At 41.2% G+C, this 72,089-nt stretch overlaps 2 protein-coding genes across 7 annotated transcripts in view; one reads left to right on the top strand and one right to left on the bottom strand.

The window, feature by feature from the left end:
* The window catches only part of CFAP418 (cilia and flagella associated protein 418), an 11,880-nt gene extending 4,151 nt beyond the window's left edge, over positions 1 to 7,729 (top strand). The window contains exons 2-6 of the mRNA XM_020785413.3: positions 533 to 632; positions 2,096 to 2,166; positions 3,488 to 3,553; positions 4,385 to 4,480; positions 6,068 to 7,729. Coding sequence (XP_020641072.2) covers positions 533 to 632; positions 2,096 to 2,166; positions 3,488 to 3,553; positions 4,385 to 4,480; positions 6,068 to 6,227 — 493 coding nt within the window. The 3' untranslated portion in view covers positions 6,228 to 7,729. The remainder of the gene's footprint in view (positions 1 to 532; positions 633 to 2,095; positions 2,167 to 3,487; positions 3,554 to 4,384; positions 4,481 to 6,067) is intronic.
* A 19,141-nt stretch (positions 7,730 to 26,870) lies between these two features.
* Positions 26,871 to 55,360, bottom strand: PLEKHF2 (pleckstrin homology and FYVE domain containing 2). Of its 6 annotated transcripts, none has more exons than XM_072999147.2 (3): positions 54,110 to 54,393; positions 49,407 to 49,608; positions 26,871 to 30,883 (listed from the first exon to the last, which is right to left on the bottom strand). In XM_072999147.2, exon 3 carries the CDS (start codon positions 30,867 to 30,869, stop codon positions 30,120 to 30,122), a length of 750 nt encoding a protein of 249 aa, XP_072855248.1. In that variant the 5' UTR covers positions 30,870 to 30,883; positions 49,407 to 49,608; positions 54,110 to 54,393; the 3' UTR covers positions 26,871 to 30,119. The 6 variants fall into 6 exon arrangements, with proteins under 6 accessions (XP_072855248.1, XP_072855247.1, XP_072855249.1 ...); XM_072999146.2 differs by having other exon boundaries at positions 49,481 to 49,608; XM_072999148.2 differs by lacking the exons at positions 49,407 to 49,608; positions 54,110 to 54,393 and adding an exon at positions 55,223 to 55,360.
* Between the last annotated feature and the right edge of the window lie 16,729 nt (positions 55,361 to 72,089).

Here is a 72,089-nt window from a genome sequence, read left to right as displayed (position 1 = left end):
CTGCTTACACCAAACCTTTTTATAGACCAATGTTCTTATCCCTGGATGGAATATATTTGTTAGTTACTGGGTGTATGTTCCATCTCTCTCCCAAAATGGGATGCAGGATGACTCATTACAATATTGCAGTAATATTACTTGAATACAGAATTTAAACATGTCAAATATTAAAACAAAATTAAATTTAAACCAAAGTGTGCAACAGTTTAACATAGTTTTAAAATGTACCAAGGAAAATACAGCATGCAACTTTTAAGAGTTCCCTTCCTTAGCAGCCAGTCAGATGAGGCTGATGGAGCGTTTTGTTGCCTTTCTAATGCAATTCAGTGATGTTAGCTCCATATTGTGTGGGAGAATCAGTAAGAGCAGCTTAAATCACAAATGATTTTGGAAACTGGATTACAATGGTATTTTTAATCCTTTTGCAGCACATTGCTAATGTTAGAACTCCAGCCTGCCAACTGTAGTCCTTCTCTTTATGATTTCAGGGCTTTAAGAAACCTTACAAAACGATGTTTTCATTTTCTTTTAGATTTTCCAAAGTACTGACAAAACATGCTAGTGAAGAAGAAGACCTAGATGGAATAATTAAAGATATAATTGATGAAAAGAGCTGTGCCAAAAATGTTGAGGTAAATAGACTCCAAGCCTGTGACAGATTTGAAAGTTTGGGAATCTAATTAGAAAGAGGAAGCTGTCATTTTGAAACGAGAAGTAAGGAATGGCTTTTAATATCACTACGTGGAGTTTGTGAGAAGTTAAGATCAAGGATGTGATACAGTCACTGTGGATTCTTCAGTTTTCTTTCTTTCCCCAAGGAAATAACAATGCTTCAATTAAATTGTCTCTGAGATCACTTTTTTAAAAAAATCACCAGTCAAAGCAGCTGTACAGAAGTAATTGCTAAAGCTTTTAAAGATATTGATGAACTGGGAGCATCAGATTAATGACAATAAATAAGTACCTTGAGCTTTCCCAATCTTGATATGTGCTGCCAATGTCAGAGTAAAATAAGCTTCTTTCCACTTTAATGATAACTTTTGAGTTGAAGCATCCTTCTCCCAGTAGGAATATGTGAACTTCCCTTCTTCTGACTGTTGGTATGTGTAGCCTAGTACTAGTTACTGTTAAAATACTTTTTAATTTAAAAGGCCATTTGTGTCCTAGAGGGGTGTAGAGACCCCATTGCTACATGTTTGGGCCCATGGGGGCCTCTTTTTCCCCCCAAAGTGACAGGAGACTTCCAGTTTTGAAAAAGATCCCAACCACCTCCAGGCCTGAAAGAGGTCTGGGAGGCACAAAATAATTTCTCTGCATATGATGGAATATGATTTACTGATTTTTAAATATTGGTTTTATGTCATTTGATTATACCTGTAATTTGATCTTATGGAGAGATGTTGGATTACATTATGTATTGTTTTGTTGTTTTTGACTTTTGTTTATTTCATCCATAAGATGACTTAAATCTTTATTATCAATAAGATGTCCAAGCAATAGAAGGGAAAATAAAAATGTCAATAATAATACTAGTTAGTATAAAATTGAAAGCGGGCTGGATAGCTCAGTGGTTTAGGTAGCTGACTGCAGAGCAAGAGGTTGAGTCCCTAGTTTGATTCCCTACTGTGCCTCCTGAAGAGAAGAGCCAGCCTATGTTGCCATGGTCAAGCTATACAGTCCAAGGATGCTTCCCGAAGAAGAGAATGATAAACCACTTTCGAGTACTCACTTCCTGAAAAACACTTGAAAGGATTGCCATAAATCAGAATTGTGTTGTTGTGTGTGTTGTTGTTTCTTGCTGTTGTTACATAAAATATAATAAAAACAAAATTGTTATGTTACCTTTAAGACTAATAAATTGATTTCACTGTGGTCTGTTAACCTTAAAAGCATCACATTATTTTTGTTTTGTTTGTACTGAAACAGACTAATGCTACTACCTCTTTGAAAATAATAATTGCACTTATTTTTCTATCTCCCATCTGGCTCGCCTCAAAGTATGTTCCTGCTCATTATCTGAAAACAAACACATAATATCTTTTTATAGTACCAATCCATGTTAAAATCTCACCATTCCCCTGTTTCTGTTTGTTAGAAACAAACATCAAAATTGCCCAGCTGTGCATCTGAAAATAATATTACAGTCATTCAAGCCCATGGTAAAAGGTAGGTTAAAATTATATCAGTGAATAAACGTTTAGTGATCAGTAAATGACTCACTGAAACCTAACTGCATGGGTTCAAGTAAAGAATGAGATGGTGGGTGGGATCAAGAGTCAGTTGCACATACGGTGCTATCCTGCACGTTTTTGCCTGGTCCCACTGAACTCAATGGGGATGGCTGCCAGTTGTTTAACACTGGCAACAAACAGAATAACTCACTCTTCCCATCCAACCTAGTTATGCTGTTGGTAGGACAATAACAAGGAGTGCTCTATTCTCATATTCAAAACATACACCTTGACTTTAACTCTTGCATTTTGCCTTTTGTAACTTACCTTCTTTGTAGATCTCAGGATTCTAGTAAATCTTGTTATTCTGCTGCCAAAGTCCATAAAAACTAGAACATTACCCTGTGCTAACTATTTACTTTATTTATTGTCAGGAGATTGTAGTACATGCAAAGTCCGTATGAATTCAGTACAGTACCTGCATAATACCATATTTTTCTGTGTATAAGACACTCCCATGTATAAAATGCCCCTCACTTTTCTAACCCAAAATTAAGAAATCTAAGTTTAGCAAGTGTATGGGGAAAGGGATCAAAGCACTGCAGGCTCACTTTGATCCCTGCTTTCCCCTCCACTTGTTTTTTCTCACCTCACCTTACTTCCGTGTATAAGACGACCCCAAATTTTTAGTCTAAAGATTTTAGACAAAAATATAGTCTTATACATGGAAAAATACAGTGCCTGCCTATTTCTCTCTTTCTCCAAGGGGGCATACCTGTGGGTGCTGTCATTATGGATGTTTGTGCTTTAGAATTTACCTGCACTGATCTGTCCTCTCTCTCGTAAAGCAAGGAAACAGGGAGGTTTTAGATTTCAAGGAGATATATGAAGAAAATGCAGATGTTCTGGGAGACAGTTTCAAATAGGGGCTAAAAGCAAGAAATAATAAATTATTAATAGTCATGGCATATAGTTCATATCAATTTGAAACTAGGTCTGAATTCAATTAACTTATATACAACCCTATATTTTAAATAGCTCTGTAAAGAAAAGGTAGTGCCAGTTCTTACTTATATTGTACATAATATTCCAATGCCTTATAAAAATATTAATCATATTACCATCTTCAGCAGCATTCTAATTTTTGACATCTGCAGTATTTGGTAAGAACTAGGCAGGGACTGGAATGCATTGCATTTTTATAAAGATAATTCTACAGAGGTTTATTCTGAACTGTATAATTGAAAAGGTACACATGTTCATTTCCAAGAAATGAAATGGTTACTATATGGATCTTCCCATTTTAATTCTTGCAGATGTTGCCCAGTATACCTTGGTGGAAGCACTGCACCATATGGTATTGGAACAAATATTTCACAGAGGTAAGTTTTTTTTTAAAAAAAAAATGTTGATCACATGATTATATCTGCATGTTTCTTAAACTGGAAAGGAACACAGGAAGTTGTTTATACTAAATGAGATCACTGGTCCCTCTGTATAACACATATCAGCCTCCTCTATGTAATGCCCTTTCAATGTGCTGGAACTAGAACCCCATGACAAAATATCACACTCTTTTGAATTTTGTGATGCTGTTTTTGTCTTAAGAATTGTGTTAAAATACATTTACACACAGAGAGAGAGAGAGAGTATATACATAATATGAAATACATATTTAAAACACACATTTTTGCATGGGATTGCTTTTGAAAAGGCACATGTTGGATCTTATAAATCTTATGAATGAACACTTGAGAAACTGACATACACTTTATCATTTGTCCCAAATTTTGGTTCCTTGTGATGCAGGATAAGTAAACCACAACCAAGGTTCCTGACTAATTTGAGGTGTAATGCAGAAGCTTTTTATAAGGAGGCAACCACCTGGAGGGAAACTTTTTGGGGGAATTATTAATTGCATTTAGTCAAATAGGAAAGTTGGCAGTTGCTAATACAGTAATATATTTAATCTCTTTTTTTCAGCTAGATAACCTAGCAACCAAATTGCCACAGCCTGTTCCATTTTAATCAGTTGTTTAGCGAGGACTATACTAAGGATCAGGATTGTTACCTGACCATTAAAATAAACCTTAAAATTTTATACTATGCGTTTTGATTAGTTAGTGTATTAAATGCAAGTACTATATATTATTTTGTCTTGTTCAGTTTGTTTAAACAAATCAGTGATATTGGTCTATTTTTATTTTGAACAGAACCTGTGATCAGTTACGTTGTATTGCGTGTGACTTCCGTGTTTCTCATTACAATGACTATCACTGGGACAAATCATGTGATTACCTCTTTTTCAGGTATGTTTGTGGTATCTGATGTCATGAGTCTGGTGTGTTCCCACTGGCATTTGATTGGTAGATTACACCAAACTACTTCTGGCACAATAGCCACTTGACATTTCCAGCGTTCTCTATAATATATGCTCCAGTTTCAGCCTTCACAGCATTAACAGCATCCCCCAATTTACTGCCTTTCAGATGTATTAAAATACAACTCCTAGTAATTCTGGAGCAGTGGCCATGCTGGAAGAAAGTGATAGAAATTAATAGTTCAATAGACTATATCTGAACTGTTCCCAGTTAGGATAAGGTGGCATGTAGAATGGTGGGGATCTTTTAGTATTTTAAGTCTGAAAAATGCTGTACCAAAGGGCTTAGATGTCAATGGCAAAGATGTGCATTTTTATTTGTGTTCATTTCCCTCTGTAGCTACTACTAGCCCCTCTTTCTTAATAGTTGTTAATTCTATTTAAAAAGTGATTTGGAGAGGAGAATCAAGCCTCACACTCACTGCTTGTAGGCAGAGACATTGAACAATCTAATCACAGCATGTCTGACCAAGGTAAAATCCTAAACTCAGTTTATTTATTTGGACATATAGCCAAAAAAACGGAACTCAAGGAGACTTAGATATTGAATAAATTAAGAATTCAGTATAAAACAGAAAACTTGATCAACTCTGGAAACTGAATTAATTGTTGCCCAGCTGACAACAATCAGATAGATTGTTTCAAAACACATCCCTAAGAGAACTACAGTACTCTCTGGTAACAAAAATGGACCAATATCCAGTTAAACTATCTTAGGTAGGGAATCGTATGCTCCTTGTAACCAGTCCAACAGCCTAGCTGCAGCATTTTGGACCAGTTGAAGTTTCCAAGCCATATAAAAGGCAACCCCACATAGAACAATTCAAACATGGTATTACAAAGGAATAGGATACTGTGACAAGGCTAGGGGCAGATGCAGTTGGTACACAATGTCTAACTGTCATAGGGATGTCCAGATCCTGAATTCAGAAGCACGCGCGCACACACTGCTAAAGTTCTAATTTTAATAGAAAGTACAATTCATCAAGCTGAGAAAGATTTGCTTCTGACTGGAAATATAAGTTGGCCATCTGCAGCATCAAGGAGAAGATGCTGTTATGGTAATGGCTGTAGATTGGCATAAGACTCTTTTAAAATGTCAAAACTGATCTGTGTCAGGACAGTGTCTGTAAGGTTCCCATGCATTTATCTTACCCTTATGTGCACATGCATTGCTTGCTAAATTCACGCAAATGACTGAAGTATTGATTCATGGGCTTGTGTCCAGAGAGTCACAAGCAGGCTTGTTCTTGCAGAAGAAGGGTGTCTTGTGTTTGGTGTAGCTGCTTATATTTGCACAGATGCAGAAACATTCAAAATGCTACTCTGGAGGACTGGAGATCTTTCCAGAATGGCATGTATTTGTGGGTGGTGTTTCACCTTGGCAAACAACAGAGGTACACGCCCTTTGCATGAGTGAAATTTCCTGGCACTTAAAGATGGGTGGGTGTATACTTAGATTCAATATTTTAAAACTTCCAAAAAGATGTTTTAAAAGACTGTTCTTGATTGATAGGAACAATATGCCTGAATTCAGTAAGTTAAAGATGAAGATGGTACCAAAGAAGGGATCACGGGCTTATGCTTGTCAATGTTCTTGGAGGTCTATAAATGAATTGACAGATCTCTCAACAGACCGTCAGCTCCGCTGGGTATGTAGCAAACACACTGAATGAAGTCACCTTGCACAATCAAATGCCCACTTGTGTCTGAAGACCAGCATTGCTTGCCGTTGTGTGTGATGAATCAAGTGTGTTCTATATTCAATTAGGTCTTGTTGCTGTTTCAAATATATACCGAGCACTTTGCCTAGTCTGCAGCTCCATTGTGAACTAACCTAACTGGGTAGAATGATAAGGCACAAACCTGAACTTCTGATGCATGGAGAACCAGGCTGGCAAGAATGCCTTAGTCTGAGCACTAGGGATGTTGCAGTGTTGCTAAATAGTTTGGGCTCTGACACCTCCCTCCACCAGTACAGTGATATGAGGAGGAAGTCGAAAAGACCTAATGTCTGTCATAGAAGCCATCTGACAAATGTAGAAGAGAAAGATACACAAAGCTAATGTGTAGCTATAGCACTTTTTAAATATAGTGCACTACTTGTGGAGCATTTGAAACATAAAATATTGAGGTGTTTGTATATTCTGAAAAAGATTCTGACAATGGGGAGTAAGATAATAGAGCTGTGGTGTTTTTCTGCAGTTATGTATTGAGTCTCAATTAATACCACTTTGGAGTAATAGTTTAATATTATATTGGAGTAATGACATTCACAGTCAAGGCCAGAGCAAGTAACAGTGTCAGATGTGGTGATGATGCTAATGACACCACAGTGTCAGAATTCTAAAAGGTATCATTTCTAGATCTTTAGGCTACAATCTTAATAGAATTTTACCCGGGTTAAGCCCAGGTAAGGATAGAGTGCTCCTTGTTTCCAGGTCAACTTGTATAGGATTGGACTGTATAGTGTTTATGCCATTCCACATTATCTCCTTAAGGCTGCAGTCCTGTAAGTAACTGACCTGAAAGTCCCATTCAGTTCAGTAGGACTTGCCTCTGAGTAAAATGCCTAGGATTGAACGGCAGAAAGCTTTTCTTGTAAAGGATATTATGAAAGAGCCAATGCATTTTATGAAATAATATCTTAAACCAACAATTTTTCTTTGTGGAAGGGGCAAAAAATCACTCTACAATGTTTAAGCTAATCTGAAAATGTCAGATATTCGTGTTGATCATCTTGTAAGATTCAGCATATTCAGATTTGCTATGTTTTTCTGTCAAAATGCCATATGCAGTGACACTTGTTGAATTGTATTAACCTAGTTCTTTAACCAATTCCTCTTTATATATTGTTTTCTCTGCCTGTGATACACAGTATTACCCCAGCAGTTTTTCTGTAACACTGGAAGTTGAAGAGTGCTTGAACTTAAGCAATAACGGGTCAATAGCAAACACTTTGTGAAGCACAGTTTTTCCTTATTACTGTAATCTCCAAATGTCTACACATAAAAACAAGTCCGACTGATTTCAGTGGCTTCTCACACTGTGTAAACAGCTTAGAATCAGAGTATAAACGATTTTGATATGCTTTCTTTAAAGAAAATATATGACATGGAAATAATTCCTTCTAAATTTCATGTTAATGCTACAGTCATTAAAAGCTTTATTCTTAGTATTTTTGAATGGCCTGGCTATGTTTCATATTTTGCTTATTATCTTTTGTCCTTATTGACACTGACATTGTTTTGATAGATAACTTCTACTGGAAATTTTAAAGTATACCACTAGCATGATGATATTGAAACAGTGAAGGAGGAACTCATTCACTGTACAATGGGGAGAGAATGTGTGGCCCTGCTGTTATAATTGGACAGCATCTCTCATAAGCCTCTACGAGCCTAGATAGTGGTCAGAGGTAATGGGAGTCCAACAACATCTGGAATGCCACATGTTCATGAGCCCTGTCTTAAGGGCTAATGGGTTATAGGAATATAAAAACTGGATATTGATGTTCTTTGGAAGCAGCAGATGCTGGCTAAATATGGGTGGCTGGAACCCACAGACAGGTAGATACAGACACTCGATGGTGCTTCCAGACAAGAGTTTCCTACTGTTCACAATTAACACAATCCTATTGGTTAGTTACACCAGTGTAAGCACAGTGGCATAAATCATAGTGGTGCTTCATGCCACTACTAAACAAGTTGCCTCTTATCATGCGCCAACTTATATTACTAGCATGCAACAGGGGATATAAGGAGCAACTTGTTAAACAGAGGCAATTCACCTTTGCAGTGTATGCCACTGCACAGGATTATTCTACCAAATCATGTTCTGCAGCTGTTCCACATTTTTTTCTGATAAGACAAAAAAATAGGAAAAAACAAAGGAGAAGCACAGGAGGACTGCAGTGTGAAGAATATTATCTAGGTCCCCTGCCAGCTTCAGTGAGAGAGCATTCCACAGGTAAGACAAAAATGCTATCTGAAAGCATCTTAGATGTGGGTGCTGATGATGATGATGGCTTACCTTGAAGATTCCTGGAGTAAGATACAGAAAGAATGTTGAACACTTGAATGATGTTACACAAATGCAAAGTGTTTATATATTGTATTCTCGAAGGTTTTCACGGTTGGGATCCGATGGTTGTTGTTTTTTCAGGCTGTTTGGCCGTGTTCCAAAAGTTTTTCTTCCTAACATTTCGCCAGTCTCTGTGGCTGGCATCCTCAGAAGACAGGAGTTAGAACTCTGTCTGTGTTCTGAGTTCTAACTCCTGTCCTCTGAAGATGCCGGCCACAGAGACTGGTGAAATGCTAGGAAGAAAAACCTTCAGAACATGGCCAAACAGCTTGAAAAACCTACAACAACCATGTTTATATACTATTGTCCAAATTGTTTATATATATATTAGTATTTCATTTCCATGGTTCTGTTTTGCACAGCCAGTGTTCTCAGCCTTAATTGCCCCCTCCCCTTTGTTCCTAGCAAATTAAATCTTGTACAGTAACCATTTACTTTGAGGAAAAACTTTTCAGTGGGCTTACAGAACCTTCAAGCTTCAATTCACTGGGGAAAGCATCAACTGCAAGCAGAATATTTCTATGAGCTGGTTTTTGGCTGGTTTACACATCTCCCCCAGTGCATGTTAGCTCTTGCTTGGTTGTTGTTTTGACCACCCCATAAAGCTAAAGCACTCTCTAGTTGGTTTACAAGATAACTGTGCAAACAGCACTTTGTCCTGCCCTGCCCCCAATGAGCTGGGTACCCATTTTACCAACCTTGGAAGGATGGAAGGCTGAGTCAACCCTGATGCAGCTATGTGAATTCATCAGGTTGTCATCGTCTTGGTCATCCTGTGCATATTTGCTGAATTGTTCTGATGGATAGGTTGATAGACGTTTAGTCAGATCACACTTAGAAATTATTGGAATATGCTCTTGACAAGATTTGCCAGTGCCTGTTCCATTGGCTGGGGAGGCGGTGGAAGGGAATGCACAGCACCTCTGGGGCTGCACCTATGAACTGGCACAAGCCTCCAAACAGAGGTCGATGCCCATCTCTAATGCAGAATATGCTAATCTCAGTGTGGTCAGTGGTTAACTAATGGCTTCTGCAATCCCTCGTATGGAAATGTTGGGACACAAAACAGCATCTCTCATATTTTGAAAATGATTTTTTTAAGCACACATCCAAACAGGTTTATGGAGAACAGACTATCTGGATGCTTTGAATTTTGTATCTCAAACAATATTCACTGCTAAGACTTTTAAAAATTAAATAAGATACCAATAAATGTCTTAAAATACCCAGCATTGTTCTTCTATGTAACATCTTGTCATTCCAAAGTTTTCAATTGCTATTCTAGTTGCAAGAACTCATGAGGGAGCCAGAGCCCAGAATTCCAGAAGAGTCTTCGAGTGGCTGAACTTACGAGGCTTAACAGCTCTGATACATTGAAGTGCCATCACCATTTCTTGTCTAGCACCCTGGGCTGTTTCCCCAGGCCTACTAAGAAAACAAGAACTTGAGCCCTCTGCAGCCTCAGTCACAGGCAAACACCAAAGTATTGTAGCAAATAACAAAGCAGAAGGTGCTGGATTTAGTACCAGGAAATCTCCATACTTAGACACAGAACAAGGAGGATACTTAAGATAGTTGTAGTAAGAACAAAGAAACTCCAGAATAAATCAAAGGACCTCATCCAAAATGCAAAGATAGATCAAAACAAACAGCTAACTTTGCTGAACTGAACTTAAATACTAGCATGAATCTCACTGAAACTGGTATTTATTTTATTTTATATTTATTTATTTATTTTATTTCTATCCCACTTATTTGGTCAGTTAAGACCACTCTAGGAGGCTAACAGCATAAAAATAGAACAATAAATATATATAAAACAATTTTACATACAGATAGATATTTCAAAAACTGGGAGCAAACAAAGGGAGAAAGAAGGTAGTGTGAAATAGAAACAGACTACAATAAATACAGGATGCAGGCAGGGAAGAGACAAAAGGTGCTTGACCTGCTTTCATTGTTGTGGCCCATAGTAACTCTGGGGGAACCAAACAATCAGTCACAGGTCAGAAAGGCTAAAGCTTCCAAAGATCCTAGCATACATACTAGTTCTCACATCAACGCCAGCTGCATAACTTTCCCAATTTGCAGGCTTCACAGCTTGGCAACACAAAATAATAGATGAAACAATTTTGTCGGGTTCAGAATAGTCTTTTAAGCTGTCATGATGGAGATTCTGCTAAGATTCAGACCAAAGGTAAAAGGGCAAAAAGCTTCATTTCTGTCCAGAGGGGCAGGTGGAGGACAGATGTCAAGTGATTGGTTCAAAGAACGCACAATGAACAGCTGTAGAACTTGTATTCTAGAATGGCATCTATCAGCTGGATGGCATGCAGGAGATGCATGATCAGGATTTCTCACTTCCCCTTCCTAACGTCAAAAGAACCAAGAACATAGGAAAAGTGTGCTTTATCATCCCTTCCGCCCTTTCCCCAATAGAAATTATTGCCATTAGAGATGGGCACAAAGCATTTATGGTGTTTTATACAAAGTGTGCCATGTGGCACCACAAGTGCCAAGTGGGCCCATCTCCCTCCCACCCTGGCTCGGTCGCCCACTCACCATTTTTTGTGCACTGCCAGGATCTTCCTCCGTTGGTGACACGCCAATCTGGGCAGGAGCTTGGGCTGCCCTTCCCCACCTCTTCAGGCAGCCAATCACTCATCAGTTGTGCAGGGAGAATCCCTGTCCCTCCTCCTCATTGGAGTGGTCAGCTGCATGAGGAGGCAGAGGAGGGCAGCCCAAGCTCTTGCCCAGGCTGCCATGCCCACACCACTGAAGAAAGAGGTCTCTGACAGCACATGAAGAACAGTGGACCGGCCAGCTGGGGGGGGGAGAGATGGGCGCCTACCGCACCTGTGGTGCTGCGCAGAGCGTTTCCTACGAAGTGTGACGAAGCACTTCCTGCCCAATTGGCATTCAGCAGCCATAATATTAAATGTTGTGCTTCAAGTCTTGCTTTCCTTTTCTTCTGCATCCCTTTTTTTCCTTTTCTGACACTTTTTTTAGATTGTAAAGCATAGGGAAGAAACTGTTTTGTCCTTTCATTTACTTACCTTTTTTAAAAAAATAGAGTCTGGGAACTGTTGACCCAAAAGTAATTTCCTGGAAATATCAGGAAAAGAAGATGCTCATGTAAATACAAGATGGAGGAGTTAAGATCAGTATACTGTATTTAAAAACAAAAGTTCCTTTTCAAAACTGTAGAGGGCAGGCTTACCTTAAAGTAGTGGCTTGTCACTTCATGGGTGGGGTATACATTCAATAAATAAAGAAATAAAATAAAGTAGTACAGTTGTATTCATGTTTCTTTGATACAGGTCATTCCTCTTGTTTGTAACGCCACAAACGACGACTCCATTTGTTAAACAAGGACTTGATACATAGCTCCTTCATCAAACCATCCCTCTGGTTCTGGTCTCAGTGATATGAACTGGCTTGTATCATCAGCAAGTGTTTCTGATAAACTGCATAATTAAGGTGGCCATGTATCCTGCTTTATAGGGGATAGTTCTCTGAAGGCATGCCCAGTCCCATACTAGTTTAAAGCAAAGAAGCTGGAGTGAGAACCTTGAACATACCCTTCAACAGACAGTGGCTGGACAGCAGATGAACCAGGCATGTATATGGTCAGTCAGCAGCTCACACCATCTTCCCTGCTATAGTGAAATATATTGTGTCTCTAGTTATAGTAGTAATTTTCTAAATCTTCTTTTTAAAAACACAAACCTGTGTCTGCTTTTTTTCTGAGGTTTTAGTAATGCATTTCCTCCTATAAGGCAATGAGTAAGTGGTCACCTTCTGCTCAGTGCATGAGCAAGGACCCTATGGCCTAAACGCATTGAGCAGGGGGTTGGACCCAGTGGTCTTATAAGCTCCTTCTAGCTCAGTTATTCTATGATTCTCTAAAAGAGAAGGGCAATTGCGTCAGCTGCCCACCTGGGGGACGCCCATTTTCACACTGGTTGCCAGATCAGTCAAACAACAGGAAGCCTGCTGGAATAAGGAAGATGCATACACAATTGCCCTCCCACCCTACATTTAGGGAATTGAAAAATATATTGTGTTTGTTTTTTCCAGCCAGTGGGCTCCCAGCTGGCTGCCTGTGTGCATACGCCTGCCTCTCAGCTGAGAGGCAGGCCATACATACACACAGGCAGCCATCCAGGAGCCCATCAGCTACAATACTACCATGTTTCACCGAAAATAAGACAAGGTCTTATATTAATTTTTGCTCCAAAAACGCATTAGGGCTTATTTTCAGGGGATGTTTTTTTTTTTTTTCATGTACAACAATCTACATTTATTCAAATACAGTCATGTCATCTTCTTCTGGTTGCTGCACAATGGTGGATGGCGGGGTTTCACTTAACTAGGGCACATTTTTGGGGTAGGGCTTATATTACGAGCATCCCGGAAAATCCTAATAGGGCTTATTTTCAGGTTAGGTCTTATTTTCAGGGAAACAGGGTCTATGCCTCAAGGTGGGGAGAGCTTGGGCTAAGGGAGAGGCAGCCTACAGCTCCCGCAGGCCAGCAGCCTCTGTGCATGGCCCTGCCTTGAGGTGCATGTTCCCACACACAGAGGCTGCTGGCAGAGGATGGTGGCAACAGTGGCAGAGAAGGCAGTGGCAGGAAAAGGTAGGGAAGCAACTGGAGACAGTGGGAAGGGGCAGGGAGTAGGCTGTGGGGGGACAATGAACAAAGGAGTTTGTTCCATTGTCCAAAAATTCATTGGCTCAGGAAAGTTTGGGTTCTTCGGTTTGGATGAACCTGAACAGATCCAAATCAACTAATTAATTATTTTTGACAAACTTCCTGGTTCATCATTAGTTTTGTTCCTATCTCCACTCTGGATGGCTAACAACAATGGAAAACAGCTACCCACCTACTACCGACCACAAAAACATAAATACTGTACTAAATACCTATGAAAAGAACCCCAGAGGCAATATCAAACCAAATTCATCTGCAACCCCTTTGCTCCACAAGTATCAAAGGGGGAGAATATTCCTGAAAGTCTCTTCAAAAAGCACAGATACAACACATTTCCTGAAGGGAGGGAGCCCGGCATGTGTCAGCAGGTAACACTTTCGATAGTGTTGTGGGCACAACTGAGAAGGACCAGTTCCTGGTGGTAGTTTTCCTCTCTCGGGTGACCACTCACAACCACAAAGCCCAGATAGCTCCGGTGGCCCTGGTAGACAGTATTCATGAGAGATGAGGTCCCAGACTGTTAAAGGCCTCATACGTTAGCACCAGCACTTTGAATTTGGCACAGAAGCGAACAGGAAGCCAACGCAGGCAGAGATGTGGTTGTACCTCAGTGCTCCCAAAACTAACCTAGCTACCACATTCTGCACCTGCTGCTCAAGCTTCTATGTCATCTTCAAAGGCAGCTCCACATAGAGAGCAATGCAGTAGTCAATCCTAGAGATTACCAATGCATGGACCAGTGTAATTAAGGATTTCTATCCAGAAAGGGCCACAACTGCAATCTGCCGAAGATGGGGAAAAGCAAACCTGGCCACGACAGAGATTTGCTTCTCTATAAAAAGAGCCGGGTCCAGGAGCAAAAGGGACGTGGTGGCGCTGCAGGCAAAACCGCAGAAGCCTGTGCTGCAGGGTCAGAAGACCAAGCAGTCGTAAGATCGAATCCACGCGACGGAGTGAGCTCCCGTCGCTTGTCCCAGCTCCCGCCAACCTAGCGGTTCGAAAGCATGCAAATGCAAGTAGATAAATAGGGACCACCTCGGTGGGAAGGTAACAGCGTTCCATGTCTAAGTCGCACTGGCCATGTGACCTCGGAAGATTGTCTTCGGACAAAAACGCTGGCTCTATGGCTTGGAAACGGGGATGAGCACCGCCCCCTAGAGTCGAACACGACTGGACAAAAATTGTCAAGGGGAACCTTTACCTTTACCAGGAGCAAAACCAAGTTGTGGTCTTTTAAGGGAGTTTGACTCCATCCAGAGCAAGATATCTCCTAACCGAGCAGGCTTTCCTCCCAAAAACATGATCCACATCTTGTCAGGATTCAATTTCAATCTGTTAGCCCTCGTCCAGTCCATAATCAAGGTCAAGCATCACTCAAGGGCCCACACTGCTTTCGCTGCTGCTGATGAAATGGAGAGATAGAGTTGTGTGTCATCAGCATATCAGCATACTGACGACAGAAAACTCCAGATCTGCAGGAGACCTCCCCCAACTGCCTCATATAGATGTTAAAGAGCATTACACATAACCCGTCATCAAAGCTGAAATCACACTGCTTCTCCAGAAATATGATTCAGAGTTTTGTAGCACACAAATCAGAATTGCAAAAAAGTAATAGGTTGATGCCCATTCACAAAACAAAGCAAACTAATATGCAACCTATGAAATGTGTGAAAAGCTCCTGCAGGGACAATTGGATATTCTCAACAGTAAAAAGACCATATTCTAATAATAGGTTGTCTGTACTGTATAGTTTGGCCTTTAGTGTTGCTTTTAATTAGCCATGTGGGGTCGTGTTGGCTACCCATGAGCCTAATACAGTTAGTAAAGCAACATTATATGTCTTTTCACATTTTCATCAACAGCTAATCACCAGTCAAACAATATCACTCACACAACAAGAAGGGGAGCCATAGTGTCACCACTACGTTGCACCAACAGCATGATGGGCATTGTGTTGTATTTTCCTTCATGCCCTGCAGCATCTCATCCCACCCACCACCAACTCAGGGTCAGCTCGGCTGGGCTGAATGGGGAGAAACTGGGTAGAGAATGTTTCCAAGACATCATTCAAGTAAGCCACTGAGATTTCCGACTGCCCATATTGGTCAGATCTTCTTTGGTATAGTAGAATTGCATGCACACTATAGCATTAGAAAGCAGGAAGCAAAAAAAAAAATCCCAACAACTTTTTCCCCCACTAACAGTTACAAAACGACTTTCCTGTTCTAAATATTCTCCATCATGATGAAATAAAACAGCCTTTAGCCACAGACCATGCATGTAGGAGCAGGTTCTTGTGACTTCCCTGTTGACACACAAGACACTCAGCTGTGAACATACCCAAGCTGAGCAATGTTTTTAAAAGGCAGCAAAATGAATCTGTAAACATATGACTGAACTTAAATAGCTTCATTATGATTTATGTTTCTGTTAAGGAACAAACCCACAGCAGAGGATGTGTTGACTTACTATGTTTCAGCCAAGCTTTGCAGGCCAAGCTTCTGAACTTACTTTCTCCACTTCTCCCTGTCAGCTTATGATGTATATACTGTAAGTCACTTCAGTTTTGTGGTTTCCTTTCCGGAGAAAGATGGTTCTACTGCACTGATAAGAGAGGCCACTCCTTTTGATTAAGACTTTGCTTAAGAGTCATAATATGAAACCACATTTAATAAGGCAGGTGTTGGTTTGTCTTCAAAACAGAGTCATTTATACACATGAGAAGCAAGTAAAAGTTCAAACAAAGGATTTTTTTCTAGAAACACAAATCAACCAGCTGTAGATACAACTAACCCAGTGGAAAGTAATGTCCTCTATTAGTCATAACTAGGTTCCTTTCTGTAAGTTTAGGGAGGACTTGGAACACAGTTAACTTTGGCTAAATTGCATCCTGGTACCCAGCCCACCAGTTAGTCAGAAGTGGAATCATCTGTTTTTTCCTGTGGTCAAATACTGAAAAGATACGTGCAACCTTACTCTAAGCTTAAACACACTTAATTCTTTCTGCTATAAGAGTCACTCTGTTGTTTATGTTAAAGATTAATTTTTGGTAATCCCGTGCTGGCAAAGGTTATCCCTCTCTTAGCTTTTCCTTTGGATCAGCTATCAGCCTTTCATTTTAAAATGTCAGTTGTGTCCCAAAAGGCCCTTGAAATGTTATGACTGAAGACATAAATGTTGTGGATGTCTGATTTCTTTCAGGACATTGCAATTCATTAAACAATCTAGTCTTGATCCTCCTTTAATTTGACACAGATTACCACTTGCCTTGTTGGGGTACAACTACACTGCATTCATTTCCCCCTTGGTTTGTGTCAGACATGGCACAGTTAAATTTGACATATTTGCTCTTTACTACATTACATGCAGTTATCATCAGGGAGATGGGTCTCTTTTCCATGGGCATTCGTTGCTTTTTTGTCCAAATAGCAAAGCTAGTGATTTCATCTGCATCATTTTTGTGGGGGTGGGGGTGTTTCTGGCATATATGGTACAAAGGCACAGTGGCAAGTGTGTCCTAGAGTGATGTTGACAGTAGGGTGGCTTTTTTAAAAAAAATGGCAAGTTACACCACTGAATTGCTATGACAGGCAAAACTGCAGTACTTATCTAACAGTGGTGAAGTAAAAAGGCAGAATTTTAAAACATTATTTAGAGGTGAGATGAGATGCACTCACTTTAGGGAGGTGTTCCCACTGTACTGCCATACCACTATCCTCAATGAAAAGGATGCCAGTACAGTGGGAACATCCCCCTCAAATGAGCACATCTTGTCTCTCCTCTGAACAATTTTTAATTATATGTTTCCACTTTGGCAGTATCTCAGATGAACACTGCCATTTCACAAGCTGTTATATCAGTTTAGTGTTATGTCACTTGCAAAAAAAATTTTTTTAAGACATGGGGAGAGGGCAACATTAATGACAGAGAAGGGTGAATGACTTTTGTTCTCAGCGAGAATTGTAGCAATTTGCAGTGTGGCATGGACTCTTTACCTAAAATTGCCCAGGATAATTAAACATTCTATGTGAATTATGTTAGTGATTTAACTGCCACAGGAAACTTTAAATCAACCCAGGACTTTAAATCAACCCTATCTAGTTGCAACCTTGGATAAAGAGATGCTTCCTGATATGAATCAAATTTCCCTTCAATGGAAACAGAATGGACATAATATATGTGTTGTGCTAGAATACACTTGCATATCACCAGGGTGGACAAATCTACCTTGCTGGACTGGAATACCTGAGTTTAGAACATGAAGTAAATTTAAGGCAGCTCAGAAGTTTGGCTAGGTACTTATTTTCTTTGCAATGTGAAACAATGACTTACGGGATCAATACCAAAGACTGAATGGATATAAATGAATAAAATCACAGTTTGAGAAGGAATCAGACTACAGTGGGGTCTTGACTTGAGAACTTAATCCGTATTGGAAGGCGGTTCTCAAGTCAAAAAGTCTGTAAGTCAAGTCTCCATTGACCTACAGTGCATTGAAAACCGATTAATCCCGTAACAGGCCGTTTTTGTTCCATTTTGGTTTTTTTCTGGTCTGTAAGTAAAATCTCAGTCTGCAAGTCAAACCTAAATTTTGCAGCCAGAGAAGTCTGTAACTCAAAAAGTCTGTAAGTCAAGCCGTCTGTAAGTCAAGGGTCCACTGTAATCAATAAAAGTCCAGATTGAAGACGAAGGTAAGGCTGATATATACAGTATTTTGGATCCATCAAAATTTCATATATTACTTTTTTAGTTTTCAGAGACATGATAACAAACATCACACTCCGAAAAAGCCAATTCCATTGTGAAATGGCTCTCACTGTTAAGATGTTCTCCCCTAATGTTTAGTCAAAAATCTCCTTTCTTGTACAGTTGGTGCCTTGATTTACGAACTTAATCCATTCCAGAAGATGGTCGTAACTTGAATTGGTCATAAATCAAAGCACCATTTCCCATAGGAGTGCATTGAAACCCCATTAATCTGTTCTGGCGGGGGGGATCACCAAAAAATCCCACAAAAAAACACTGCAAGCCCCACTGGAATGCACTGGGGCCGGGGGGGGGGGAAATCACAAAAAAACACAACACCACCACAGCAAGCCCCATTGGAACGCGCTAAGGTTGGGGGGGCAATTGCCAAAAACCAAACAAACAGAGCAAACCCCATTGGAACATGCTGGGGCCAGGGGAAAAAAATCACAAAACAACAACAACACAGCAAGCCCCATCAGTCAAGGCACCCCTGTACCTTGAATCTATTGTTTCTGGTGCCATCCTCTTAAGCTGTACAATTACTGTGAATCAAATGATGTGATCCCAGTTTTGTCCAAGGTCTCATTTTGTCCATTTTGATAGGAAGAGACTTTTAAGGTCTTTAGCTTAGTCTTTCCCTTCTTCCAGGGATTATTCAGTTGGAGAAGATGATTGAATGCAACATCAAGTATATATGCAACTGCACTGCAAATGTGCAAAGAGCAGCATAAGAAGCTACATATATGGGGGAAAGGACTAAGAAAACACTTCCTACTGAAGTAGGAAGGGAAATGCATGAGGCCCCTCCCCCATTTCACTTTAAAATCCATAAGATCCTACTTCTACTCCGAAGTCCTACTGGATTCAATGGGGCTTTCTCCCAAGTAGGTGATACAGTGAACAGAGTAGGCCAGACTAGGACTCTGGAGACCAGGGTTTGAATCTTCACCTGACCATGAAAACTCACAAAAACTCACTTTTAGGTAGACTCAGAAGTAGCTTACCACTCCCTTCTTCTGGGGCTACCCTGAGATTATGCAGCTTGCCCAAGACCACTTATTATTATTATTATTATTATTATTATTATTATTATTATTATTATTATTATTATTATTATTATTATTATTATTATTATTATTATTATTATTATTATTATTATTATTATTATTATTATTAATTTGATTTATACCCCGCCTATCTGTGCGACTCGGCTCTTCTGAGAAGCACAGCACGGAACTGATCTCCCAACATCTGGCTCCACCACCAAATAAACTGAGCTATTTAACTAACTTGAAAAACCCATTAGGGCTTCTGTAAGTCAGTTCCAACTTGACAGCACATAGATAAGTCTTCCCAAGTACGTGCTGCATCTACTTCTGTATTTTAGGACAGCTTGGCGAAGTCGCCTTTTTGGACCACAACAGCCCAAATCCCACAATAGCCATGCAGGCTGGGGCGGTTCTGTGGGTTGTGGCCAACATTCTCTCTAAGCCATGAAGCCGTGCAGTGCTGCATCGGGCACATGCAGTTTCGCAAATATTGCCGTCCATTTGCTGCTGTTTGTGGCTGGTACCCCACACTCAAGGGGCAGAGCCCCTGCACAGCACTCCAGAAAATTAGAAGGAATGTTGGTTGTGACAAAAAGGTAACTTGGCTAAGCTCTGATTTTATTATGTTGTAAAGCAGGGTAAGTAACCGAGTCTAATTTCCAAAGCCCTTTGCAAACAATCCGTCCACTCATCTGACAAGAATGATCTGCTGTGGTAACCTCTGAAAAGTAGAAGACCTTCATCAAAGCTCTGAGAGCCTCACCCTAAAGGCAAGGGCCAAAGTACTATGTATTCTGTTCATAGTACTGTACAGTGCCATTTTAAAAGATCTGCTGACAGTCTTAGAATATTAAGTTCGCCTCTTCCTGACTACTTCTATGGTAATGTCTGAAACAAAAGGAAAACTTAAAAGCCTCATTCACTTCCCACTTCCACTTCAGAGAGCTTTCTGCGTCTCTTCTACCCCAAGCTCTCCTACACTTATCCTGATGAAGAGTCCTGGAGAACTTGGAACGCCAGCCTGTTTTTTGCTGTTTTTATAGTCTTTTATTGCTTATTTTCATTTGTGGAGGAAGAGAAGGAAGTATCAAAAGACAGGGGAAGCAAGTTTATTTTGGACTATAGCTCAAGGAATCCCACAACCACTGGCCATGTTGGTTAAGACAGATTAGAACGCAAGCACAACAAATTATATTATAAAGAAAGTGGTGGGCTGGCAAAAAAAAAGTAGGGGTGGCCTGCCTGCTTTTATTTTTGCTTTTAGCTCCGGCTTCACTTCATCGGTAGAATCATTAGCCGGGACAAACTACTCCTGGGGGAATGTTGCCTTCCACAGAAAAGAAATGTTCCTCACTCTTGATGTAAATAGAAAACTGGTGTGCTGTTAACCTGCACAAAATCCATGATTTCGCTTTTCCCCGAAGGATGCAGATTGCTGAAGAATTTACAACTGACACAATGCCGTTCTTTTTCCTATTTGCTACTCTGCTAGAGAAATGAAACCTGTATCAGCCAATGCCACTTTGCCTGCCTGAGAGTTTCTCTGTGTATGTTTTTAATCAGAAAACTAAACAGCTGAAAAAAGGAGTCTCCTCTTTCCTCTTCAGGCTGCAAGGAATCTAGAAGGACTCCCAAGGTATTTGATGATGCTGAATCAAGAAAACAAACCCACCCACCCTAGTTGCACTGTGGGCTTCATCCCAGTTTTCAGCTGAGGAATGTTGAAACCTAATTTGAGGCAGTGAGAGGAGGGTAGCCGGAATCTGTTGTTCTTATGTCAGTGTTTTAAAAACCGAGATTGCAAATCATGTTAAACATTGACCAGGGAAATGAACATTTACTGCAACAGCTTTGTGGCAATTCAAGAATGTGGCTTCTGTTCAAAAAATGATTCAAACCCACAAAGAAAAACAAATCTTGAGTTCAATGGGCCAGAAAACTGCAGCTTGTGATTACCCCCTGGATAAAACATAGCACAAGAGGAGCTCTGACTTCAGGCTTCAAAATGTTTTGCTTCCTTTCATTCACCTCATTTAGATCTTTTCCAGAGTCTTCTGCTGTGGTTAAAATATGACATACTTTTTATACCCACCCCACCCCAAACAAATAAATAGATCAGCGAGGGCAATCTTGTTTCTGTCAATTGTTACAGTCCTTGGTGGGCAATCTGTAGAGGCTGGACATGAAGAGTAGATAGGGCCAGGGGTTTTTCTGTTCTCTCTTTCTGCTAGGGAAAGGACAGGTTTCTCTTGCATAGGTCTTAACTTATCACATAGATTTCCTTGCTGAAATTAACTAGAGGGCTACACATCATCAATGCTGAGATCTTTCTGGCCCTACCACTGCACTGCAGATTGTCAATCCCTCATTTAACGATACAGGAGACGAATACCTCTTGGGTTCTCACTCTCCTAAATGAAGCAATGCTAAAGCTTTTCTGAAAGAGGCCCACAATTAAAATGTAGAAAAGTTGAGACTGAGGTTTCAATAAAAAGGAGCTTGCTTTCTATGTGTATGTGTGATTAGAAAGGAGAATTGTTGAATGGCTGTTGTGGGTTTTTCGGGCTCTTTGGCTGTGTTCTGAAGGTTGTTCTTCCTAACGTTTCGCCAGTCTCTGTGGCCGGCATCTTCAGAGGACAGGAGTAGCACTCTGTCCTCTGGTGAGATGCCGGCCACAGAGACTGGCAAAACGTTAGGAAAAACAACTTTCAGAACACAGCCAAAGAGCCCGAAAAACCCACAACAGCCATTAGATCCCAGCCGTGAAAGCTTTCATGAATAGAATTGTTAAATGTTCATGTAGAAAAAAAACACCATATACTGAATTTCATATGCAACCTGGGAATTATTACTTTCCTACTCAGCCATTAGAATCATTTTTGTTGTTTAGTCAAGTCGTGTCCGACTCTTTGTGACCCCATGAACCAGAGCATCGTCAAGCCCTCCTGTCTTCCACTGCCTCCCGAAGTTGGGTCAGATTCATGTTGGTAGTTTCGATGACACTGTCCAACCATCTTGTCCTCTGTTATCCCCTTCTCCTCTTGCCTTCACACTTTCCCAACATCAGGGTCTTTTCCAGGGAGTCTTCTCTTCTCATGAGATGGCCAAAATATTGGAACCTCGGCTTCAGGATCTGTCCATCCAGTGAGAACTCAGGGTTGATTTCTTTCAAAATGGATAGGTTTGTTCTCCTTGCAGTCCAGGGGACTCTCAAGAGTCTCCTCCAGCACCACAATTCAAAAGCATCAATTCTTCAGTGATCAGCCTTCTTTATGGTCCCGCTCTCACTTCCATACATTGCTAATTAGAATCATTGCTTTAACATAAACCTTTTGGGATAAGTGTATTTATCATTTTAAAAACTGCTTTCTTATTGAAAGATTTTCTGTGAGAATACATATGAGTATCTTCCACTTATGCAGACAAGGGTGAGAGTTATGTCCTGGTCACAATGTCCTGGTCAAAGAACTGCAGCTACACAAGCATTCCCCAGCCTGGTATCCTCCAGATGCATTGCCTATGGGGTCATGAACAATGCAAATGTAAAAGCATAATGGTATTGGTTCAGACTGAGGGTAGGAGTGAAAAATTCATGAGCATATCTTAAACTCCTTCCCTTAGGTTACACAGGGGTGATGTGAGTGTTCCCATTACAGCGGGTAATTTTTCCCTAGAGGGTTAACTTAATCTTTCCTGTTAGGCAGACTGAACTGAAGTTTGCAAGTGCAGTGTACCATGTAACCTCTGCCTGCACCAGGACAGACCTAATCCTAATGAAATTTATCTGTCCTCTGATTTCCTCCATTGTCTTTTACTTCAACAGATCCTCAGACACTCCTATCTGATTCACAAATTGAAGGCAGACTTTTAAAAAAAGGCTACAATTCTCAGCAGTTGAATATTTTTATGTTCTTTAAAACGAGTTTTAAAAATATCATGCATATCCCTTAGCAGCCTTCATCAGAGAAGATAGTAAACAAATCAAAAGGCTGACCTTAAAGCCATATTTCATTACATTCTTAAAACTGACTGTGAGAGGGGGCTGGAAGCACTGAGACCTATGTTTAAAACCAAATGTCAGAGTAAGAATCACCAAATTGTCCTACTATTCCTTTATGAATAGACTACTTTCCAGTTGTATTTTATCCAAGATTCTAGGCACTTGGTTTTTCAAAGAAGTGGGCATTTTGACCAATTTACTGTGACCTAATTTTTAAAAGCTATATTTTGCACCACAAGTCTTCCCTCTCATTTTATACCCATTAATTTTCTTCAAAGGGATGTTAGTTTTCCACAACAAAATGAAAGTTTACTCAAGTAAAATTTCACTTTCTGCAACTGTATGGATTTATTTATACAAAAACGTTAAGTTCTTTGTTGCTTACTGAGAAGCCAAATAGAATACTTTCGTACATTTTGACTCCTACAAGAAGCATCCCCTTTAGGCAATTTAGCAGACGGAGGCTATTACAAATAGGAGTAGAACTGCTTTTACGATAGCTATTTTCAAAATAATTATTCATTATATATAGGAAATGCTTTCTGCTTTCTCTCTGAATTGCTTTTGCAATTATAAGTTGCATAATCCAGCAGTCCTCAACCTTTTTTGTAATGTGGACCGGTGGAGCCTTTGAGGGAGGTGGGGCGGCTCCTCGTGCTCACTGACACACACATGAAGTGGTTGGGGGGAGTGTGTGCCATAGACACCCGTGCATTCCCCCACTGCTTCATGCATGTGCAGGAGCATCTGCCCACCCGCGCACCCACCCCCCATACACAGGCACATGCTTGAAGGGGTAAGGGAGTGTGTGCCACTGGTGGCGGCAGAAGCCTGGGATTCTGAGCATGGCTGGGGGGCTCCCTCTGGCCACTCGCCTCCTGACGGGCTCCAACGAGGCAGGGTCAGAGCTCCTCCCAGGCCTCCACAGGAAGTTCAAATGCAGCCGCTGCTACCGGTTTCGGACCTGGAGGCACCAGCAGTGGCACCAGCCTGCTGACGGCGGCAAGAAGCGCTGACCCCGGCCTTCTTGAAATCCACTGGGAGGCGAGCAGCCAGAGGGAGCCCCCCAGCCATGCTCAGACTCCCGGCTGTTGACCAGCCCTGCCACTGCTGCGAAGACAGACCTCCCACAGGAGCGGGAGGGAGGGGGGACCCCCAGGACTCAGAGCCCCAGAGTCAGGCCAGCGAGGTCCGGAGCTCCAAAGAGGTACAAAGGGGTGGAATCGGGGAGAAGAGGGGGCATCCACACACCTGGGCGGCCGCGGCAGCAGGAGGGCAGCAAAGGTGGGCGGGGGAGAAGGTGAAAGGGAGAGGAGAGCGGGGTGGGGAAGAGAGGAAACAGTGTAGCTGCTGCCGTGAAGACTCCAATTTTGAATGCTTGCCTCTGTGCCACATGGCTAACTGCATTTGAAGTTGAAACTGTCTAATAAAGTGACTATCTTAACTAATTCTGCATGTGAACTGTTCTGAAACAGCTCCCATAGTCAAAATTGCTTCATGGACTGCAAACCTCTAGCTTAATTTAGCCGCTGCCGGGAAAGGGCAAGGTGATCGCAGGCTGGCGGGGAGGGAGGCTCGGCTTCGGGGGCCTGGCACAATCCCCAGCAAAGGAGGCGCTCTCTTCCTCTGGCTTCCGACACTCACTCGCTCACTCTTCCCCCTTCTGGCCCCGCCCTGCCCCGCGTGTTTCTGAAGATTCAGCTATCACTAAGTATATTACTAACTGAAATATGACTGGTGCAGACTGTTACACCTGAAAAAATATGTAGCACAGTCACATAATGCTGATCTTTAAGAAGGCAGTAGTAGAAGCACACATCTTTTGTTTCAACTCTGTCACAGGCTCAGCCATTTAATACCCACAGACCAGGACATATAGCACTTTGATAAAAAAAAACATCAAGTTATATACATTTAAGACAGGTGCAGACTTAGAGGTAACACTGTTAAAGAACCAAGAACTTGTCTATGGCCGTCTTGTTTTAAACAGCAGCATTCTCATCGAAGAAACCTCCTGCCAACATGCTTGAGCTGTTGTATTTGTGGTAGTGCAAATTTATTTCAAGAGTGCTATTTCATGGAATGTGGATTAAGTTTCAATTCATTTAATTGTGTGTTGTTAAAAATCTATTCGCTTGGTAACATACCAATTAAAAACAAACTGACTTCTTTCTCTTTGCCCATAATTCCCTTGCCATATATGAAATAGCTTCTTTCCAATTATTTAAGAATACATCCCTGCCATAGGAAAGGCAAGATCACAGAAAAGATCTCAGTAAAGACTGAGCTTTTGCAAACTATTGTCAAGGTCACAGCCTTATTCAAGGCTACTTTGGTAAACCAACTAAAGGTCCACGGCCTGGTACTGGGCCATAGCCTTGTCATGACTGGACTGCGGAGACAGATCTCCCGCCTCCCATGCATACATGTACACCCCCACATACATGCACAGACACCTTAGCCACCCACACGTGCACACATGGCCCACCCAAGGACCCTGCTCCCCCGCATCCCCACCCGCATGCTAAACCGGTCCGCAGTTCAAAAACGGTTGGGGACCACTGCCTTAGTATATAATATTTCAGTATTACACAGTATTAAAAGTATTTCATTCCTGCTTTTTTCTGCTCCTTTCTCAATCTATCATATTGTCCCAATATTATTGAAAAATGCTAATTACATTGCACTGCATATTCTGAATGCAAGCAAAAAAGTTGAGATATTGCAATACTGGTTTTTGTTTGTAAACTTCCAGGACCATCTCAATTACTCTTATTTCACTGTCACATCTTAGTGAGATGCTATTTTCAGTAAATTTTCTGCTTACACTAGAGCAGTTTCCTAGTTCATTTCAGTTATTCAGTTATTCACTTCAAATCCCACCAGAATATGTATCATTGTGTGAATGATGATCCAAATCATCTTGTGGTTATTTGCACTACTTACACAGCAACTGATAATAACTGTTTTTAAAGTAAAGCCAAGGTACTTTGGGAAAAGATTATGAGTATCATGCAGTTTTGAAAATAATTCTGAAACAACGGTTGAAATCCTGTTGCACAGTTACATAAACAGCAGTAACTTTTAGATGTAAACTGCAATAAGTTAAGAAATCTCTGTAAGCATTATCTGTTGCATAGTGAGCAACATGACTCAGTGTACAACAGATAATACCTACAGAGATTTCTCATCTTATGGCAAATTGTGTCTAAAGGTTATGCTATTTGCACAACAATGCAACAGAATTTCAACCATTGTGCCAATCTCAATCAGAACTATTCAGACATTGATTTGCTTTACAGATACATTCTTAAAACACAACAAATCTGGCATATTTCACACAGCAGTACCAACCTTTCTCTCTCTTCAAATACAGTGGACCCTCTACTTAAGGAATTAATCCGTATTGGAATGGTGGCTGCAAGTCGAAAAGTCTGTAAGTCGAATCTCCATTGACCTACAATGCACTGAAAACCGATTAATCCCATAAGCAGTGGTTTTTATTCTATTTTTATTCCATTTTGTTTTTTTTCTGGTCTGTAAGTCGATTCGCTGGCTGCAAGTCAAATCTAAATTTTGCAGCCAGAGAAGTCTGTAACTCGAAAAGTCTGTAAGTCGAGCCGTCTGTAAGTCGAGGGTCCACTGTATTGTAAAGGTAAGGAACAAATTCTTGCTTACTTCAAAGTGTTCTCAGATGTATAAAAGGAAAGCAGCTCAGTCTGACAAAGTTACAAAACCATTTATTAAGCCCTTGTAAAATTCTAACATAACAGACAACATTTTACTTTACACAATAAAATTCTGCACAGAACCACATAAGTGGTCACCTATTTTCACACTCCTCTTCCTAGGATTATTTTGTCCTATGATGTCAATTTGGTAACAGCTTCAGGAATTAATTGCAGCATAGTGTGAATTTCATTCACAGATAGTGATAGGTTGTTAGGGGATTGGTAGGCAGGGCATGTTGCCAAATGAAAGTTAAAATGTTCTTGCTGGTAGAAAGTGCTACAACATTTGTGCAACATACAACAATAATTGGGCAAATACAGGTTTGACATTCATTATCGAAAATATGATTTTTTTTACAAATCTTAGGATAAGAATAGGAAAGCTAAACTGTATCCAGATCTACCTTAGAGTCTGTATCTGTGCTATGAATAAGGGATGATATTCAAATGATCCATTCAGCAGAAGAAATGGATTATACTTATGGCCAATGCTTGCTTGATTAGAAATTTGCAATGATTTAAATGGGATTTCATCCCAAGAAAAGCATGCACAGGATTGTGTCCTTGGAACCTGCTTAAACTATCATTTCTAGGTATCAACTACACATTAATGCTCAACTGCTTGTTTGTTTTAGTGTTTTAACATAGTGGCCAGAATCCTATGGGTGTTGGTGAAAAGTATGTGTAATTTGCTAAAGTTAGTTGCAGCTAATTAGTGAGGTGCCAGGACACATCTCAGTTGCAAAATTGGGCATGTGACTAAGCACCTCATTAAATAGGCATAATTAGCCATGGCAAGTTATGCAGACACCAACAGAATTTGGCCGACCTTTCATATTTGTTGAATGCCTCAGGCACATAAAACACCAAGTCATGGTATAGCATTACAATGAAATTCAGAGATGGCTTCAGTTTGTATGCAACCATAACAGGGCTTGAAGCTTTCACTTGACTTTAGATTAATCACTGTTTATCATGTCATATCAACTTATACATACTGTGGTTAATCTCAATTCTGTTTTGTTGGAACAAAGAAAACTAGGACCAGTTTATAAGAGTTGCTCATTTCAACTAATCATGGTTAAGATTAATCACAGTTTAGAGTCAAGACAACATAGGAATCTTCTGTTAATCTAAAAAAAAGAACCTTGCAATCTCCTTGCAGTTGTGCCTGAGGAGAGAGGAAAGGGTTTGCACAGCAAGGCTCATTCTTGTAATAGTAAACTATTGTTTAATATTACATCGAAATTCATTCATTATGTATCTTTTAGCATAGTGTACAAATGTTAACCCAGTCAAAACATTCTAATTATAACCTAAAGGAGGGTTTCTAAACTTGTAAATTCAAGGAACATCAGGAGAATCTATGGGGGCAGTTAGCTTGAAAATATGGGTGAATGTGTACCTCTCTGGACTGCTTACCTGAATTAATGCAGGGCTTTTCCTATTAGCACCATTCAGGTATTTGGTATCAGCTGGAAAACTATAGCTGTCAGGAGGCATGATCTACTGGGTACTGCTACCGCATAATATCCAGGTCATTCTCAAGCAAGCTCCAAAGTGTCTGGAGGCTGCTCAGAATACTCTTTTTTAAAAAAATGATCATTCTCCCCCACCCCCTTTTCCCTCCCTCAAGAGTGACATCTGTGGCTACAGCAGCTAGATTACAGACTGGGAGACTAGTGCTAGATACAGAACCAATTATTTATTCAATAAATATATCCAAATTACTGCCAGATGAGGCAAACAATGGAGAATGTGTAAGTTAACAAACAGATGTGTAGATAATGCCAACTTTTTGTACAGATAATATTCAATAATTTTTATAATCTTCCAGGCGCTATTTTCTGTACAGTCCTCTCAGGGGACTTCTACATAAACTGATTAAACATAAGTTATATAAAAATAGAGATTTCTATTGGGGCTTTATGAAAGTTCACAGACCTAAATCTGACATTTCTCTAAAACTGACACCATGATAGAAAAAAATGCTGCTAAAAGTAAATACTTTTTGGAAACACCTTTTTCATTATGTATCCTGGTCTTTGATTTATATAAGTAAAATGAAGTCATCTGTAGTTCATTTCTAGCTTGAGGTCAGCTGTGTACAAAGGATGGACAGTTTTGCAAAGGGTTTTTTTTTCAGCTGGACGGTTGGGATATTTTTCCATATTGTTGTGCCTTTGAAAAGTATTCTGATTATTTTTAAAAAATTCAATTCCTAAAGTTGCTAAAGGTTAGTGACATATGTGAATTTCATAAATATAAAATAAAAAAACAGCAAAAGCATGGTCTGAGACAATATAATTCTCAACTAATACCTGATAGCTATAAACATTTAATAATCTCACAGAGCTTTAAAAGTAGCAAGATACTAACTCTATCTGAAGATCTAATTTCTTAGAAGTCACCAAGCCCATCACTTTTGTTCATGGGGTGGGAACACCACACTTATAGGGAATTCAGAATAATTGGTCTCCACAATAGTGCTGCATCTATCCTCATGCAGCATCTTAGTGGAAACTGATTTTGCAGAGCTAGTGACACAGAGTAGCAGTATGCCCAACAGCCCTCATTACTAAGATCCTAATTATACAACACCAACTATTTTCAATAGCACCACATTTCTTAACTTTTTGTATGTCAGGGTAAAAATGAATTAATTTCTTCCTGTAACAATTGAATCATCACAAGGCACTGCTTGGTATATGACATCTTGCATAAAGTTTTAAAAGTTAATGAAATTACGGTTCACACTTATGTAACAAGGGGTCAGTTTCAAAGTCTAGCTGGATGCCCTATCAATTTGCCAACCAAAATATCACAGATTCATGCAGGCTTAATTCTTCCATCCCAAAATTAAAAGGAAGCCATAAGATAACATTGTCAGACACAATGCAGGATTGCTTGTTGCAGAAAAAGAAAAGAACAAAATTGTGCTTGACTTTCTAATCTTTCAATGGGAAGGAGACAAGAAGGATGATTAATTGACTGCTTTAGAGGAAATCAAGTATATGAAGCTGAGAAATAATATACTTGCAACAGTCTGTCCCTGCAGGAAAAAAATGCTAGATGTAAAAGAGTCTGATACTGAGGCACATTTGAGCTGAAGATTTTTCAGGCAAGTTTTATATGGCTAGAGTAGACCTTTCAGAAAAGCCTGCAAGTAGAGGTTTCCTCATACAGCAACTCAGATGCAAATGCCAACTTTTAATATCAAAACATTCTCTTTCATTGTCTAGTCACTGCTATCGTCATCATCATCATCATCCGATATATCATTTAAAGGAGGCTTCAGTGATTGGCTGTAAGAGTCTGACCTTGTGGGCTGGCATGCATTCATCTCTCCTGTGGAAAGGAGGTCATAGCAGAAGTCACAGATCCGCACAGGCTTGGAAGACTGGCTTGGAATAAGAAACCTCTTTTCTGAACAAGGCCCACATACAACAAACCCACATTTCCGACAGTGATGTCGACGATTGACAGGAGTAAACTTTGCTTTCTGGCAGCGCATGCATACAGTAGCTTCAGAATCAGGTACCCATACAGCTGCATGTTCATTGCTAGGAGTTTTCCCACTTTTAGACAGCAAATCAGAGACACATTTATTTATGTGGTTCATCCATTCAGATTTTTCTGTGGCAGTAGCGGCATACACTGCAAACGATTTAGTTGGGGTTTTGATGAGCCATCCATTCCGGAGATCCCCTTCATCCTGGATGGACTCAATAGTTACATTTTCCAGTGGAATGATGTGCTGTTTGTTGTATTTCTTCTTCTGAATGACAATGTTACCATATACAAGAATATCATTGAATAAGAAGAACTGCCGTGCTTTGGGCTTCTTCCTACACAGCTTTGTTAGCACTCCTTCACCAATAAGGACTCGGCCAGGAATTGTCAAAGGTTGACCAGCAGCTCCAAAACAGTTTTCCACGATGCTTATTCGTCTTGTATTTGCTTCACTGTTTGCCAAGCGATCCACCATTTTTCACGAGAATCCTAAAATACAAAAGAATACTGTTAGACACTTGTGCTTTTCAGGTGCTGTGTATATGCAGCCACTACAAGCTCCCCACCCCACTCCTTATAATGTAAACAGCAAGAGGAGGAGCATCAGCTGGAAGCCTAGAAGACGTGATAGAGTAGGATTTGAGATTTCTCCTGTCAGGGTTTCTAGTCTGTTATTAGAGAAGATCATCTTTCCATAGCCCATTATTATCTGAAATCAATTGCAGACACCATAACTCTAGTTAGCATTTTCTTAGTTAACTGACAGATTAAGACAGTCATTAAAGGATGGGGGAATTGGACCATTTTAATGCTTGGCAGGAACTGGATTGTGCATAAACGTCACTAAACAGCCTGATGTTCTTTAGATTCCTTATTGGGAGCTGAAACAGAAAGAATTTATAATGCAACTCATCCTTGGAGACCTGAGTACAGTAACCAAAATTCAAAACACAAACATAATTTCTACCATACCAGGGTAGAATAAAAAATATCTGAGGTAACTGATATGAAAAATTTTCATAAAGCACCTATAAAATGTGAAATCCAATTTCATTTCTCAAATGCCTTTATTTGTGACATCAATTTTGTTACTTTTACTCATTTGTCTTACCAATTCATCCCACCCCTCAAAAAATCACGATGTCTATATATATCTTTTGTCTGAACTAAAATGCAGAAGGTATAATTAAGCTACACTTCTTTAAAAAGTCACCACATTAGTAAAATTATATATATTCAAGTTTTTAAAAAAAAGAACAGTAGGTTGCTATGGCCATTATCCAACATCCTGGTAAGCATACTGAATCCATATAAATCATGCTTGGATTCTTCTGATTTTGTCATGGACTGTGGCCAAACTACAGATGTCTAGAAATATATAAAATGTTGATATTGAGGATGAAGGTCTACTGTCCACCAAAAATAGAGCAAGCTATTCAGAAAGGAGCCAATCTGTCTCACTTTAAGAATGTTAACTAATCTGCATTGTACACACAACAGGAAACCTTTTACCCTTTTGACACAATAACTTTCTTCTAGAAATATGCTAGAATGGCAGAGTTCCAAATGGAAGTTATGAAAACCAACACTTCCAAGTTTAAATTTGTAATATTTTCATGCTAAAAACATGAATTTAAAATTTAAAAATATTTTATTAAAAATGTATTATAGCTCAAATATCTTATTATTGAATAAAATTTATAAATTCTAATCCTGTACAATAAGTTATATAAGTAGGTTCCAACAGTAACTGGATTTGAGTCTCCAATTTATATACTTCATATAGATTATTAGACTGAACTTCCTGTCTTCCCTAGTACTTACCGTAGTTTAGCATAGTGGTTCCCAACCACTTTCAAGTCACAACCCCCTTTTATAATAGCCAAGTAACCTGCGACATACACATCCTAGGACATTCGCATAAAAAGGCATTTTTAACAGGGTAAAATGATCTCTTCTCAAAAAGTAAAGCCTTCATCTTTCTTCTCATACATACACATGTTAACTTTAATATCTCGCTGTGAAAGGTCAAGGAAGAAATTATTTTAAAAGGGCTACAACGGATATAAGTTGACTCACAACCTCACAAAAGCACTTTTCAATTCCCAGGTTGAGAAACTCTGGTTTAGCAGATAACTATCAGAAAAATGTGGAATTATCAAAACAGCTTTGTCTATATCCAGGAATACATAATTGTTAACAGCAATGTATTAAGATGAGGAATACCAAACCTGTTGAGGAGCCCTATTTTGTGAGCTTTTTGTTTCTCTCTGTCATCATTATTCAGGGCTGGAAATTCTTAGAAACTCCACTAAAATATCTAGAATTGCATTACACAGTTGCATTACACAGTTTTCTGGAGTGATGCTTATTCCTTTAGAGTGCCAACACTACCTATTGTCTCTCTGCAACTTTCTGTAGAAAGTGAACCCCTTCATTCATACTTTCAGATACTCAAAGTGTAAATGTATAGAGGATTATTAGAGATGAAGTCAATGTGGGCAAGGAGACCGTGAAAAAATGTACTAAGAAAAATATATATTAAGGCTATAAAAATTGGTGCACTTTTTGAGAGGTAAAGACCACATAATTAAATGAAGTCTGAATAATGATTTAAATCAATTTGGTTTAAATTAAATCCACCATGATGGTGTGCACCCAATTGCTCCAAAATCTATAGTGAACTCTTAACATAAAGTCCAAAAACAGACAAGCACAAAGTTAGGAGTCATTGTAAGCCAGGAACAGGTCAACTGGTGCTCTCCAAATGTTTTTTCCTATAACTCCCCTCATATCACAGTTGCTTATCTGCTACTTATGGCATTGAAATGCAAGGCATCTGGAAGGCAACAAGTTGCCTACCCTTTTTGTAGAACATTAATAAAATCCTCTCTTGATGACAAGAAATTCAGAGCAACAGTACACCCCAACATATGACTCTCCAGCATCTCCTTGGAAACCTTTAGTGACTGAGAGCCTGGCACTCCTTTACATAATTGGTAAAGCTGCTGGACTGCTCTTATTATGATGACACTTTTCATAAAGTTCAACTAAAATCCATCCTCCTACAATTCAATCCCATTATATCTAGCTGTGAACTTACTTAAAAAACAAGTCTTCTCTGCCCTCTTCTCTGTAATAGTCCCTCAGGTATTCATAATTATCTCCACCACAGCTGATATTTTCTCCAACATATATATCTAATTCCTTCAATCACATAACTTATTTTCTAACCCTTCACTGTCTTCTGTTTTCTAGTGTATCTATTTTCTTCATAACTTTCTTACAGAATGTCACACTGTTCCAGCACACACAAAAGTAATATTTTCATTCCTTGTGACTTGGAAACGGTAGGTTGCTTCTGGATTTAATCCCGTCTGTGGGAGACAGGAGAGGAAAGCAGGTCAAAATAGGTAAGGAAGTGGTAAAAGAACACCTAGTTGCTTTGAATAAGTTCAAGTCTCCAGGACTGGATTGTTTACACTCCAGAGTACTAAAAGAATTGGCAGATGTGGTCTCAGAACCACTGAATGAAATCTTTGAGAGGTCCACGGGCAAACTGCCAGAGGACTGGGAAAAAGCTGATGTGGTTCCAATATTAAAAGGGGGGGGGAATGGATCTAGGAACTACAGACCAGTCAGCTTGACATCAATACCTGGGAAAATCCTGGGGGAAAAAAATCAAGCAGCATATTTGTGAGCACCTCAAAAATAACAAGGTGATTACTAGAAACCAGCATGGGTTTGTTAAGAACAGGTCATGCCATACAAATCTTATTGCATTCTTTGATAAAGTGACTAAATTAGCGGACCAAGGAAATGCAGTGGATATAGTATACATACTCAGACGTATTTGTGTATAGGCATTTGATAAGGTAGACCACAACTTACTTCTGCGTTAAGATAGAACAAAGTGGGATAAAAAGCGCAACTACCAGATGGATTTGCAGCTGGCTCACCAACCCCACACAAAGTGTGGTCCTCAATGGAACCACATCTACATGGAGGGAAGTGTGCAGTGGGGTCCCTCAAGGTTCTGTCCTGGGCCCAGTGCTCTTCAACATAAGAACAGAAGGAGACCACTGCTGGATGGCTCAGGCAAGGGCCCAACTAGTCCAGCTTCCTGTATCTCACAGTGGCCCCACCATATCTTCATAAATGACCTGGATGAAGGGATTGAAGGAAAACTCATCAAATTTGCTGATGACACAAAGCTGGGGGGAACTGCTAATACTCTGGAAGATAAACTCAACATTCAGAAGGATCAGACAGACTTGAACATTGGGCCCTCTCCAATAAGATGAAGCTCAATAGCGGGGAAAGTAATGTCCTTCACTTAGGCAGAAGAAACCAGATGCACAGGTACAAATAGATGGCACCTGGCTAGACAGTAGTACCTGTGAGAGCGATTTAGGTGTCCTGGTCAACTACCACCTAAGAATGAGTCAGCACTGTGCTGCAGCTGCCAAGAAACCCAACACAGTCCTAGGCTGCATCAATAGGGGGATAGCATCAAGATCATGGGAAGTAGTAGTAACTATACCGTGCTGGTGAAGCCGCACTTGGAGTGTTGTGTCCAGTTCTGGTCACTACAATACAAAAAAGACGCTGAGGCTCTGTAAGGGGTGCAGAGAAGAGCAACAAAGATGATAAGGGGACTGGAGGCTAAATGCTATGAAGAATTACTAAGAATTAGGTATGTTTAGCTTAACAAAGAGAGGACTGAGGAGAGACATGATAGCAGTCTTCCAATATCTGAAAGGTTGCCACAGGGAAGAATGCATCAATTTATTCTCTATTGTGCCTGAGGGTAGGACAAGAACCAGTGGGTGGAAACTCGTCAGAGGGAGATGCAACCTGGAAATAAGGAGGAATTTCCTGATGGTGAGAACTATTAAGCAGTGGAACAGCTTGCCTCCCAATGTTGTGGGTACCCTATTGCTGGAGGTTTTCAAGAAAAGACTGGGCAGCGTTCTGTCCAGGATAGTATCAGGTCCGGGATGCTATGAGGTCTTCGGCCTTGGGCAGGGGATGGACTAGAAGACCTCCAAGGTCCCTTCCAACCCTACGACGATTCTATGTATGATACGATTCTATGATACATTAAGAGGACATCCATTTAAAGAATTAGACTTAAGCTAGTGATGACACCCTTCAGTTTCTCTCAGTTTAATGGGTCTCTGTGAAATATGTCTGAAATCTAGAACCAATCAGAGTCCTACTCAGGTGTTGTGTAACAAAGCAGAACAAATACACAAGGGAAGTGAGCATGCTAGCACCACCACCTAATTGTTGCCATTTCTCTTACTTTTTTTATGTGTGGAACAACTTCTGAAGAGGCAAGCCTTCTGTGTGCATGGAGGCACTGCATCCCACAATGATTTTCCAGTATCCTCAATTATGTGGCTAGAGAAGTGTTTCCTCTTCTAAAAGTCATTCTCTATGTGCGGAGAGTAACATAAATGGAAATGGGGTGGGTGGGAATAAAGCCCTTCTCCAGATGCTTATCTACAGAATGCCTCACCAGGACTCATATCATTCAGTTAATGCAATTTGAAATTGCATAAGCCTTTTTTCTATGGCATTCATTACTGTGCAGACTTATTTCCCTTTGGCATCAGCTATGATTTTTTTAAATAATTCACATATAGCACTGCCATGCTAAGTCCCTCTCCTGCACTGCAATTTGGGGGGGGGGGGGCAAATGCAGAACTTTACATTTTTCTGCCCAGAATTTAATTTTGATACATTAGCCCTTTCCCCATCCTATGTGAATCATTTCAAATTTTATTTGTATTTTCTGGTGTGTAGGCTATTCTTCCTAGCTTTCTGATATCCACAAATTTGATTACTTCCATCCCTTCATCTACAACAGAAATGTTGAAAAGTACTCATTTGAAGTTAATAAAATTTGAGGCATATTTCTAGCTAAGCTCAGTGGTAGCTATGACAAAGTGGCTAGGAGTTAATTTACCTTAGAATTATCTGGTTAACCATTTTCATGTCACTTAATATGCTAAATTCAATTAAGGTTTTCACGGGTTTTCAATTAAGGTTTTGCTGTGCAAAAACAATAACTACAAAGATGTCCTCACATGTCTACTGCTAGGTAATTCATCTGGGTAAAAATAAACTCTCTTGTGTTAAAAATTAAAAGCATGTACCAAAAGTGACCTTTGCTCAAGGTAAAGAAGCTTCAAAAACTTTATTCTAAGTTATATGTGTGAAGGACAGGTTACTTACCTGTAAACATGGTTCTTCAAGTGGATTCTCCATGAATACACACTAGTGGGTTAAGACAGCGCTTGCGCTGGCCTCTCGGAATATTCTAGAGCTGTAAAAGAAAAGTAACAATGTTTTAGGTTGCCCTGTATAGCGCATGCTCCGCCCGCCAACGGCTCAGTTCCATATGTCCGCCACATAGGAGTTGGAACCCAAGGTATCCATCAGTGACGGACAAGTGGGGAGGCCGGGCGGGACGTGTGTATTCATGGAGAATCCACTTGAAGAACCATGTTTACAGGTAAGTAACCTGTCCTTCTTCAACGTGGTTCTCCATGAATCCACACTAGTGGGTGATTAGCAAGCAAACTTACTGGATGGTGGGCCGTCACTGAAGCAGTGATGTTAAAACAGCCCTTCCAAACTTGGTCTCCGCCTTAGCTCGAAGGTCCAACTTGTAATGTGTAACAAAGGTAGAGACGTTGGACCAAGTAGCAGACCGACAAATCTCTTGCAGGTCGATCCCTCGAAGCAGGGCTGTAGAAGTGGCTACAGCCCGGGTGGAGTGGGCTTTAAGGCCTTCAGGAACAGGTTTCTTTAACAGTTCATAGGCCAAAGAGATGGTAGAGACTAACCACCTAGAAAGGGAGGAGGATGAAGCGGGAGAACCTTTACGTGGTCCGTAGAAGCAAAGAAAAAGTCTGGACGCCTTTCTGAAGTCTTTAGTCCTAGTAATATAATAGGCCAATGCTCTCCAAACGTCCAAAGAATGAAGCATGCGCTCAACATCTGTAGCTGCATCAGGGAACAAAGTCGGTAGAATCAATGGTTGGTTAACGTGGAACTCCGAAACAACCTTAGGCAGAAATGTAACATCAGGATACAGAACAACCTTATCCCGAAAAAACTGTAGGTAAGGGGAAATCTGCTCGCAAGGCAGCCAGTTCACTGGCTCTCCTGGCCGAGGTAATGGCTACCAGAAAAAGAGTTTTAAAGGATAAAAACTTAAGATCAGTGGAAGCCATAGGTTCAAATGGATGCCTAGTGAGACAATGCAAGACAGTCTGTAAAGACCACTGCGGCACTGGTTTCTTAGATGGTGGTCTAATGTTGGAAAGTCCCTTGAAAAAAGCCTTGAGAGTGGGATGGGAAAACCATCACGAAGACTCCGAGCCTGGGGCTTGGAAGGACACAATAGCTGAAGTGTAGACCTTTAGGGTGGATCTGGACAAACCGAGGTCAAAAAGGTGTCGAAGATATAATAGGAGGGTAGAGAGAGCAACAGGCGAAGATTGCAATCCACGTTCCTTAGCAAACTTTAGAAAGTTCTTCTACTTATAGTGATAAAGCAACTTTGTAGCTGGTTTACGAGCTTTATCAATGACTTCCCTTAACGAGGGGAAATTCTCCACGCTGTCAAATGGAGTGTTTCGAGGTCCGGATGGAGGACCATCCCGTTGCTCTGAGTGAGTAAAGTGGGATGTAACGGTAGTGTCATTTTGTCCACTGCCAACTGAAGTAGCATGGAAAACCACGGCTGACGTGGCCAGCAAGGAGCAATCAACACCGCATTCGCCTTCATCTGTCGTGTTCGGACGATTACCCTCTGCAGGAGTGGCAAAGGCAGGTAGAGATAGAGAAGGTCCCTGTCCCACGGTATCATAAAGGCATCTCCGAGAGATCCCTCTCCTCTTCCGGCGCGAGAGGCATATAGAGGACATTTCGTGTTGTGTTGTGTCGCGAACATGTCCACTACCGGCTGACCCCACCTGCTGCAAAGGGTGGTGAACACCTCCTGGTCCAACTGCCATTCGTGGGACTGAAAGGGACGGCGACTGAGCTCGTCTGCCAGCTGATTGTCCGATGTGGAGACGTGCACGGCAACTGGAAATATGTGCATCTGGTAGCACCACTCCCAGAGGTGCACTGTCAGAAACAGGAGTGACTTCGATCTCGTGCCTCCTTGCTTGTTCAGGTAAAACATCGTGGTTGTGTTGTCCGTTACTACCTGGACAGCTTCGCCTCTGAGGAGTGGGAGGAAGGCCCTGAACGCCTTGATAACTGCCAGCATCTCTAGATGGTTGATATGAAGAGATGTCTCGTGTGGTGACCACAGAGCATGCACTTGATGCTCGCCACAATGAGCACCCCAGCCAGTCGGGCTGGCATCCGTCGTTACTTATCTGGTAAGTTGTAATGGGTGAAAAGGTCTTCCAATCATCAGGTGTGGAGGAAAGGTCCACCATTGGAGTTGAGCCATAAGCTCTGGAGTGACCCTGAGACGCTTGTGGTGACCGTCCATCATAGGGTCGAACAACGCCAGGAGCCACGACTGGAGGGAACGCATTTTGAGACGAGCATGGGATAAAACAGCTGTTGTGGAGGCCGTAAGGCCTAACAGGTGTTGAGCCAGCTTCGCAGTAACTGTCCGTCGAGGCTTGAATTTCAGAACAGCCCTTTTTATCTTTCTGACGCGGTCTGGAGGTATGAACATACGAGCTTGTACAGCATCCAACCGAGCCCCTATGTAGTCCATCACTTGAGAAGGATCCAAATGAGACTTCTCGTGATTGACGGATAGGCCCAGAGCCCGAAGGGTATGCAAGACCTGATGAGTGTCCTGGCAGGCTTGGTGTTTGGATTTTGACACAATCAGCCAATCGTCGATATACGGGTATACAGTGGTGCCTCGCTTAACGATTGCCTCGTTTAGCGATTAATTCGCAGAACAATGTTTTTTAGGAAATAATATGCACCGTATAACGATGTTTCCTATGGGCGATTTTCGCTTAGCGAAGTTTGGGACCATGCTTCGCATAATGAATGCGATTTTAGGTCCCCTGCTTCACTTAACGATGTTTCTTTTTTCAATTAAAAAGGTGTCTTAGAAGGGTCAAAAACGGTTCTAAATGCTTGGATTCGTTAGAGGACCCCCTAAGTCATGTGCAAACCTGATTTGGCTTTGATCTGACTTTTCGTTAATTTATGGTTAATTTTTTTTTCCGGCCCATAGGAACCAATGGACCTGTCAAAATCTGACAGCTCCATGCTTTCCTATGGGGGAGAAAACAATTCGCCATAAATTAACGAAAGTTCAGATCAAAGCCAAATCAGGTTTGCACACGACTTAGGGGGTCCTCTAACGAATACAAGCATTTAGAACAGTTGCTGTGTCTTCATTAATTTTTTGTGATTTTTTTCTTCCCCCATAGGAAATAATGGAGCTGTCAGATTTTGACAGCTGTCAAAAGTTGGGGGGAAAAAATTCACCATTAATTAACGAAAAGTCAGATCAAAGCCAAATTAACTTTTGCATCCGTTTTAGAGGGTGCAGAAGCTAATCCAAGCATTTAAAACCATTTTTGACCCTTTTATGACACACTTAATTTTGCAAAAATTGACTTCACAAAGCCATTGAAATGTATTGAGTCAGCTACAATACATTCCAATGGAGGAAACATTGTATCGTTTAACGATGTTTCCTATGGGTTTTTTCGCTTAAGGACAGCAATCCGTGCCTATTGGAACGGATTAACCGGTTTCCAATGCATTCCTATGGAAAATGGTGTTTCGCATAACGATGTTTCACATAACGTTTTTTTTTTGAACCAATTAAAATCGTTATGCGAGGCACCACTGCATCTGGATTCCCTTTAACCGCAGATAAGCTGCCACTGGAGCCATACACTTGGTGAAGGTCCGTGGAGCTGTGGAAAGGCCGAATGGTAGAGCCACAAGTTGGTATATGTTGTCCTTGAAAACGAGACGAAGGTATTTTCTGTGAGCCTTGTGGATCGTAATATGAAAATAGGCATCCTTGAGGTTCACCACTACAAACCAGTCTCCCTTCTTCAGAAGATGAATGATCCCCTCCAGAGTAACCATCCTGAACCAACGGGGCTTGATGTAGGTGTTCAAATTTCTCAGGTCCAGTATGGGTCTGAGGCCTCCACCCCTCTTTGGTACAGTAAAGTACCGGGAGTAAAACCCGTTCAGAATGTCTGTTAGAGGTACCTTCTGGATGGCTTGTTTCTGTAGCAGGGTGAGAATCTCGTCCTCCAGGGTGGGATCGAAGGAGGTATGCCTGACCCAACCTAGAGGAGGCAATTCTATAAACTCCAGGCGGTAGCCGGAGCTTATAATGTTCAAGACCCAGGTGTCTCGGGTGATCTTGGACCAGTTGTGAAGATAGGGAGAGAGACGTGTGTGATGAGTGGCAGTCCGGATGCTCACTGGAAAGTCAAAGGTATTGTTTGGACTTCTGGGATGAAGGTTTGAAGGACTGCCGTCTAGTAGTTTGGGGTTTAAAACTAGAGGCTGAAGAGGAAGCCTGTGAAGACCTCATGGGTTGTTGTTGAGGCCTAAATGAGCGATACGCCAAAGTGAAAGCCTGCTGAAATGGCTGCTGCTGTGATCTGGATCTCCATTGAAATTTGGAGGGTCTAGGCTGCTGTTGCACAGCATAAGACTTCACTGTCTTTTTGCTCTTATGCAAGTTTTCTAGGTTCTCGTCCGTCTTCTCACTGAAGAGGCCGGAGGCATCAAAGGGTAGATTCTTTATCCCCGCTTTGATGTCCTCCACAATATTGGCTGAACGCAGCCAGGCATGTCTCCTTAAAGTGATGATGGATGCAAGATTCCTGGCATTGGCGTCTGCAACATGACGAGAAGCCAGTCTCTGGTGTTTAGAAACTGTTTGGGCCTCAGCATGAGTGTCAAGGCACATTTGCCTAATGTCCTCTGGTGCCACTTGAAGAGCTGGGAGCACCCTTGCCCACAACTGTTTCTGATAGGCCCCCATGGCAACCAGGTAATTGAGGGCCCTAAGAGCAAAGATCGTCATTGAGTAAAGCCTCCTGCCTAGGGCTTCCAAGTCCTTGCCTTCCTTATTGGTAGGGGTAGGATGGCCCTTCGTGGGAAGTTGTGTGGCACTGGACTCCACAACAAGGGAGTTAGGTGCTGGATGCTTGAGAAGGAAGTTGGTTTTAGGACCATGGACACGGTACATATTTTCAGTCCTTCTGGAGAAGGATGGAGAATCAGCTGGGTGTTCCCAGTATTCTGTGATAAGGTCCATAAGCTCAGAAACATAGGACAAACTCACTGGGCGGGATCGCTCCTTGTGAATGTCACCAAAGATGAGATCGTCCTCACGAGAAGGAGATTTCTCAACCTCCATCCTCAAAGTAGCCGCCATTCTAGAGACCATCTGCGGGTACGAGGAGAAATCTTCAGAGGGGGACGAGGGATATATATCCGCCGCATCAGACCCCACAGGTTCCCCTGGATGGGGGGTCTCCAAGGAAGCCTCAGAAATATCCTCGTCCTCCTGGTCAGATGAAGGTGGGGACTGTAGGTCACCGTCATCATCAGAAGATTGGAGCACAATAGGTTGAGAAGGGGGCTCCTTAGGTTTGCTTGGCTTCTGAGGTGGAGGGACCTCAGAAGGTAGGGGAGGAGGCACCGGTGTCGAGGGAGGGATCGGCCTCGGAGGTGGAGACTTGTGAGGGCGATCAGCAGTCGACGACGAGCGCTTGTCCTTATCGGTAACGGGGCGCTTACGATGTCGACGTCTCTTCGGACGCGGCAAGGAGGACGAGGTGGAAGAAGAGTAACGGGCCCTCTTTCTCCGCCGCCGCCTGTCTCTCGACGTCGAGGAGGACTCAGAAGAGTAATCTCGACGACGACGACGGTGACGGGACCTCCTCCGTTCTAAGCTGTCATCGGAGTCCGATGACGAGTAGTCCCGACGACGATGCTTTTTACGTTTGTCGGCGTCGGATGCGCGTTTGCGCTTTCGATGCCGCTTGTTCTTCTTGGAGGAAAGCTCTTCCTCCGCCTCGGAAAGTGGGCGTCGAGGCAGGAAGCAAGGCTCAACGGGCGGCGCTGGTCCCTTTGGTGAGGAAGGAGGAGACTTAGTGGCCCGAGACACCGGTGTCGAAGACCGGGAACGAGAACCCCGCCCTGTTAAGATAGGGCTGCGAGGGGCATCGTTCAAGTCAGAGATCACTTTGCTAATCTGACTTGCCGTCGGAGACCTCTCGATGACGACAGGCGGTTCCTGTCGACGTGGAATGGAAGGACCGAGATCCGACGTGGATTCACGGTCTCGAGAGGAGTCCTCCAGTATAGGCGACGGGAGCGAAGTAGAAATACGGGGAACCACGAGGGTAAGTTCCCTAGACTTCGCTGCAGATTTGACCGACGTCTTTTTCTTTTTCAGATGGTCCGATGTCGATGGGACGGAAGGCTCAGATGAAGCGGAGGTAAGTGCCTTCTTAGAAGAAGACTTCTTTTTCGGCTTGTCTTTCGAACTCTGTTTGGAAGGCTTGTCCTTAGGAGGCTTGTCTCCAGTCAGGTCCGAGGAGGTAGAAAGGACCACTCTAATCTCCGACCGCACAGAAGACGTGGAAGGGGCTACCTCCATTTGGGAAGGCTGGGAGGCAGACAAAGTCTGTTTCCACAACGAGTATCTCAGGCGTTGCTGACGAGCCTTGAGGGTGACTTTTGTAAATTGCTTGCAGTGTCTACAATGGGACACCGAGTGCGACTCTCCAAGACAGAACAGAGAGAATGCCCGTTCTGGAAGGGAAGTTTTCTGGAGCAAGCCGTACAGAGTCGAAAAGGTCCTCTCCTCGGAGATGGCTTTTCCTTAGGAGGCATAGACTAACCGGAGATAAACAGTTCAGCAGAGAATAGGCAAAGTAAACGAATCCGGTGAGCGTGTGGCGCCTCAGCAGGAGATCGATTAGCGGTAGTTGAAGAAATCTGGCAGGCGCGTGGCGCCTCAGCAGGAGGCCCAGAGGGCCAATTAGGCCACAAAAAAGTCCCAGAACGATCGCCAGAGGCAGGAGAGGAGTCAAAAGCCAGTCCGAGGTCAGGGCAACGACAATCAATAGTAATAGGAGAAACAATCCGAGTCGAAATAGCAAGTTTCAAGAGTGAAACAGGGAGCTCTAACCGAGAGGTTCCAACTCTCACAAGCGGAAAAATGGAACTGAGCCGTTGGCGGGCGGAGCGTGCGCTATACAGGGCAACCTAAAACATTGTTACTTTTCTTTTACAGCTCTAGAATATTCCGAGAGGCCAGCGCAAGCGCTGTCTTAACCCACTAGTGTGGATTCATGGAGAACCACGTTGAAGAAACTCCCTAAAGATATTTTTCCATTATATACCGTATTTTTCTGTGTATAAGACAATACTTTTGTCTGAAATCTTTAGACTAAAAATTGAGGGGTGTCTTATACACGGAAATAAGCTGAGGAGAGAACAAAATGGCCTATACCTTGCCTCTATAAACAGGCTGCCTCCAATCACGAGGCTTAGCTTCCTACAGTCAGGAGACTTAGATTAACTCAATTACAGGCCTTATGCAACTGATGTCAGCTGATGCTGTACAAACCAACTGGAACACACCTCGCTGGAGGTGGAGCCTGTAGGCAGTGCTCAGATTCAACAGGGACTTGTAATGTCCGAGCATTCTGAGCCCAGAAACTGAATACTGTACTCAAAGCTAAGTTAAGATTTCTTAATTTGGGGTTAGAAAAGGGGGGTCTTATACATGGGGCAGTTTTATACACAGAAAAATACACAGAAAAATCAGCCTAGCCTACAGTCAATTATGCACTTATCCATCAAATATACAATCTAGGGTAGTTTCCCACAAAATGGAATGCAAATAGGTCTGCAGCAGGTCCTGTATCTGTTTCTGTATATATGCTGGGTCATCCATTAATGTCAGCAGTTATTTATGGCTGGGCATCTTTTAAGTGAGGATAGGTTTGCTACAATAGGCATGGTATTACAGTATTAAATACCACCCTTTAAATATCAGTTTGGAGGCCATCTTGAATTCTGTTGAGAAATTAACTTGGATATAATTATTTTCTAATACAGCATTGTCTTAGAAAAGCACACCCCCCACAAGCCTATCTTACATAATATTCCATACAATTTCTAAAAAACATACAGTAGTTAGATTGGTGATGAGCTATGTGTTCTCTCCAGATATTAGCAACCTAGAACTCTCATCACTGCTTTCCATTAATTTGGCTGGCAGAGGCTGACAGAATTTGCAGTCCAACAGCATCTTCTATAGGACTATGTTCTTCTGACCCTGGCCTAGAGTAATGTAAGAGCTCCTAAGTTCAATAAAATGTGCTCCCCTGTCAAAAGCTATACCCAAAAACTTTTAGACCCTGAAACAAAAATTACCTGCACAAGAAGAGACATCTCCTGTTTTATTACTTAAATAGATTGATGACAACTTGTGTCCATATCACACCAAATCTGGGGCTTATTTCAAATTGAGAAGCTCAGGAATGTTAGTTAAAACAGTTTCATTGGACAAAATACTTGTGCATGAAGTTAGGCCAGTGTAAAACAGATCCAGTGCTGGAAATAATTAATTTAAACAAACTGAAAGCTTCTTATCCTTTCCTCCTTCCAACAATGATTTCTGAAAGGCTCCCCTTCCCTCATCGTGATACTTCCCAAAGGCTTCCCAGGGCAAAAGCGAGCCTTAGGGAGCTTGCATACACAGAACAAGCAAGTTAATTCAAACAAGACAACAAGAGTAGAGGAGATCATAGAACTAATTAACTTATCATATTCTCTTCTGCAAGACTAGTCTGTATGGTTTACCTGAGTTTCTTGAACAATTTCTATTAATTATCTTGTAATAATCAAACACAGTTTGACCATTGTACTTCAAGCATTTCATCTTCTTGGCATCACAATGTGATTTGCAATGAATACACTATGACATGACAAATATTCCTGTGTTTAAAAGAAGCTCATGATTCTCATCTGACATAGCTATTTATTGCATGGTGCAAGACTTTTTTAAAAAGTCTTTTTACATAATTATATTTTAAGCAAAGATTGTGTAATCTTTTTATTGTGAAAGAGAGATCAAAGTAAAATGGGATGCAGGAATGACAACTGTATTAACAAGGGTAATGAACTTTCAAAGTGTTCATTAGTTAATGTTAAATGTTTACAACTGAAAAAATTCTGATATTTATTATTTTTAGACTATGCACACAAAACTGTTTTGAAAACCACCTTATTTATACATACTTTATGGTTCTAAAGAAACAGATTATTATCTAGAAATAGATAATCCATGAAAGCTCATGCTAAAATAAATTTGCTGATCTTCAAGGTGCCACAATGGGGGATGGGGTGGGGGATATACTAAAACAGACTAACATGGGTACATCTTGAAAAAAGGGTAAATACTGTTTGTGAGGTAGAGGAATAACCAACAAGTTGGCCACAAAGGAAATCAGTCCATGGAGCAACTTATTTTCCAGTTGGTGTACTACACTTTGTTCTAAAACTGGATAAGACGTCTCACTAGTCCACTTTTAAAACAATGAAATTCTAAGTATATTTCATATAAATGTGATTATACTGTTCTCATGCACTTAGGCAAAACAAAAATCATTGTCATTCTGCTCCTCAACCAACCAACCAACCAACCAACCAACCAACCAACCAACCAACCAACCAACCAACCAACCAACCAACCAACCAACCAACCAACCAACCAACCAACCAACCAACCAACCAACCAAGAAAGAAAGAAAGAAAGAAAGAAAGAAAGAAAGAAAGAAAGAAAGAAAGAAAGAAAGAAAGAAAACAGGCATCAGAGTAAATCAGTAACCTCATTCTCTCAGAGCACTTGCTCTATGCTTGTAGCTTCATTACTGCCAAGTAAAATACCTCATAATGCAACTTGACAATTTACAAAAGGGACTGAATTAATGTAGCTCTACGCTTATCTGAAGAAACAAGGTAGCCCCATAAAATAAAGCTTGCTACTGCTGACAGGAATCCTTATCCCAACAGGCCTATCCAAGTCTACATAATTACAAATGAATCAGGCCTTTATAGCAGTATGGCAGGATATAAGGTTACAAGAACAAAAGGTTGGGAAATGTAATCAGTTCTGAACAGAAAGCCCATCACTACTAAAGTAATGCCTTATAAAACCAACTAAAAAGGCAGAAGAGTCACGTCTGCACAAAAGAAGGGAAGAGGCAAATAACTATTGTTACTTTATTTTTCACTGATCAGAAACAAGCAGGAAAGTCAAGAAAGATAACATAACAATTCACATTTCCCTATAAAAAAATCAGCAAAAATATAAAAATTCCTGAAAAGGAAAACAAACACTCTGCAATCACCAATATTTTGCTAGAGGATAACTCAGAAATTCTCATTAAATATAGGAACTGCAACTCTAAAACTGTAAACTACAAAGACATTGATCAATCAGGCTTTTCAAGATGTCAGTTACCCTCTTAAAGCAACACTTCATACAAGGGCTCTTGATCCATTCAGCTAAAAACATTACCTTTAAGTAAGGATCCTACATACAGCTATATACTCTATTCATTTCAGGCCAGTATATGAAACAATGTTAGCATAGTACGTCTATCCAAATGTGTTTTAATCAGACTTCATATAAGTAGAAATTGGATGTCAAAGCATCACCACCAGCAGCACAAATTCTGAAAACAAACTGGTATTACATAAACAGCAAAGATTTGGATGTAAAAATGAAATAACAAATTTGATATCTTGTGCTTTAACTTGCTTTATTCTACTTTTTAATTATTCAAGTTGCCCTAGGATTGCACATAAACCATGAAAATAAATAAAAGGTAATTCAAGCATTCTCTGGGACTGAGATGGTAAATACGTACCCCCTAGATCAGGGGTCCCCAAACATTTTAACCCGTGGACCAACTGGGGAAAGCGGGGCACCTCCTCGCACTCATACACAAAGGAGTACACACTCTCTCGCACAGGCACACGCTCTCATGCACATGCGTGAAAGAGCGGGAGGGTGCTTGTGCATGCATGCATGCTCTCATGCACATGCACAAACGGCTGCATGGCACTTGCGCAGGCACTTGCGCACATTGGCAAAAGGGTAGGGGAGCAGTCGCGTGGGCGCTGGCTGTGCGGGGGGAGTGTGTGCAGTGCGCGTGGGAGGTATGTCTTCGCTGTCCAGCTCAGGCCATGGACCAAGGGTTGGGGACCTCTGCAGATGTTACTGGACTATGATTTCTAACATTTTTCACCATGACTCTGCTGGCTAGGGCTGATAAGAACTAGAATTCAACAACACATTTCCATGCCTGCTCAAAGGAAACTCTCCAGAGAAATCAAAAGAAAAGTTGAATAGGTTTATTGAACTTCATTTTTTGTAACACAGGGAATTCCAAATATTTAACCATAAGAACCCAGTTTAGTATGCTCACATTTTATCCAAATCCTACACTGTTAAGTTTGAATCATCATCTTAGAACTGCAGAGCTGAAAGGAACCCTATGCATCATCAAGTCCATCTCCTCTTAAGGAGACACAGTAGGGAACTGAATTCTCAATCTCTGTTCAACCAAATGATCCTACTAAACAGTAGAGCACCTTCTTTAAGGTTTCCATATCAACATTTCCTTAACTATCCAGCTGAAATGGTACTTTCAAAAGTATTTGACTGAAAACCTTGAAGTTGTAATCTGAATCTACTCAAGGGATGAGGTATTTGTTTATTTATTTATTTATTCATAGACGGATGGATGGATGGATGGATGGATGGATGACAAATCCCAAAATTCTCCGTTTTGGGAATCCTGACAGACAAACACATTAATGTAGTCACCTGGGAGAAAGATCTCAAATGGAAGGCTTTGAGGCTTAGCTGGGCCTAGCTCCACCCAGCTTTCTGTTGAGAAAGAAAGCTCCCACATGGAACCGGGGCATGATTTTTTTAAATGAATGAAGTTATATTAATGAAGCATACAATTAACATAGCACCAATATAGCTGCACTAGTCTTGCTTTCTAATGACAATCTTTCAGAATCAGGCCATTTCAAAACAATCTTCCTAACACATCAGAATAAGAGTCTTAACTTGTTTCGTTATCCTCTTTGTTTTGTTGAAATAAAGTCAACAGCAGACATTTTAGAAATACTGGCAATATGTATTCAAACTTCCCCGTGCACACTATGTTACACATCTGTCTCCATCTTGATTATAAAAACCCAGATTCTCAGACATAGACTTGATCATATTGCCAAACTTTATATTTTGCAAGATGAGTTTCAATTAAGCCCAAAGTGCATCTGTCAGTGATGGTCAAGATATGGAATTAAAGAGGTGCAACAATTTCCAAACAAGAGTCAAAACAACTCCTGTAAAATACACCTGATTAGGATAACATTTTAATTCTTCACTAAAATAATAAGTACATGATGCTAACGAGGGTTGCCTCTTAATTTTAGGAAAGGATCAAAGATGTCCTGTGCATATTCTAATACACATTCTATATTAATGTTCTAGCATGCAGATCTATTCTGGGTTGTATTTATGTAAATGCACACAAAGCCTGCCATATGTTCTCCTGCACAGCATTACTGGGGATGGGTTAGATGAATGTAAAACTTACAGCAAGTTAAGGGTGAGGGCTGATCCATGTTTGAGAAACTGCTGTAAAAATATAAATGCAGCAGAGGGCCCTGACTATCCTACTGTTTAAAGAAAATATACTAAACCATGGAGACAGATGTTCTTTCTGTTCTTACTTTTAAATTCAGCCTCAGCTTTCTCAAACACAATCTGCTTGAATCAACTAGCAAGGTTCTCACACATAACCCTACCCCTCAGCATACTAAACCTACTGTATGTAAATGATGTGGCATTTCATGATACTTATTAGCCTACTAGGAGATATGATGTCACACTTCCTCCCTTTTCGTATAATGACACAATTACCTTCCTTGGACACCACCTTACACTGGATTCCTAATCATCAGAGGTGCACACATTTGGAAGGTTCTTTAACGTACATGGACGTGGTGGCGCTGCAGGTTAAACCACATAAGCCTGTGTGCTGCAATGTCAGAAGACCAGCAGTCGTAAGATTGAATCCTCGTGACAGAGTGAGCTCCTGTTGCTAGTCCCAGCTCCCGCCAACCTAGAAGTTTGAAAGCATAGAAACACGAGTAGATAAATAGGTACCACCACGGTGGGAAGGTAACAGCGTCCCGTGTCTAGTCACGCTGGCCATTTGACCACGGAAACTGTCTCCGGACAAACGCTGGTTGTACACCTTGGAGACAAGAATGAGTACCGAGCCGTAGAGTCGGACACGACTGGACTAAATGTCAAGGGGAACCATTACCTTAACTTACAATGGCTTCACAAATCTCCAAACAGCTCAAAACACCTCCAGATTAAACCAAACAATGTCATGCTCATGTTTTAAATCTGCAATGTACTTGTTAACATTAAAATGAGTATCAAATTTACAGATTACAGGAAGGAGATTTTAAGACTATATTTAAAATACATTGAAAAATTATTCAGGGATAAATAAGTTTAAAATGCTTATGGTAATGTGTACATGCACAATTTCTGAAATGTACACTTCAGCAGACAGTTGATAAATAAAAAAAAAATTTAGCCTATTTCTAGAAATAAGTGGCTTGTCACTGTTGATTGCAGAACTACTGTAAACTAATGGATGTTTGATGCAGCAAATCTCTTACCTTAAAACAACAACAAAACAGGTTATTTATTATGTATGAAGAAACGGAGGCAATCAGGTTTGATATTTTAGATGGTATTTAATAACATGCAGCAAAATTACATATCTATGTGACAACTATGCTTTAAGCATAGCAATCAAATAAATTTAATGTGGTATGTCTAGTGCACTAAAGCTTCTGAAATTACCAGTAAACAGAGGGGGGAAATTTTATCTGTGGTTTCAAGTAGGCACACAGTAGCTTATCTTGCTACTAATTGGATCAGTAACTGGACTGTAGCAATTTCTCTTACATACACAAACAGTATTTAGAAGACTACAATTTATTTCTATCCATTTAAAAATATGAACTCTGTGACCATGATCCTTCTGGCACATCTTGTGCGTCACATAAAATGAAAATGCACACTACCGTGTTTCCCCCGAAAATAAGACAGGGTCTTATATTAATTTTTGCTCCAAAAATGCATTAGGGCTCATTTTCAGGGGATTTTTTTATGTACAACAATCTACATTTATTCAAATACAGTTATGTCATCTTCTTCTGATTGCTGCACAATGGTGGAAGGCAGGGTTTCACTTAATTAGGGCTTATTTTTGGGGTAGATCTTATATTACAAGCATCCTGAAAAATCATACTAGGGCTTATTTTCAGGGAAACAGGGTATTAAAATTTATCTTTAATGCATGAATTTAAATTAGAAATGGACTGCAATTAAAAATGCACCTCTTTGCAATTTAGTATAGTCACATTTGGAAATGGTTGGCAGAAGGTACCCAAATATTTGATGCCGGCTAGAACAAATTGACTGTTTTCTCAGTTCTATTGTTAAAAGTCCTTTAAAAACTCTCTCAGTTCTCAGCAGACTTTTAGAACCCCTTCCTGGACTCCTTGCGCAACACTGTAAATATTATTTTTAAAATGGCATGTCTGAGGTCTCACTTTGAAAAGTTTTGCTGGATGCAATTAAAAATGTGGCAATAAAAATTTCCCAGTTTAGAGTAGGGTGTGGGGGAGAGATACCCTGTTTTTTCATTGGTTCTATTGATTCTGGGATTATGTTTAAAGGGAAGAATCCCAGTGTTTGGAATCTCTAGAACCTCTTGCAAAAGCCTTTCAAACCTTTCCCAACATTTTGGGCTTTCCTGCATGTCCACCACATATGGTAAAAAGAACCTTCTTTTTAATTACATCTCCAACAAAGGTTTGGAACTTTTACATCCACTTTGGCTAGTCTTGTGGGAGTTATATATACCATCTATAAAACATTTTAAGATATTTTCTCTAAATGCTACTGACTTAGTTTTATATTGTTTTTCTATATTTGTTCCCACTGATCCAAGCTTATATTATACCCAATATTCTGTGTCCACCTTATCATGCATTCCTTAATCACTACCTACTGGGTATCAAAATCTAATAAAAATTACATAAGACTTTAATATGCTTATCTTTGGTATCTAGGAAGATTCTATCAAAGGGAGTATTCTCCACATAAAAACCTTGTTGCTTATCTTTGCCATAACTTGAAATTAATTGAGAATGTGACCACCAGTCCATATCAAATTCCTGCGCTACTAATTCATCTTTGTTTTCCAATGTCCCATCTTTTAGTACTTCTCTATAGCTTTAGAGTTTCTTGTTTTCTCTCAGGTTTGGAGAAGTTTGTTTTTATAGCTACAGAACATATATAGTAAGATAAAGAAAAATAAGAATGAATAACAAATTACAAATACGTATTCAAATAAAAATAAAGGACCATCTATAAGGATGTAAAGTAACTTACTGATCAAGTTAAAACAATAAAATAAGATGATTAGGACAACCACTACGAAATGTAACAAGTTACTAACAAGCTTGTGTCACTTTTTATAAGTTCTCAGGAAAGAAGCTTCTAACTTTCAGAAACCATCCAAAGTCTGTGCCATTTATCTGTGCTTTTAGTATGGTTCTTCTTCAGTGTAATTATGTACATGGTTATGTTGTTTTGTTTTTAATATGTTGCATTTTGGTATTTTCAATAGCTATCTTACACAATGCTTCTGCAGGGGAGGGGGAAGGCCATTATTACTTTCCAAAATAAATAAGTACTGTAAAGGAAACTCCAGACACAGAGATTTAAGAAGTAAAAAGAAACAGCTCTTCTTATTTCATGAAAAGGAACAAAATAAATTGCTACAGTGGCACCCTCTCTAAGATATCTAAAGCAGGCAACACCTTATTTAAAAAAAAAAATCCAGGAACTCAACAGCACCCCAGCCAGGTCCAAGAAAGTCAACACAGAACTTCAAACTACAAATGTAGGACTAGGCAGTATCTATCTTAGACTGCTTAAAAAAAACAATCAGCAAACTTTCATGGGTCAAGTCCACTTCCTCAGGCCATGCACCAATGTGTTGTGGAGAGTACAGAAAATTATAAATGAATGTCCCAACATCTGCTTCCCCCATATGTTACCTGGCGATTCTTTAAGGAGTTGGCGGGGTGATATCCCACCAACAGCTACCTAGGGTTAAGTTTGGAAACCACACCTCTAATGCAGCCTGTGGTTTTGTTTTGTTTTTTCTAACTCACCTCTAAGAAGCAAGTCTTGGCACAAACATGTACTATGAGATTTTGGGACTTTCATATACTGTAGAATTTTTTGCACTCACCACAAGACATCAGTGGAAGGAATTAGACTTGTCTGCCAAAAGCTCACTGAATGTTTGATTTTTAGTGGTGTGATAAAGGTATTGCCTACTCCTGCATTTGTATCCTATGACGACCACAGACTTTCTAAGTTTTTTCCCTTCAGATTGGCCTCCACTTGCCCTGTTGACAGGCACAGGAAGCTCCCTGCCTCCTGATGCAAAACAACCGCACACCAGCACAAAAACTCTCTCAGCAAGGAGCCAAACGCGATACATGAGTACTTTAAGGAGAGAGCGAGAGAGACAGAGTGAGAGAGAGAGAGAACCAAAACATAGACCCATACTTTTCCTTCTTTCCACCACCACCACCACCCATAATTAGGCTCAAGATTTTGGGTTTGTTTTTTTGTAATTCTGATGGAAGAATTAGAAAAGGAAAAAAAAATAGCGGGACGGGGAAGGGGACTGAGCAGGACTCAGAAAAAAACTGAGCAGGACGACTCTTTACTTGGGCGAAGAACTGAGGAAAGCGCTTCGGTTTGGGTCTAGGCAGCGAGCGCGATTCAGACGCGCAGTTTCCTGGCCCCAAGAGTCAAAACGGCACACACATAAAAAGTTGGGGGGAAAGGTCGTTTTAAACACACACCCCTTCCTTAAGTTGTGGAAAAAACACATCCGTCTGCTCCTCTTGTGTCCCCAAGCAACACTGTCCAACTTAATCCGGTGAGAACCTCTGTACACTCAGAAAGAGTGTGAGGAAAATATAGCTGAGAGGTAAAAAGAACTTCCACGGTCATTACACGAAGGGGCCGCGCAAGTCCCCTGCTCACCCCAGAAGCCCACACCGAATGCCAAGCGGAGTGCCGCCGTGTGGACACGCTGTCATTAAAGGCAATCGTGACCGACAACATGGAAACATCGTCGGAGCGCTAACCGCCCTCACGCCGAGTTCAACCGACAGCCCCGAAGGCGCCTTTCACTTCCCTACAGAAACAAGCTAGAGAGAAAAGGAGAAGGGCGACCTCCGCTGATGATGGGCCCCGAAAGCAAGGGCCAGGAAAAGCCACCTTCTCGGTTCTCTTTCTCCACTTTCCCGTAAACAACCCACCCAGCAACGCGGGGCGAAGCCGTTCCCGTTCCACCCGGGAGCTTCCCTCAACCGACGGGATCCCAACATGGCCGCGAATTCACCAGGGATCGAGGGAAAGTTTCCCTCGCGCCGCCTCCGCCGACCCTCAGGCCGGCTTCCCCGCCAGGCTTGCTCAGCCTCCCAGTTCGGGCTGGGCTGACTTACCCGTTGCGCTCCGACCCCTTCCGCGCCTCAGCCCGAGCGCTCTGCTTGGTCACAAGCCGAAGCGTGCCGTCCCGGGCTCCGTCTCTCGGTCCCTGCCTTGTTTGCGCTTACTCCTTGGGCTTCCTCCACCGCCGCTGCCAGTACCGCTGCCCCGCCCGCCTGCCGGCCCTCACAGTCTCCCCACCCGCGAGGAGGGCCAGCCCCGGCGACAGCTTCCCGCCCCACTCGATTTCCCAAGAGAGAACCAAGAGGAGGAGCCGGAGCCGGCGCCATCTTGGCGGAGGCGGTCGCCAAAACTCTGTGGGGTGGCTCAGGCGAGAGCTGGGGAAAGGCGCGTTTTCCTGCCCCGCTTTCAGTGGCTGTCCTGCATGAGAGAAACATGGATACTGTACTACTCAAAGTTGGCCTCATGTGGCTCCAAAGGGAACTTTGGCGCTGGCCTGTTGGTGTTCTCTGAGGCTACAGCTCTTGGGCAACTTTGAGTCCCGAGCTTTATGACGACTTATTCCAAACTTCTCTCTGTTATACTGTACTATCGTTACTATTTTCTGTCACTGCTGAGAGAAGTTGGTGTCACTGTAACACTTTAAAGTTCTATAGGGCTGTTTGGTTACTATTGATGAATCTTGCAAACACAGTTTCACAAAATAAGGCTCTTATTTGTATTCATATAATAGACAACCTGAACAATAATAACAGAATGCTACAATTAATGCACACAAGACCTCGGCAGTGGTATCAATACAGACGTGGTATGTAGAATTTCCAAAGTCCAAGTTTCCTTTTGATTTCAGAGTCAGACAAAAATTCAAGATATCTTCCTCAACTGTATTGGATAGCTGTTAACACAGGAGGATCTTCAAAACCCAAAATAAAATATCAGTACAATTGTATGCAATTCATTAATTCACTATGTAGATTCACCCCTGCAACATGAACAAAAATTATACCTAAACCAAGCTGGTCTGACAGGCAACAGCACCCCCCACTTCAGCTTACCCATTCTTTCTGAGATTCAAACCTCTTACAGCCCTTCTCTTAGTCCCACCCCTTTGAAGCAATATTTCATAGTGGTTACATCAGCTTCCTCATTTCTACGTAAAGGTCACTCACATCTGCAGACACACTAGTAATCTAGATGTGTTTGAGTGGCTCCTGACTAGAAATGGGCATGAACCACCAGTTCAGCTGTCAGTCCAACAGGTGTTCCCCAGTTCTGAGTCCTGTTTCCTGTGGGCGACCAGTCAGAAGCAACACCCCAGCTTCCCTGCCTCACTTCCTCCAGCTGCTGCTGCTGTTGCCTATGAGATGGGGCTCAGAACACCTGTTGGACTGACAGATGAACTGGCCCAAACCAAGAGTTCATGCCCATCCCTACTCCTGACTTTCAGGAAGGCTGCAAAATCTGTTTAGAAGGACTTGGTTGATGTATCCAGCTTGGTATTTGCAAGGTTCGGTAATGTGATTTTTAACACTCAAGTTTATCTGAAGTATAATCTTAATTACTGGTGTTTAGATTATTTTATTAACTGCCTCTATTTCTGGACATCAATATGAACAGGCTTCTGGAAGTTCTCAACAGAGACCCTTTCATAGTTACAAAGAGCAGATAAAGCTCAGTGGTTTAGGTATCTGGCTGCAGAGCCAGAGATGCTTGTCTTGAATGCAGAGACAGAGACAAAGAATGGAGAATATCAAAACAAACTAAGGCGCATATATAGGCCAGCACTATGGCAATAAGAATGCATTTCACTTTTTTTTCCCTTTCACATAATAGATTGTTATCAGGCATCTTGTTGTGGATTAAAAATTATGTGGCTTTCTACCCTTCCTTAATCTTTAACTTTGTTGCAAGGATTCCTCCCTCAAAATGGACATGCCGAAGGCAATATGCAAAACAAAAATAGTCAAAACATAATTAAAGAATAATAAATAGCATTCACTGAAAATAAAATATAAACTATTCTACACTTTGGGAAAATACAAAAATATTCCAACCAAAGAGGAGTCACACAAAAAACCTACATAGTTATGTAAAGGTAATGTTTGCCAGAAAAATAGATATAACTTTTTAAAATGTATTAACTGCCCTACCAAAAGTACAGTGGTGCTTCGCTTGACAACGTTAATCCGTTCCAGTGAAATCGCTGTAGAGCGAAATAAAAAAGCCCATTGAAATGCATTGAAAACTGTTCAGTGTGTTCCAATAGGCGAAATACCTGCTCGTCCAGCAAAGATCCTCCATAGGGCAGCCATTTTCGGGTGCCTGTAAAGCGAAGAATCCATCCCTAACACAGCAGGGAGCCATTTTGCACAGCGGGTGGCCATTTTGAAACCCAACGATCAGCTGTTTTCTGATTGTCGTAAAGCGAAAAATTGGTTCCCGAAGCAGGGAACCGATTATCGTAAAGCGTTTTTTCCAATTGAAACATCGTTTTGCGATTGCAAAAGCGATGGCAAAAACCTAATCATCAAGTGGATTCGTCATTTAACAAGGTAATCGTTAAGCGAGGCACCACTGTAAGACTAAGCTTGCACCTGTGAGGTGCCCATTGAATATAGTCATATTTACTTCTGAATAAATGTCACAAGAGGATATGCAATGACAACACATGACATTGCCCCTAAAATAAAAAGACCCAGTGAAATAGAGATAGGGGTGTAAATCTAACTTGAATGTGTGGATCAAGCCAAGTCGAAAGAAACGTAAGCTATTGAGAGCAGCAGAAAGCAGATGTCCCAAAATCACAAAACACATGTGCTGCAGTCCACCCAACCCCAAGTAGTCATATGTTACCAGCATATCCTGTTGATATTACATTGGTTGTGAGAAACCAAATAAGAGATGAGGAATGTATAGGCCAGAATCGTGAATAGCGCTGGTGATGCAAGTCAAACTGAAGTGAAATTGGCAGCGAATTGTGCGTGCATCTGGGAACAGAATCAGCACCTTGTTTTTGATTGCAAATTTGCTGTCAAAATTTATGCGATTCTCTTAATCCAAGTGTAAATCATTGGCCATTGCTACATATGCGAAAATCTTCTCTTAGCCAGGCAATCGCCAGTTACAGAAAAATGGGATTTATATCACAACCATGGTGCTGGGGTAATTAGCCCTTCTTCCCTCTGGAGTTGCTCCAAATACTGTAAGTTGTGGAGGTAATAAGGGCATGTCCAATTACTGTACCTGTTGTTTCCCTTTCATAGGTAATAGCCACTGGCTGGGGGCATTACGTTGAGGAAATGGCACAGAGGACATTTTAAAATGCCCCCCTAGCATCATATCCCCAATTCAGTCAATTCTTTGTTTCTAGCTTTTTTTGTTGCTACCTGTCATTTGCAGATAAGGCAACATGCAAGTGCCTTCTTACATAGTTCTTGGTTTATTTCTCTGGCTTATCATAGTGCTAGAATCAGACATCACAATAAATAAAACAGACCATAGTTTGTTAAGTCCTTCTAACTTGTAGCAGAAAGGATCAGGTAACATGCTCAGAGTTTTGATGCAACAGTACGAATAACAATATACTGTATATGTAGCATGTTACTTTGGGGGATATCAAAGTCACAGTGATACTGCAACTGGTGACAGCATTACTTTTTTGGTGTAATAAGTACACTAAATCACCTCTTTGCAATGTGTTTGCCTAAAATGCTTTCTGGAGGTCATTTGGTTACATATTTCAAGTGTTTTTAAATTTTAAAAAACTATAAAAAATTAATACAAATGCACAAAAATAAGATATAAAATAACTAGTATCAATGAGATACCCTCAACAATTAATGACTAATTACTTCCTCAAACAATAGCTGAAATCCAATAGTACATTGCAACTAGAGTAAACTCATTAAATCAGGGGAATTTGGCAAGGGCTCCTCTGTAAGTTCTATTGATTCAGTGGGTCTACTCTAGTTGCAATTTACTGCTGGATTTCAGCCATTGTTCCATTGGACCCACTGAATAGAGCCTCATCCTGATCAGCCAGAGTTTGAGCTTATTGTGACTGACAGTGTTCTCTAGTATGAAATATTTCTAATTTCTCTACCCAAAACAGAATCTAGGCAAAGGAGGGAAGTCTCTGTCAGCTTGGGTGAATACCAGGTTTTATAGAAATGCAAAATTTATTTGGGACAGAAAATATTAAAGAGAGGGACCCAGAAAGTGACCCACAGAGTGGATAATTACAGAAGGCTAACTGAAGAGACTAAGGAAGTGGAATCACAGAAGAGGGAATGGACAGCTGACAAATAATCACAAGGAGGATATAATTCTGCATTGTGTTTCAAGTCTTCTAAATTTGCAGTGTTCAGATTAGTCCAGTGGCAGTCACAAACACACATCATTCACTTCATAACCACAGTTGCAAACCATATGCAGACACTGTGCCTCTAACCTCAAATCACACTCAACTCTCATACGACTGGAACAACAGACTACCAAATTTCATCACCTGCAAAACAGATTTATAAGAACAGTTCAGCTTTAATTATAAAATCTTATAGAGATTATGACTGAGAGTTCCTTTTGAAACTCAAGAAAAATACCAAAACTATAATGCTTTCTATCCCTTTTTCAGTTGCCAACAATCTCCTAACCCATCCTACTTAATGGTTGTTGTGGGTTTTTCGGGCTCTTTGGCTGTGTTCTGAAGGTTGTTCATCCTAACATTTTGCCAGTCTCTGTGGCCAGTATCTTCAGAGGACAGCACTCTGTGCTCTGGTGTCGTTTGCTTGGGAGTGGAGTATTTATGGCTGTGAGATAGGCTTTTGTCCTATTCAGGAGATGGGTGATTAGTGTGTCGTTGTGGGTGTATTGTTGTGATATGGAGGAGAGATTATCTGTCACTGTGATTGATGGGTGTCATTAGCTGGTCTTTTGTGCTACTCCTGTCCTCTGAAGATGCCGGCCACAGAGACTGGCGAAACATTAGGAAGAACAACCTTCAGAACACAGCCAAAGAGCCCGAAAAACCCACAGCAACCATTAGATCCTGGCCGTGAAAGCCTTCGCAAATACATCCTACTTAACCTTTATATATTGTTGGACCTAAGTAGGACTGACTTTAAGTCCATATCCCCATTCATTCATATGCAATCTATTCCTTCACACCTTATTGGAGTTCCTATACAGAATTGCATCTTCTTTTTGTGTTTTCCTCATACTTGATACATAGACACTTCTGTTCCATTGTGAAGTGAAGACTGAGGTAACAGTTATACGTCTGAGGCAGGAGGAGGCGACCGTATTATGCCCACTGTGACCAGGGAGAGGGAAGATCTAATGATGGAGGAGGAGGAGGAGCTAGAGGGAGAGAGAGAAAAGGGGCAGGAAAAGAAAAAGAAAAAATAGATTTTTGATGACAAAGGAGGAGGAAAAGAAGGTGATGAGAAGCTGGGGATCAGAAGAGTGGGTTAGTCCAGAACAAGAGAAGAAAGAGGAGGAAGAGGAACCATATACTGTATGTTTAATGTGCCTGGAAGAGAGGAAGTGAAGAGGGAGAGAGGTGGCGTGTTCGGGTGAGGGCGAGGAGGACATGGTATAGAGGTGCAGTTGGGAGAGCTTGACCCCTTAGAATGGACTGTTTATGTGTATTCGTGGGGAAAAGGTCCTTAGAGGAAGGTGTTCTGTCCAGAACCAATTCCACCAACTCCAACAACTCAAGAGGGAGATTGGGCCCATTACCCCTGTTGTGGGACCATCTGTGTGGTGAGGAGCGGCCCCTTGAGAAAACTGACCAACAAAGAGAAGTTTGGAGCCTTCCTGCATTAAGGGACAAGAAATTGAATTATGGACTCTCACTATCTTGGAAGGAATTTCTGTTAGAGGCCGGTTCCATTGGATCCACTGAAGTTATCGTTGATTCTCTCACTAACTTTGTTAATAAAAGTTTGATTGATAAAAATACAATTCCAATGGTTAATCCTGCCAAAACAGAGGAACTGCTTAGCTTTGTTATAGAACCCAATCACACCCATCATGCCAGCTGTAACTGTATTTTAACTTCCTTGGTCAGGAACTTCTTAACAGAATTCCTTGAAAATCTGTTTTTGTTTGGGAAGATGCACTTTGATGTGGATGGTTCAAATTTACCTTGTTTTTATGGTCATTGCAGATCAGTCATATTATTTATCATCAATGAGTTTAGTTTCAACATATGAAGTTTTTTCAGAACCCATACAGTTGCTCTGTGTTACTAGAAAATTGTGTACCTGAACTTTGTCTAGATACCATGTTAATGCAGAGCAAATCTAGTCAAATACAGAATAACATTTTATATATTCCCCTAGGTTAACATTTTAATGTTTGCTTAAACCATATATCATCTATATTAATAACAACCTTGGTTCTCCAAATGTTAGTCTTTGAAGAGCTGAAATGACACTATCCAGGCACAAAAGCAGTGCCAGCACACAAGAAGTACAAACAAGTACTGTATTTGGGAAAATTCCAGGCCCAGCCCAATAAAGACAGAAATGCTACTGGACTGTTGGGGACTAGGGGCAACGGAAAAGAGGGACAAAGAATGAAATAAAAATGACTTGAATGCTACACTTTAGCACCTCACACATTTAATCACAAGTGAACAAATAATACAGAGTTGATCACATTACTTTAGTTTATATAAGAGTACTTCCTCGTCATAAAAACCAAATTTTGAATCTCTGTTTCAGTGTTATATTTATTTATTGTATATCTTATGCTTTGCTGTTTCATATCTCTTCTGTCTTCATTTGGTAGTTTCATTTTGCCAGTTTTGACTGGCACACTGTCATTCTAGTTACTATAAACATTTCCACCAGCATGCTCCTTAGTACTGCTTAAAAGCTAGGATTATTCCTCTCTCAGCATGGTCCCCATGAATCTGCTTGGTTTCATATCAGTGATTTTATTTATTTATTTATTTAACTTATATGCTGCCCACACTACCCAAAGGTCTCTGGGCGGCATATAAGTTAAATAATTTGGAACTAGGATCTATTTTGTCTGATATATTTCCTTTGACACACTGGTTCTTAATTTCTTTTTCTTTTACCATTATATAATTGGAGTAATTTATCTGGTAGAGCAGAAAATATGCAAAACATAAATTCAGTTTTAAATGTCAAGCCCTGAAACGGAATTGTAGTGAAACATTTTCACAGCCGTCAAATACAGCACAGTATTTCCACTGATCCGGAAAATAAATATATAAATAGAACATTATTAACAGGATAAAACAAAACCACAATTCAAATACCCAGCAGTTACATGTTTTGTGGTTTCCACTGTCTGTAGAAAATACAGGGACAAAGGGATATGTTTGTATTTGTGTACAGTACAAACACTATACACACACATGCAATTTTTAAAAGGCCTTCCCTTGGTTATTTCAGATTTTTCACAGATTCTTTTGAGACCATGCATTTACAAAACCTCTCATGTCATTGTTGGATATGGTAAGCTTATTTTCCATAATTAGTCACTTAGCCATGGTTTTGTGTAGATATTCTAGAAGTCAGTGGTAGATTCTAGCAATGGTAGATTGCTAGATTCTAGCAATATTAATTTTGGCTTCAGTGACTTAACAGGCTACAAGCTGATTATTGTATTAGTACCACTGTGCATTTCTACACATTCCATAAAATATGATTGTGGGGAATAGACAATAAAACATTTTAAGATTTTACTGCATATGTTGGTTAACTGGGTCCAGAAAGTGTGAATGCTGTGTTGCTTTTACAAAAAGTAAGAGTGGGTACACTGCACTGTCCACGTTATTTTCAGCACTTAGTGATATAAATATTGAGTATGTGGTAGCACAATATACAGCCACAATTTTACAGTGTGACACATCACTGATTTTATATTGAGCTTCAGCTATCTCAAATTGGTTTCGTTCTTCAGTTGAGATCCAAGTTCTCCTTCCTAGACAAAAACAACAGATTGCTGTGGTGTTAAGGAGAGGGGGATGTAATGGATTTCTGAGATCAGACCTTTAGCTGGAAGAGTACAGTATTTTGCTTTGTAGAGGATTTTGGCAAATGGCACACTTTGGAAGATATTAACAAAATATGTCCCCAGATTCACTGTCTGGGCCTTACATTCCAGCTTCTCAAACTCCATGGCAACTGGTAATTGTAAGATGACAAGCCATACTGTTTTGTTTTCTTCCATGATTAAAAATCCTTGAGCCATTTTTTCCCACAGCTCTTTGCAGTTGGTAGTACTGATGCTTTAAATGATGGTTACCCAGGAACCACCTAGTTCTGTTTGACTCAATTATGTAATCAAGTACAGTGCTGCCTCACCGGACGATGATAATCCGTTCCACTGAAATCGCTGTTTAGCGAAATCATTGTCTAGTGAAAAGCATTTCCCTATTGGAATGCATTGAAACCTGTTTAATGTGTTCTGATGGGGAAGAATCGTCATTGTCTAGCGAAGATCGGCCATAGGAAAGCCACTTTGCGAAACGCCGATCAGCTGTTTAAATAACTGTCTTGCGAAGTTTAGGTCCCGAAAACACCCATTTTGCAAGCGCAGAGGGAGCTGTCAAAATCGTTGTCTAGCGAAAATTGGTTTGTGAAGCAGGGACCAAACATTGTCCAGTAAAATTCCCCCATAGGAATCACTGTTTTGCGAATCGCTATAGCAATCGCAAAAAGTCAATGCCTAACTAAAAAACTGTCATGCGTAGTAACTGTCTAGCGAGGCACCACTGTAATCTTAACAAGGCAGGTGAGGAGTTACATGAAAGGGGAAATCTCTCTAAGGATGCTTTGCATTTGGTGAAATGGGTCAAAGTGAGAGGCACTCATTTTCCAGAGAAAGTGACCCTGGAGAGTTTCCAGCATACTCAAAACAGCATTGAACTCTTGCACCCTATCAGAGGGATTCCTTGCCCAGATGAAATCCCTCACATACTGTATGTGTGCCAAGATCCAAACATTGTGAGAAATAAGATATTGAACTATGTTCTTGGAAATCAGCCAAAGCCAGCTTGCTACAAATACCACAGTGGCACACATATGATATGCTTTATAATTGATAGGTGAGATTAGAACCAAAAGACTCAGTTTGAAATAGAAGCCTGTGATAACAGCAACATTATCAACACATACACAATTCTGTATGCATGGGGACTTCCTCTATCCTTTCAGTACAGAATTGCTTCATGAGTTTATTTTCCTTCAGAGAAGAAAACAGGAAGCCGTTGTGTGTATCAAGAACTCTGGACTGTGCCCAAACCCTAATGTACTTTGGTTGACTGTTTCTGCCAGAAATTGTGTTAGCAAGCTCAATCAACTTGCTCATTTGTAGGAACAAGGGACTCTCTCAGAAATATGCTCAAGAAGTCATAGTACTTAAAATGATCAACAATCTACATCTTATTTCTAAATTCTGGCTGTGTTGGTACCACAGTCAAAATAATACAACGTCCTTGCACTTAAATAGAACTTACCTTCTCTGAACCACTGTGAAGGCTGCACCAGCCTCTGCTCAGTTTGTCCATCGCTGCTCATTGCTTCTTTCCTCCCACACTGGATGGGACCGTTTGAGACCTGCTGACCACACCGGTCAAAGAAAAGGAAGGACTAGTTGAAGTACTGAGCTGAAGGAAAAACAGGTGTGAATTTGGACTATGTTTCAGGCCATTTAAACATCACAGAATCATAGAGTAGTGAAGTTGGAAGGGGCCTATAAGTCTATCAAGTCCAACCCTCTGCTCAATGCAAGAATACAAATCAAAGGATATCTGCCAGGTGCTTGTCTAAGTTTCTTGTGAATGCTTCCAGTGTTGGAACACTCACCACCTCTTGAGGTAATTGGTTCCACTGTTGTGTTGCTCTAACAGTTCAGAAGTTTTCCTGATATTCAACCAAAATCTGGCTTCCAGTAACTTCAGTCCATTGTTGCATTTCCTGCACTTTGGGATGATCAAAAACAGATGCTGCCCTTCCTCTGTATGACATGCCCAGTTCTTTCAGTCTTTCCTCATAGGGCTTAGTTTCCAGCCCCCTGATCATCCTTGTTGCCCTCCTGAAGTGTGGTGTCCAGAACTGGACACAATATTCAAGGTGAGGCCTAACCAGTGCTGAATAGAGGAGAACTAGCACCTCGTAGGTGCTATTAACTATACGTCTATTAATGCATCCTAAAATAGCATTTGCCTTTTTTGTAGCCACATCACACTGTTGGCTCATATTCAGCTTGTGATCTACGATAATTCCAAGATCCTTCTTGCTTGTAGTATTGCTGAGCTAGGTATGCCCCATCTTGTAACTTTCCCTTTGGTTTCTTTTTCTGAAGTGCAGTACTTTGCACTTCTTGATGAATTTCATTCTGTTGTTTTCAGCCAAGTACCCATCTCAGCATCCAACAAGTCTATCTGTAGAGATGTAAATAAGATGTCAAATTATATGAGATATTTTTTGTTTCATGAGTTTGCCAAATTTAGTGCCCCAAAACCACAATTACATATCAGTCTACAATCACAATACTCACTGTCTGACCTGTTATGATTATTATAATGTTCATAACATCCTATTGCTTATGACTACTTGTTTTTGTTCCTGTCCTACCAGCACCTGGTTATTATCATGATTACTTTGATTTTCCATGTGGCAGCTGTAGACAACAATGTTATGTTGGATCCAAAGTAGGTGCTGCAGTTAACAGCTGAAATCCACTAGCAGCACAACTAGAGTAGGCCTATTGTATCAGTGGAGCATATATAAGTGTTGACTCACCTAATCCCCAATGATTCAATGAACCTACTCCAGCTGTAATTTACTACTGGATTTTAGGCTACAAGTTCTCCTCTTTCCTGCAGGTCTTTTCCCATTGGTTTAACCTTGAATGAGCAATTATTAATAATCTGCATTTTTATTTCTCATTATGTGACAGAAGTAGTCTAGCTTTTAGCATTTTATGTGTTTTATGTTCTCTTGGTCTTTAATACTTCATCGATGGTCACCTTCATCAATGGTCAGTCTAGAAGATTTATTTTGATAGTCTGGGGAATTATTTCCTTAAGTGTAATCTGTTGGAGGCTTATGCCAATAATGCGTTGAGTCTAAGACAGTGATGGACACAGCCAAGTAAAAACTCCATGGGCCCATCTATCTGCTGTCCTCCACCTCTTTGTTCTCCATAGATTCTTTTCCTTTTTTACTACATGCTTCTTTTCCTCTTATCCCTCCCTCCCCAGCAACAACTTCTGCTGTTGTCAAAGGTGTGAACTGATAATTAGGCTGATGACCACAGGAGACCGATCCCTGGCTACTGAGCATGTTTATACATCCCACATTCTCTCTCTTAGTAGACCCAGTGGGGTCTCACCTAAACATGTAACAGCACCAAACAATGATAAATGTTCTAAGTCTGTGCACATGGAATTCAGGAATACCATCCATTTAAAGAAATTTCAAAAGAGAGGGGAGTCAAAAATCTGCCTTTCCCTATACATCCAGATAAGGATTGTATGTCTGGACAGAAAAGATATATAATGGGTACACATGCCAAAAAAGAAAGTTGCTAGTAAGAAGAGAATGGAATACTGAATTGTTATTCCTCCTGCTTTAGAGATCTTTGCATTGTATTCTGGCAGTATCACCAGGGAAAATGAATATAATGATCCCTTTTAGTTTTAGCAGGCTTATACATACAGTTGGTAAGAAGGAGTAAGTCAAGCTGTTCATGAAGACATTTGCAAACTTGAGTACGTTCTTATAAAAGAATGAACTGAAACAAAATCCCCTGCTGATCCACCTTATCTCTACAGTGGAGAAGACCCTGTTGGATCTGTTTGGTGCCTACCTAGAGCCAGTCTGGGGGCAGGGCAGAGGAGGCAAAAACAGGTTCAGACCAAACTCGGGCACTACATATAGGGTTCAATGCACATAAATTCAAAGCTAAGACTTTTAAGCACAAAGCACTGGAATCTCTCTGTTGGCTTTGCCTTCTCTCATATTTGAATATTTTAAATTTCAGATTCCTTCCATCCTGTTTGTTGAGAAGTTTGGGGATTTCAGTCAGTTTTTATAAAAAAAAAAAAAAAACTAAATACATTCTTACCACTATTTGTGGAAAAAGATGATGAGTAAAACATGTTTAAGCATGTTGGAAGCTGTAGCTCAGAAATACAGCTTGTCACCTCTGTGGAAGACGTTAGCTAGGCTTAGCAAAAATTCCTCCATCTGGTCTACACAGCCCAGAGAGTAGTCTTTGGATGACTGAAAGAGAGAAAGAGGTTCACAGATATCCCCAAGGTTTCAGCTATACAGCCCTGCTGACCTCCAGAGAAGAAACATTTCCCCACTATCTGTATGGGAAAGGTCTCTTCATGCATACAGTATATGAATGTACCTGCTGTGGAGCATCTGTACATGAGGCCCTCACAGGGACAGAGTCCCTCACATATGCAGGGGTGTCACATCCAGACATAGAGACAGTGGGAAACTGCTTTTATTCTGTGGCAACGGTGGCTGGGGAAATGGCCACCGTTCAGGGTTCACTGGCAACTGGTTAGAACTCGCAATGGGACTTCCCTCCTGCTCACCCTCTCAACTGCCCCTAATTCTCAGCCTCATTCGCCACACAGGCCTCATGAACAGATAAAGAGTTTGGAAAGGTACTTGTTTGAGCTAAAGTACCCAGCAGCCCTAAGCCAGTGTACGAGTGCCTAAGGGTGGCTGGAGGATTCTGGGAGTTGTAATCAAAATTAATAACTTTTTCCAGAATCTCCATCTACATACTTCCCTCATCTCTACATCCAAATGGCATGAAATAAATAATATTTTGTGAGTTCAAAGAATAAAAGGTTTGTACTACCCTAGAGCACTGAGACACATGTCTGAGCAATTTAGCTAGTTTGAAAATAGATTTTTCCCTCCCTTCTGACACAGACAAAAGTGTTTTGTGCCTTGTGTTAAATCACACAGAAGGCCTTAAGGAGCATAATCTGTATGAAAGCATATTCATCAAGGCTTGAGCTGTAACAATATTGGCTGATGAAATATCTTGAATTATGCTTCCAAGGAAGCAACAGACATTTAAACTGGAGTGCAGGGCAGAGCCCTTTAAGTATGAAATTTCTTGATTTGTATCTGTAAATAATGATGCCAAGTAACATTTGAGATCTTGTAAGCATCATAAAATAAACAATTATGTCTTAATTACACCACTACCTCTCTACCACATTCCTTGCATGGTAAATGAAGTACAACATTCTCAGCTGAACAAATGCCTCAGCATATTATTGCGCATTAGAGGAAATAGGCAAAGGGCACAGTTTCCATTAGCACCATTTACAGTGTAGAACGGCCGCTCCTCAGAATAGAGAGGTTACTTACATGTAACCATGGTTCTTCAAGTGGTCCTCTGTGAATCCACACAAATGGGTTTTACTGCGCCTGCATAGGACTCTTCAGAATATTCTAGAGCTTTAAAAGACGTGATTAGTAGGATGGCCAGTGGCGCACATGCTCTGCCCGCCCGTAATACCTCAGTTCCAAAAATGTCTGCTGCTGTCAAGGCTCTGACCCCACAAAGCTCAAGACACCAAGTGACAGACAGTGGGGGGATGTGGGGATTCACAAAGGACCACTCGAAGAACCATGGGTACAGGTAAGTAACCTCTCTCTCTTCTTCGTGGAGAGGGAGAATGTAGAGAAATAGAAACAAGAGGGGTTGGTGCTGGAACCTGACAGTCGGGAGTGAGATCCAGATACGGGGACAGACTGCCGAGAGGTCAAAGCTGCCGGTATTGTGGAAGAGTGTTGCTGTGTTGCTGGAACAGACTCGTGTCAAGCGGACTTGTGTCGAGCCAGAATTGGGTCACAACGAGGTACTTCAGTGCTAGGCAAATGGTGTTTAGATTTCTTAGACCTCGGCACCATTGGGTTGGGCTCATGACTGGCTTGGTATTGACTCCGAACAGGAGGTGGCGATGGCGACAGAGATGATTCAGATGGGGTGTAAGCATACTGAACACGTTTGGGGAGCTCATAATACTCCGTAGCAAACGCAGGGTCATATTGGTCTAATCGGTATTGATAATGATCACTATATCGGTCAATGTCATAGAGAGGCTCTCTATATTCATGAAAGGCATGGCATTGAGATGGACGTGGGACAAAGATTATTTCCTGATATTGCAGAAGTGGAGAGATGTGACACTGCTTTTCTGTTCCTTGGAGGGGATTGTGAAATCGATGCCTCCAAATTCAACAGGTGTAGCACAGTTGCCCGCCTGGTCGAAGCAGGGCTAGAATGGGCCGAGGCCAGGCTGGATATGATCATCCTCAGAATGGCCGTAACTTGTCGACAAGCTCAGTACGGAGACCAAAGTTTGAGCCCAAGTAGGGAGGCTCGATCCTCCTGCTTCAGAAATGGAGCCTTGTTCTGGGACGTGCCCTCGACGATTCCTCCAGAATGGGAGATGGTAGGGAGATGTGGACAACTGGTGGCTCACAAGGCTGATGAGGTTTAGGAGCTTGCTTTTTCTTTTGTTTGACTCTCTCTTTAACCTTTTGCTTATTACCAGATTGAGTCTTCACTGACACCAAGGAAGACTTCGACATTGAGATCGACATCAACACCGAAGGTGATTTAGGCTTGGAAGCCTTGGTAGAGGACCTCGGCAATGGAGTCATAAGAGCCAACGGGATGGAGGACTCAGACCGAGACTGTGGAACTGGGGTAAGTTCCATTGTAAGACTGGTTGGCAGACTGGAAGGTCCCAAAGATTTTTCCCACAGTGGGACCTCAGTCGTTGAAGTCAGAGTTTTGTTAACTTTTTACACTCCGGACAATTGTGAGTTTGGTGACTCTCGCCCAAACAGAACAAGCAACGATCATGACCGTCAGTAAAAGGAATTTTACTGGCACACATCGTGCAGTGCTTGAAAGGGCCTAAGGAGGCCATTTAAAAAGGGCAGGAAGGGAAGGGGGGGAGATAAGAAAAATAACTCACAGGGAATGTTCATAAATGAGAAACTTGATTGGGACCGTAATCCAAAAATTGAAAACTGTAAACAGTCCAAGGATCAATATGCTGTTAGCAGAATCACAAATAAAAAAACTCTAAGTTGCAAAGAAGTCTGATTTCAGCAGCAGCTAACAGGAAATGAGGTATTAAGGGCAGGCGGACCATGCGGGGCAACATCGTGCTAATCATGTCTTTTTAAGCTCTAGAAGAGTCCTGCACAGGCACAGTAAAACCCATTTGTGTGCATTCGCAGAGGCCACAAAGAAGAAATGCATATATTCATGGAAAAGCATTTGGAACCAACTGTGGTGGCTGTATGACGCAATGCAAGCATGATATTAACTTTATATAACAAGCAGATTATAGATATTATTACATTTTATCCCAGATTTCCACTGAGAACAGCTCACAGAGTGCTAATGGTCATTAAAAAGATCTTTAAAATACCTTAAAGATAAGCTAGAAACCACATAGTTGATGAATACATTAAAATAATCAAAATAGATATCAAATCATTATAGCTGTTTGAAAGAACAGTTTGAAGATGAGTCTTCAGCTAGGGATACATATAGAAATGAACATTACACAAACTAATTTTCCAGATCCATTTCAATCAGGTTTCAGGCCGGGTTTTGGTACAGAGACTGCCTTGGTCGCCCTGTATGATGACCTTTGCCGGGAGAGAGACAGGGGGAGTGTGACCCTGTTGATACTCCTGGACCTCTCAGCGGCTTTCGACGCCATCGACCATGGTGTCCTTCTGGATAGGATGGCTGGGTTGGGAGTTGGGGGCACTGTTTTACGGTGGTTCCGCTCCTTCCTGGCTGACCGTGTCCAGAGGGTGGTGCTGGGGGACAGTTGCTCTGCCCCATGGCATTCATGTCATGGGGTTCCTCAGGGCTCGATACTGTCCCCCATGCTGTTTAACATCTACATGAAAACGCTGGGAGAGGTCATCAGGAGGTTTGGGCTAAGGAGTCAGCAATATGCTGATGACACTCAGCTCTACCTCTCGTTTTCCACCAATCCAGGTGAGGCGGTTTCTGTGCTGAACTCGTGTCTGGACCTGATAATGGACTGGATGAGGGTCAATAAATTGAAACTCAATCCAGATAAGACGGAAGTGCTGTTAGTGGGTGCTTCGCCAGACAGGCTGGAGGGCCATCTCCCTGCCCTGAATGGGGTTACATTCCCCCTAAGGGACAGGGTCCGCAGCTTGGGGGTGCTCCTGGACCCCAGTCTAACACTGGAAGCCCAGGTGGACTCGGTGGCCAGGTGTGCTTTCCTTCAGCTGTGGAAATTATACCAGCTACGGCCCTACCTGGACGAGCGGAGTCTCATGACAGTCACACATGCACTGGTAACATCTCACATAGATTACTGCAATGCGCTCTACGTGGGGCTGCCCTTGAAGACGGTCCGGCGACTGCAACTGGTCCAGAATCGAGCTGCGCGGCTAGTGAGTGGTGGAGCTGTTAGAGATCACATCAAGCCGATTCTGTTTAATTTACATTGGTTACCAGTTACTGCCTGGGCCCAATTCAAAGTGCTTGTTTTGACATATAAAGCCCTAAACGGCTTGGGCCCTGGATACCTGAAGGACCGCCTCCTTTCATATGAACCTACCCAGCAGTTAAGATCTAACCAGGGGGCCCTTTTGAAAGAGCCATCCCTTAAGGAGGTAAGAGGGACGGCTTGCAGACAAAGGGCCTTTTCAGCAGCTGCCCCCAGACTATGGAATGCCCTCCCGACTGAGATTCGTCTGGCGCCGACACTGATGACATTTCGGCACCAGGTCAAAACCTTCCTGTACCACAAGGCTTTTAACTGAAATAATATTAGCTGTGGGTCTGATGGCAATTTTATATATATATTAATTGTATTTTAATTGTACATGTCTTTATTGTATTTTAAATGCTGTAAGCCGCCCAGAGACCTTTGGGTAGTGTGGGCGGCATATAAATAAAATAAATAAAATAAATAAAATAAATAAATAAAGGAATAATCAGCGCTTCAACAGGAATGTCGGGTTGTCAGCTGGAGATGGCAGAAAAACCCTCGGTGATGTCCAGAAACTAGCTGGATCCAACTGTCTCCAAGACAAGACCCCCTTAATGGATTCCCCACCTCTATGGGGGGGGTCACAGTTTGCATGCAATGGGGATTTGTTTTTCATGGAAACTATGGCAAGGATCACCCACCCAATGTCTGAAGAGGTGAAATTATCATATCTGCAGGATTGCCTCTTCCCATATATTTCTATCCAGACCTTAAGATGCCTTCAAGAAATCAGTGGTGATTGATGGACAGTAGAGGCTGAACCTTTCCAATGGTGGTGCCCTGGTTCACTCCACCCATCCACTGAATTAATGTAATGTGTTATTTATAGGGATGTCTTTGAAAATTATCCAGAAACATCAGCTGATTCCAAGTAAGGCAGCAATGCTAATGAAAACTAACTGATACCATTGTATAATTTCTATGCTTTGTCATCTACAGTGGCACCAGCCCATTTTGGCTCCCAGTTCCAAAAGTTAATTTTATCAGGTGCCCTCGCTAAAATGTTCACCTGACATCTTCATTGTGATCTTTCTGATCTTGAGTAAAGGCCTTTTTATTTTCTCAGACTTATGATCATGGGATGGGCAGATACATTAGAATAACCTAATGATATGTTCAAAAATATCTGGTGTCTATAAAATACAAGATTGTGCAAAGACAGTTCATCATATAGTAAGAAGACTGAGAAGGGGGGAGGGAAAGAGAGGGAAAGTCAGACGGGAAAAGAAATTTGCTGTATATAAAGTTTTTACCATGAAACATTGGGTTTACCTAAAGTAAACTTCTGGCTTCCTAGCACTGACATCAGTAAGCAGCTAACAGTGTGTGAAGATAATCCAGTGTTTTACTTGCTAAAATAACATGTCATTGTAAAATATTGTCAATAAAAATACACATACAGTCTTTTGGATATGTAGTACAGAGAGAGAGAGAGAGAGAGAGAGATG

Source organism: Pogona vitticeps, chromosome 4 (assembly GCF_051106095.1).
Source record: "Pogona vitticeps strain Pit_001003342236 chromosome 4, PviZW2.1, whole genome shotgun sequence".
Taxonomy (NCBI): domain Eukaryota; kingdom Metazoa; phylum Chordata; class Lepidosauria; order Squamata; family Agamidae; genus Pogona; species Pogona vitticeps.
Note: the sequence above shows the minus strand (reverse complement) of the source record. Positions and strands in the feature narration are given on the sequence as shown.

What these genes read in the sequence shown, in the direction of transcription:
- PLEKHF2 (XM_072999148.2), bottom strand. Translation starts at nt 30,869, where the DNA reads ATGGTGGATCGCTTGGCAAACAGTGAAGCAAATACAAGACGAATAAGC.